This window comes from Castanea sativa, chromosome 4 (assembly GCF_040712315.1).
Source record: "Castanea sativa cultivar Marrone di Chiusa Pesio chromosome 4, ASM4071231v1".
Lineage (NCBI taxonomy): Eukaryota > Viridiplantae > Streptophyta > Magnoliopsida > Fagales > Fagaceae > Castanea > Castanea sativa.
Window position 1 is genome coordinate 10,627,370 of NC_134016.1, and position 72,089 is coordinate 10,699,458.

Genomic DNA, 72,089 nt, shown 5'->3' on the forward strand with positions numbered 1-72,089 from the left:
CCAAAATTTCTCAAAATTTTCACCATAACCAAACAATTCCTAAAACCATTTTTATCTCCCTCTTGTTTTATTCTCCCTATTTTTACCCCAACTAAACAAACCCTTCGAGACTAAAATTGTGACAAGGCGATATCAATTTTGTTTTAGTCCTAATTTTAACGATATAAATGAAACAAGTGAAATTTTAAGGACTAAATCATAAAAAGCCCAAATCATATAGGGTAACTACCATTTGCACATGATCTCATGTGTATTTACTATATTTTTTGCATTTGCGTGCATTGACTAATTCACCACATCTTTAAAATTTAAATGTTTTTTTTAACAAAAATTGTGATGCGTCGATTAATACATCCACAATATTGAATTTAATTAAGCACTTATTAGTCAAGACCTTGGTAGCTGGAACATCTTTGGTGTTTCTAATAAAGAAGTCCATCATTCCCATCACTATAATTATCACATTATGACGGTTCTAGTTAGTTCAATTGGTAAAATCTTGAATGGTTGAACAAGAGATTTGGAGTTTAATTCCCACATATACAAAAAATAGATTGATGTCTTGATCTGATGATAAAAAGCTATTATAAGGAATAGACGCTATAGATTGAAACAATCTAAAAAAATTATCACATTATGAAGAGAAAAAAAAAGGAACCTAACTAGGTTACAACGCCTAAAAAGAAGAAACTAAATTGAGGTTTACCTATGTATAATTTAAGTTTAACTCACTTGTTAGTTGTCACAACGATAAATAATGTATTTTTTTTAACTCTTTATTTTTTTTTCTTATAATTCAATCAATGGTGAGAGAATATTTGAAGGTTTGAACCATGAATGCTTTAATTGAAATTTGAAAACATCAAAAAAATGTCATTTAAACTACAAAGACTCTTGATTTCTTTAACTTCTATACATTTAAAATTTTTCATTCTTGATAATTTTAACCTAATCATCTCTTATACTTGAATTTATTTCACATTAATAACTCTTATAATAAATTATATTTGACAATTAAAAAGATTAATGAATCCATTAAATCCCACAATTTAAAAAGATTTTTTTAAAAGAGATTAATGAATCCATTAAATCCCACAATTTAATAAGATTAATGCAACTTCAACAAAAACCTTAATTTAAATTTATAAATAAATAAATAAACTATATTAGATTTATTCTGACACTGTCCTTGTGTCCCTCCAAAACCCAAGAAATGTCCATCATTCTCCCAGGAACTAACTTGTGCACATCTTCACTTGCTTTTGGTTTTGGGCGAATCAGATTGTTCAGCGCCATGTCCAAACCCAATACAACACTCTCTTCCAAACTCCTCCAATCCAAAACCCACGTGCCCATTTCAGACCCAAACCCAGGTCATTGTTCTCTCTTACTTTTACAATGCATATACATGCTCTTCTAATAAAATCCCATTTCACTGTCTTTTTTTTTGTGTTCTGTTTTTTTAAGGAGTTCCAGGTTCTGAAACTTCCAATGGCGGTTCTGTCCCAGAACAACATGTTTATGTGAGGAAAAAGAGAGTGAAAAAGATAGTACAAGTTAAAGAAGAGGATCATGAAGCAGAATCCAATAGCAAGAAAGTATGAATATTTTTAGTTCTCTTGAGTTCAAAATCTGTTTTTTAGTTGTTTGATGATTGATTTAGTGTTAATGTGACATGGGTATGTTTTGTTTTTTGTTATTTGAATGTATGTCTCTGCCTTATATAGTAACTATTAGTATTTTATAATTATTCATGAAAGAAACAATGACTGTTTAGTCTCAACAACTGGAACAGATTCCCATAGAGAATGGGGTTTTCATTTTAGATTTTATAAAATTAGCCTTATCTAATTTTGCAAAATTTTATGCTAAATTTATTGGAGTACCCATGTTTCATTTTGGAGTAAGTTTTATGATTTGATTATTTTTCTCTTAGAAAACTTAATCTCTACAGGGCCATAGTATTGCTCATATTTGTGTTCAGAAGGTCAGTGGTTTCTTTCCATATAAAATCACGATCAACTTTTTCTATGCAGCTCTGTGGCCTACCTGACATTGAAGAATTCGCGTACAAAAGAGAAAATGATTCTTTTCCGTCAAGTAAGTACCTCTGTTGCCAACACTTTCTTGGCATGTTTGATGTCGTGGGTCATTTATACCCGATGAAATGTTTTATACTACCCGTGCATGCAAATGATGATAGTTGTGTTAGGTTCACAGCAGTTTGCATGCATTTTATTGAAAACTTATGTAGCATTCTTTACACATGCTACCGAAGTGGGTGAATTTATCTCATATAGCCTATATTTATGTCGAGTCATTGTCAAACTATGACAATAGTTTTGGAGCAACCTTCTGACTTAATTTTACAAGCTGTGGAGAAGTAGACATATTGTATTTGTGATGGGACACCTTTGAATAATGAGTTGATGGTAGACAACCTACTTTTAACCTAAAAGAGTGAGTGACTTCAGAAAGATATCGGATGAATGTTTAATTGGTCAGCTGTTTGTTTATCTGCTATCCCCTAAGGAGATATAATATATAGCCAAGGCAGACCATTTATAATATCAGCTTGATGACCAAATTAGAATTTTATTTGAAGTTTCCATGTCTTTGAGTATTTTAAAACTGGAGTTACCCATTGTGTTTTGTCTGTTAATTGATATGAAGATTAACGCAGAGTTTGCTTTCTAGGAAGTTGACTCAGTCATGACAACAAGTTGTGTTACAAGTGAAGTTATTAAGACTTATAAAATTATAATAGAGGAGAAAAGGAAATAAAAGACAAGGAAATTATAGGTGTTACGGAAAAATAAATTGCAGTAAAATGAATTACCATCAATTTACTTGCATATTTATAATTGTCTGAAAAGTTAGGAAGCAAGAATGATGGACGGGTTCGTTTATATATATATATTCTGTCAAGTAAATGGAAGTGGGGTAATGTTTTGGCTTTTGGCTTTGCCTCTTAGAAAACAGTGCTTTCTTTTTCCCACACTTCTGTTCCTTTTTCCCATTTTGTCTTGTCTAGGTAGGACTGAAGCTACATCCCACTCTACCCCATTACTACTTGAGCAAAGGCCCATAAACCTTTTGGTTAGTCACATTGGATCAATGTAAGTTGGTTTCACTTGCAATTCTCCTTGTATCTTTATAACATGAAAGGATGGATATGGAATTACCTTAATGGAAAAAAGTGTTATATTTGGAGGCTTGGAGGGTGAGGTAGTGGGGATATATTACTTGAGCAAAGTAAGCCTTTTGGTTAGTCACATTGGATCAATGTTTTTCGACTTCACTTGCAATTCTCCTTGTATCTTTATAACATGAGAGGATGGATATAGAATTACCTTAATGGGAAAAAATGTTAAAGGATTATATTTGGAGGCTTGGAGGGTGAGGTAGCGGGGATCTACTGGCTGTTTCTTTTGATTAAGCTGGACTTCTTGATGCTTTCTTTTTTCACTGGTCACCTTACGTTCTTCAGAACTATGACCTGTAGAATACAAACTACATGGAGTTGGGCCAAATCTCTTTGATGCCGTGTGGGTTGCATTTTGAAAGTACACAATTTGCTTTATAAAGTACAACTGAAGCCAGTTTTACTTTCAAAAGTAATAAAAGCACTTATAAAATGCTGGAAATTATGAGTTCAAAATGTCTATATGAAATGTGATGTTCTCCACATTATCCCCCAGATGTTGATTTATTGGAAAATGATGGACATTTATGTATGTTGGGAAGTGAACCATCAGTTCACAAGGTAATGCAGTTACGTAGAGGCTGGCAATGTATATTAAGCATACTGTATACCACATTCTAACTATGTTGAATGCTAATGTTTATAGAAATCGTATTTATAGATCCTGCTTTTGGATAATTCTAGAATAGTAATCTCATCAAAATCGGTAAGGCAATTTTGACATATCTTGTGAGCAATTTTTCTCAAATAAAAGATTCTGAGATATTTAGAGTTCTCAAATTCATGCAATGTTAGACTGTGTATATGAGTTTATTATTGTATTACACCTCATCCATGTCATGAGTACTATGTGTTTGGAGAGGTCCCTCTCTCTCTCACAAACACACACAAAATCACATTCACTGTCCTGGCCTGAAAATTTTTTCTCATGTAAAAAATTGTGCAGGGAAGTCAAATCCTGCCTCAGATGTGCTTCCAGTGAAAACTGAAGTTGCTTCTTCAATCATACCTAGAGGTACATGCAGAAGCAGTACATATTGGAAATTGCTTTTGGAAATTAGAAGATAAAGGATAAGAGCTTTATATTATGCCCATAAATAGGGGATTGTTTATTTAGAGAAATTATGAACCAGCTACAAGTCCATTTAGCTAGAAATTGTTTGTGTTTTACGAATCTTTGTTATACATACGATCATTTCAAAAAGACTTATCTGATAATTGCATCCTCAGGTTTTCCTTGTTCTTTTTAGAATAAAATGGTTCATAGAACACTGCTTCTTAGGCATGTCCTATTGGCATTATTTCGAAGCCTGGCTGATAGCTTTATAATTTATACTAATTGCTTGAGCCAAAAATTACTGCCAATGCTCCTGTAGAATTACTGTATACGTTTTTCTATTTCTTATCCATGATGTGAAGCAGCAGACAAAGAATTTTTCTATTTTTATAGTGAAACATGCTGGGTATCAAGTCCTACACAGAAAATTCAGAGTGGCCATCTGTCAAAGATTGCCACATTGAGCCCAGACTGGTTCATTCATTTATAACTCGTATTACAAAAGATGCCTTCTCTTGTGCCTTGCTTTGCTTGGAAGCATGTCATCAAGATCATATTGTTGAATGTTGAGTGTTGACAAAATTGTTGTTTAACTGCCAAAATACTGTAATTTGATGGCTGTAGTCAGTTATATAAGGAAGTTCTTTTCTTTAAGGGTACTTTTTTATGTCATGGTTTTTGATTCCTGGTGGTGCTTGTGATATTGGACCATTTTAATGATTTCAGTAGTCTTCGTCAGTGATACTAGTCAATCTTTGGGCTGCATAAAATCCAAAAATCTCATGGCATGTTGGTTTCACATGCAAGTACAATGAGGATCTTAGACTTTCAATTGTCCCACATAAATCTAAGTATAACCATATGAAAGAATAATGTCGTCTTTTTATCACCCATTTTCATGTGAAAATCACATACTATGATGAAAAGGCTGCCTTTTATGGTTAAATATGTTTCTATGGCTGTTTGCAAGGATGGGTTAACTGGTAGTTTGGTTAATACAGGTGAACCACCTCCAAATTGGATAAAAGTCCTTGAAGGGATTCGCAAAATGAGGTCTTCTGAGGATGCACCGGTAGACACAATGGGATGTGAGAAAGCTGGCAGTTCTCTTCCTCCTAAGGTATAATTCTCCCTTGTCCAGTAATGGGTAGATTAAGTGAAAAGAGCATATGGATTGATAGACCTTATGTTAGTATCATTATCTCTTTCTCAGCTGTTGATAAACTCTCTAACACTAGCAATCAGATGTTCAACTTCATAAAATGTAGGCTTTGAGAATGACAAAATGCTTTCAAAGTTCATATATCCTGGACATTCACCTGTTTTTTTTTCTTAAGTGGAGAAATGGTGAAGAGAAAATCAAGGTGTTCACTCGGAAAAAAAAAAAGAAAAAAGAAAAGAAGGAGAAATCAAAGAACCTAAAGTAATGTTTATATAATTCCTTTTAGGAATTTTATGATAAATCATAATACTGGAAACATCTAGATTTACTTCTGGGACAGTATTGGAAAATTTACATGGTCTGGCAGGAGAATCAAGGTGGTAGATGCCTGGAGGTGTCAGAATTTCAAAGCGGCTCTAGAAAAGGAGTTTTTTTGTACTAGTCCATTAGAGAATGTGGGAGGAGAATAGATTCTCAAAAACTTTCCAATTAGGCCCTTTGTTTTTGGTATGATGACTGATGAGTTTTTATTGGGTTTTGAATAGTCTTTTTAGAGGAGATCATGATGTAATAACCCGTCATTATGTTCTACCACAGGGACAGGTGTAATAAAATCTTTTTGTTTTGGAATAGGTTTGGATGATTGTTTCTTGTATCGTGACTTATCACTGGGTTCTGAGTTGTTTGACTAAAGGGGATCACGATGTAATAATCCCTCATTAGCCACAACTCTATCCTGATATATTTCTAGATCCCTATGAGGTGATCTGGGTGGCAGGACCAGCTGAGCCATAACTAGAGCAATGCATCGGAGATAGATCTATGGATACTTGGAGAAAGAAGCAGATACTTTACTAGATTTCTTGTGCATTGGAAGTTGTTAGAACTTAGAATTATTATTAAATGATTAAATTCACCATTTCCTATCAACTTAAGTTTTTAGGACAATTGGTAAATTTTCATGGTATCAAAACAGGTGGTTTTAAGTTTGAACCATGTTTCTTCTCTACCTCCAAATTATAATGTTAAAAATCCCACATGCTAGGCCTCATTTATTTAGGAGGAGTCTACTCTAGGTCCACACGTGAGGTGAAGTGTTAGAATTATGGTTGAATGATTAAATTCACAATTTTTTAATAGTTTAAGCTTTTGGGACAATTGGTAATTTATTAGAAGTATAAACCCTTTAATTTCCAATTACTAGGAGGGTAGAATCATTTGAAACCTCTAAACATGGAACAAACCAATCAACCCCTCAAGAAGGGATTAACTAATCCAAACCACACAGGTTTTAAAATGATAACAAATCCAAGACCTCTTTGCCATATTCTTTCAGTCTGTACCCCAAGACATCCTTAGTCATTAATAAAGAATTCAACCTTTTCAAATTTAATTTAGTACAAGCACCAATGAGCCTTGGACTAGTGGTCAAATGGTCTTTTACAGAACTAGCCTAGAGTTGGGCTTAGCAGGCCTGTCACCCTAATATTTTTTTGATAGTAGGCCTGTCACCCTAATATGCTTATATACTTTCTGACATATTACAATATCAGTTCTTTTTTATTTCATAAAGTTTTTACTTTGTGCATGAAGCATAGTATGCATAGGTTGATTATTTATATTTTGTCTTTCATCAGGAAAGAAGATTTGCTGTCTTAGTATCTTCGCTTCTGTCAAGTCAAACCAAGGATAATGTTACTAATGGCAAGTCTTCCTGCTCTTAAAGTTTATTGTCACTGACAAAAACTTTTTAATAGACTGTTTCCATTTGTTCTTACCAGGAATTTGTATCATCAGTATGTTTCTGATTGTAGTTACAAGCAGTGATACAATATCAGGACAGTGCACGGTCCACATGAAGGAAGTTAACTATTGCTATTAGCTTTTAGTCATCATCAGAATACTTTCATATACATGAGCACATGCGTGCACACACACACAGATCTAGTGATAAGCTGTTCTTTAGAGAGCTAAGGATGCAACACAGACCATCTCAGAAGCCTTGAATTAACAAGTTATGATGGCAAACTAGGGAAAATAGAAATTATGAGTTTGCTATGGATTGTAGACGAGCCAAGCTGGGCTGAGCCATGTATGGATTGGTTGAAGCTTGAATTAATTTAATCTAAGGGAGACATGTGCTAGAGCATGGGATTAACTTCTTCGGCTGAGCTAGCTCAGCTTCAATAAAAAATATCCTTTTGATTGACTCAAAACTCAAAAGACTTCATGAGATTACCTCCTCCCACAAGTGTGGATGGAGAGTGAGGTAGTGAGTTTAAAACCTAAAAAGTCAATTTTATTAGTCTGTCTGCTCTCCGTCAAAATCTAACTATGTGATAGGAGCCATGAGAAAATTTAACATTGTCCTGTCAGAGCAGCACCCAATCATTTTATGATAATAATCACAATTCAAAAGACCTCATGAGATTAACTCCTCCCACAAGTGTGGATGGAGGGTGAGGTAGCGAGTTTAAAACCTACATGTTAATTCCATTAGTTGGTCTGCTTCATGAGAGCATTTAACATCGTCCTGTCTGAGCACCCAATTCATTTTATGATTAATCTAAAAATATTAGACACCTGTTTTTTCTTCTAGATCCTTTTGCTGATAATATACATTTTTAGCTGTTACTTCACTTTTTACAAATAATTGATCAGAAGTGAGTAGATTGTAGATTGCTAAAATGTAGAGTTCCAGATTTTACTTGGAAAAATCATGAAAAAGTCTATATTAATCAATAAAAAATGTTTGAGACTGTACAAGTGGTAAAAAACTATTGTACAAAATACAAAAATAAGCTTATGGCCATATACAATCTAATTGGGCAGTTGTTATTGAACTAGAGTGTATTGATTTTTTTTGAATATTTACAGATGAGACTCCTTGAGTTTGTATTGAGACTGTTTAAAATTACTTGGTTACTTCGCGTGCATTAATTGGCCATTTAAGCAACCTAAATAGATATAGAAAGTTGTTCCCTGTAATAAGAGTTATAATGGTAAGATATGATGATGAACATGGAAATTATATGGGAGTCTAAGAGATGGATAAATTTTATGCTGGTCTCCAAAAGCATATATGTGCTCCATTGTGCTCTATATATACTGTGCTAGTTTAGAATCCCGTGCATATGCATGGGCACAACATACACACACACATCATATACTCATATAGGTTTCTACCTAATAAGTAGCAAAGTGTTCATAGTAGTATTATGTAAAAAGTTAATAAATTTGAATTATTTTTAGCTAGACAAACAAATGGCATTGGAAAGCAAAATCTTTCAAACTCTCTTTTCTTCTAATTTTAGATATAGAATTAGATATGATTGGGTTTTTTGTGGTTCATTTATATTGGACTTCTCGTAATTTGCACTCAATTAGCTCACTTAGCACAAAAATTAAAAAAATTAGATGGGACATGTGGCACAAAATTAGAGCTCAATTTTAGAATTTAATTGGATTTTCTCTTTACTTTGGCTTCATATATATATATATATATATATATATAAATATATGATTTATTAGTTTCTCTAAATCATGTTCTGATTTTTCATTGATGCCCTTCAAACTCTACTGACAAAGGTCAAGATTGCAGGAGCAATTCAGCGTCTCCTTCAAAATGATCTGCTCGTTGCTGATGCCATTGACAAAGCTGACGAAGCAACTATCAAAAGCTTGATTTACCCCGTATATTTGTTTTTTGGAGTAGTTTATGAAACTTCTACTACCTCTTTCTATATATATATATATTTTTAATATTTATTTATAAAAATTTTAGGTTGGATTTTATACAAGAAAAGCTGAGAATATGAAGAAAATTGCAAAAATTTGTCTCGTGAAGTATGATGGCGACATACCTAGCTCATTGGAGGAACTACTCTTACTTCCAGGGATAGGCCCTAAGATGGCTCATTTGGTAGGGCTTGTTTGCATTATTTGATTAAATCAGATTGCTGCCTAGCATCTCAAAGTTGTGTTGTATGTGGTGCTTTAGGTTATGAATGTTGGATGGAATAATGTTCAAGGGATATGTGTAGATACCCATGTACACCGCATTTGTAATCGGCTTGGATGGGTTTCAAGACCAGGCACAAAACAGGTACCTCTCATTGCTATCCATTTGATCCATACAAGCAGCTTTCAGCTTTGGTGGTTTGCCAATGAACTTTAGCTTAAATTACACTTCTTACATAATAATGGGATGGGAGGTGAGGTTGAGGGTTCAAGACCCATTGGGTGCTTAACTTACAAATCAAAAAAACTTCGATGGTTTTTTAAAATTGACTTTTACACTCTGGAGATTTTCCCTTGCTCTCATAAAATATTTTGCCAATGAGCTCTAACTCAACTAACACCTATTCCCTTCATAGGAATAGGGTGGAAGATGATATCATGGATTCGAGACCTGTTGTGTGCATGTGTAACTTAAAGAGCAAAGGTATTTTGGACTGTAGAACATATACGGTTAACAGGTTAATAGCTGAATTAATTCTAAACTTATTAATCGATATTAACAAAAAACAAATCAACTTATTAGAAATGTAATTATCATAAAAAAATACAATATAAATATAACTGATAATTTGTTCTTTCAAATGTATATTTCATATAATTAAAGTAAATATACAAAAATCAATGGCATCTTCACCCTTCTGGTGCAAACTAAGCTTTGTTTTGTTTCTACCTCTGTTAGGTCAATCAATTTACTTGGCAGTCATGGGTTAATAATAAATGGCAGCATAAATATAGAGCAATTTTTTTTGGTGGGGTCAGGGGGGGCAATTGCCCCCCTTAGCTCTACCATTGTGTGTGTGTGTGTATATATATATAAAAGACCCGTTTGTCTACCGATTTTATTTGTTTGCATGAGATATATTTACAATCTTGAATCACTGCAAGTTAGGGATAACTCAGTGGCCCTTTCATGACTCTCATAATTATTAAGTGGCATAACATCAGTTGCTAATCCTTGTTGTCTTTACTAGAAAACTTCAACGCCTGAGCAAACAAGAGAGGCGTTACAACTGTGGCTGCCGAAGGAAGAATGGGTTCCAATAAACCCTCTTTTGGTAAGTGTAGCTGACTCATACTGACAAAAAAAGGAAAAATAAGGAAGGGGGGGGGGGGGGTGGAAATCGACACTTGTGCTTTAGTGCACATAGATTTGTCAACTTATACATTTGGTATTTATAATCATATGTGTCAATGTAAATTTAATTCTGTGCTGGCAAATTCAGGAATTTTTTTCCCCCTTTTAGGCAGGTCTTTCTGTTACTAAAGTTGAAACATTGTGTCTTGTGAGTATTGACTAATGCATACTGAAAGTACAGCTGGTTGCTGGGTCATCAATTTAATATACAGCAACATACTATTGCACTGCATGGTTCTGAAACTAATTATAATATACTGTTTATTAGTTTTACCGACTCTATTCTTATGGTTTAAATACCAAATACAAGTACGTTTTCCTATATATATATTTAAAACTGTGGTTAAAACCTGGGGAAAGAAGGCACCATAAGTTCAAGGGACCACATCATCTGCCCCTCCCCCTTTTATCCGGGAAAAAATTCTTATAATTGTACTTATCAGTATTTAACAATTTTGTTATATGGAATTGTGGTCACCAAGGATTTGAAATAAAGATATTGCATAATTTGCATGGTAGTATCCTTGTCTAGCAGACCCAAAGAACAAAAGTAATTTATTTATTTAAAAAATGTGTGCTCTACTTCAATTAGGCATGTGCTTGTGCTTTGTGCTTAAGTGTGTGCCTGAGCGTGACACTGTTAATCACCTTACTGTGGCATCCCAATACAGGTGCAGTCATGTAATTGTTAAATACATTTTTTTTTTGGTTCTGATTTGTATTTAAACAGGTAGGATTTGGGCAGACCATTTGTACTCCTGTCAGGCCTAACTGTGGAAGGTGTAGTGTAAGTGAGCTCTGCCCATCAGCCTTCAAGGAAACCTCAAGCCCTTCATCCAAGTCGAAAAAGTCTGGTCTGAAAAAGAAGCTTTGATCTGATTGATTCTTGTAAGGTGTTTTGGTTTTTCACCCCATCTCTGAACGCTGCAATCCCGAAGGGTTCAAAATATTCATATTTTTGAATATCTCTTTTGTGTTTTTCCACCTTGTATCATAGATAGCCTGTTCATGTAATTTAGGAGGAAGATGATTTGCCTCTGTATATTGGTGGAAGCGAATAGGAGCAATACAGATTTTGGATGATTTTGGCTGGCAAAACTTTTGTGAGAAGTGTTTGTCATTGAACTAACATTGTAATATATATCAAGCATATCAAAATCGATCTCTCTCAATATTTGTTAAGTCAAGTATCATTATGCAATGAGAAGATCGGATTTAAATTTGAGTAGTGGTAGCACAACAATGATGACTTAGAAAGGCTTGAAAACTGAAGAAGGCCTTGGAACGTGAGAACCCACTACAAAATTATGTTCTGTAGAAATGTTGTAAAATGGTAAGGTTTCCAATAAAAATTGTTATACTTCAATGAATTTAAAATTCTCTGGTGCTTCCATTAACATTGCCTTTGCCAAAGTTAAATTTATTGATGGTGCCAGGAACTGTTCTATGTAGTTTATGATGGTGCTTCCATTAACATTGCCATCATAAACAAAAATTGCCATGATCAGACATTTATTTTGTGATTGGACACCAAATCTCTCTACAAAATGGATGAACATCATAAACTACATAGAACAGTTCCTTGTATACTGTGCTTTAGATTCCTCAACTGAACTTTAAAAACTTGGTTGTATGTATTATCATTTTCATACAGGCCTTAACCATGACTTCACAATTCCAAACCTCTTGCTGAATTGGGACACAAATATGCCAGTATGGTATCATATCTCTCCCGTAGGTATCTGCGCCAAACGCAAAAATTCTCAGCAAAATGATGTGCCCTAAAATTGACTCTACAAACAGCCATCTTTTAACCAATGCTGTGAAATAATGAATGTTGTTGTTATTATTATTATTATTATTATTATTTTTATTTTTTGATTAAATTATTATTATTATTTTGAATGGAAGATATAGAAATACTGAGTGTTATTAAATCAGACTATTTAAATCCAGTTTGCAGTTTTTGTCAAAACAGTATCTTATGCACGTCTAGCGATCTCTTTGATATCAAATGTCAATTCTAAAGAAACTTCTCACATGGTCATTATTTGAAATGAAAGCATCTTTCATGGAAACCTATTTGCAGGGTTACATTTTCTAGGGAAATGCAAGCAACTTATTTCTGCTATGCAGAAAAAATGACATTAATCAGCAGATGATAAGTGGTGTTCCAATTAAATAATAATGTTAGTCAAATTGGACTAGGGTTATTTTATATTATATTCTTACAACAAAAATATCCTTGCAAATATATTACCAAGGATCATGACCATGTATCCAACTCGACCTGTAGACACAAATAAGCAGAAGACAAACTGACAGTGAGAAGAAGCAACCAGCTCATCCATTAGTCCTAATGATATTAAGTCGCATGTGGAAGCTTGCTCTTACGCCACCTCCAGTAGTTAGCTCTGATAGGGTCTACGTGTTCCAAGATAAAACAAATTGATGTTGCCAAGTCAGAATCTGGTTCATCAGTGCCCGACATCTCTAAAGCCGCGACGACATCTTTGGCCTCTTGACTTGGTTGGAGACCATGGCAGAGAAGATCCAAAAGCGTGCTCAGAGCAAACACGAAGTTGCTTTTGGCATTCAAAACCCTCAAACACAGTAAGGAAACTTGATGATCATTCACCCAAGACTGAGTGTTGCCTTTGTAAAGCCCTCGAAGGTATCTCCATGGGCTCTCATTCTCTGGGTGGGCCAGAATGGCTTCAACAGTGTAACTCACTTCAGACTCTCTCATAGCCTCTAGGCCTCCCAGGTGGGGAGATCTTGTTATAACAAAGTATCTCTGTTACACGTAAAACATGTGGCGGTTGATTTACCAAGACGAGAAAAAAATGGAGAAATAATCAATTAACCCAGCCTGCCAATTTTTATTTATTTATTTAATTTTAAACAAAGATGCAAAGAAGGAAAGCAGAAAAGTAAACTTAAGCAGAGAAAAATGCCAACATAATTAGCAGGCATCAAATGTAAATAGAAAATGGTCATGGTAGCAACAAAGTTTGACAAGAATTTAAGGAATCAAAGACCAATAGTAGAAGGTTGAGATGAAGTTGTAACAAACAGTAGTCATTTCACATTGTAATGGTATTCCTACTGTTTTTTTTGCTACATAGGATGACAGGACCTTGCCCCTAGGGTTTGAATCTGAGTTGCCACTGAGGCAAGATGCTCTTGGCACATTCTAACAGTATTCAAAATAATTTAATAACAAAAAGCCTATCATGAGTTGTTTGTTGTAGATTCACTGTTTTAGTAAATCCATAACTAAAGGTTGCATATTAAAATTAAAAAGAGAAGAAAAGGACCAGGCCAAACTAGCCATGAGAAGATCCACCATGGAATCCACAGCAAAATTGTTCTAATCAACTGATTGTCTGAGTATGGGACTACACTCATCAGAACTTATATTATCTTGTACCAAATTGCAAGAGTGCAATTATTTAACTTTCACCCATGTCTCACTCCACCCCCCTCCCCCCCCTTTTAATAAAAAATTAGAAGTTAGAAGCATGAACGAAGTAACTCACGCAAATGCACATGTGACTACCACTTTATTTTTATTACATTGGATTATTATGATCAAACAGCAGATGCCCATCATCTCACTGTACCTGATTCCAAGCAGAATTGTTAAAAATGTCTGCTTCAAGGAGCTCCCGACAGTAGTCAAGCTCATCTTCCCATCCCCCTAGCGCCAGCAGAACCCACTGCATTAATGAAAAGAAAGAAAAGAAAAAAGAATAAAAGTTAGATATGATTCTATTTCACCACCAAGTATAACTTGAAATTTATAGAAGCCTCCAAGCAACAGTGCTCAAAATACTTCCAATTACTTAAAGGAATATATATATATATATATAGGGAATCGTGCAAGGAAGTGCTTCATGTCACCTATTTAGCATAAAGAAGGCAACAGCAGCACAAACCTGCCTATGGGACCAGGCATGATAATGTTTCGCATCAGCGGATAGTATCTTCTTGGTGAACTCAAGTTCCTTGTCTGCAGCATCAGTTCCCAATTTTTCAGCAACCCACCGCCTATGATGCCTACAAATATCTGTCATTAAGATCAATGCAGTGGTATGTGGGTAAGGGTAAAATAAACTACAGAAACTCCCAAAAAGAACTCAGAACATTTTTGTAGTTGGATGGAGAGATTAAGATGAAAACTAGACTGACATGACTCAGAAGAAACTATTCAAACAAAACTATTATTTAAAATACTAAAGAAGAGAATAGGAAGTATGCATTGATAGAAGATACTAGGCTCAACATGACGTAGACAAATTGGGGAATTTGTCCATGCATGGTTGTGGTGGATTTAGGGTTTAATAGAAAAGATGAAGGTCAGATTTAGGGTTGTAAGGAAGAAAGAGAAAAGAGAAATATGTGGAGTTCGGGTGAAGTATGAACAATACCTGAAAATAGTAGCACAAAAAAGAGAAGAAGAAAAGAGAAAGAAAGAATTACACACAAAGGCCAACATACCTCAATACTTCAAACATTCAGTGTTTTTATTAATAAAATCTATCTATTTTTAAGGTACATTGAGCACAAATATATAATAGGACTCATTCTTGTTTAACTAGTAAACTAAGAACCTAATAAGGTATTAACTAATAAAAGACCAACCTGGATTAAAGGAAAATAAAACCTTAGATAATTTAGAATCTCCTAGAAAATTCTAGATTCAACAAAACTACTGAAATACCTATAATTTGCAGGGATTGCAGAAATTACAATTTTGCCCTTGAATACTAAATTGACCATTACTTGTTAAATAAAAACCCAAATTAAAACAGTTTCAGCCCTCCAACAAATATAACTATACTTTTAAAAGCACGACTTTTACTTCAATTGGACTTCACACGTGGGCCCACAAATTTCTTGAAATGATGAATTTGCAAAATAATAACAAATTTAAACTTCCATGGATGCATCACAACAGAACTTATAGACCATATTACACAAATACACCAGAAAATGAATCTGGGCCTTGGAAGATAGGGCATTATTATATAAGTTTAACCGAATAATGGTAAGGAACTCTATGCCCAACTTACAGCCAATAAGTATTTACTCAAAACAAAGTGAACTAAAGAAGCATTCTGTGCCAGCACCCTCTATTCTAGTGGACAATTTATGTAGATGCCTATTCGACACCATTTCAGACATGATATCTATGTTAAAATTTAATCTCGTTCAAGCTTTGAGTTACAGACTAATATTCATATGATTTAATGCATAGTGGTTGGGTCATAGCACCACAGTCTATTAATTACATCTTAACTAAATTAGCACCTCCAAGTTCAATCAAGTCATTGCAATTTCTTCTTTTCGTAATCTCTCCATCCCATAATTGGCATCTTAAAAATGAATATTTAAAGAGACTAAAAATTGAAAATTCAAGTTTTCTTTTACATTGAGCGGAGGAGATGGGTGACAGAGTATGAATTTGGATTGGAAAAAATGGTTAAAAAAAATACATGTGGCCATCCTAATTAGTTTGTTTAGAATCCATAGCCGACTGCAAAGTTTAAGGTGATTGCATCTTGTTTTCAGATACAACATCAGATTCAAATTTTTAATACATCTTCATAAAACATTTCTTTCATTTTACATACATTGTAAACAAAAACTAAGAGAAATGAATCGAAATGTATAGATACTATGGCTCACCATATCTGATAATTTTTTGAATTATTCTTAGCAATGTTGTCGATGTAATCCAATTCAACTTGCAAGTCAATATCAAGTGCCTCAAGTACTAAACGCCTGAAATGCCATACCTACCAAAAAAAGAAGAAGATTTCTTAGTCCCAGATCCAAAACTAAATTGTCACCAACATTTTTCAAGAATATCATCTAAGAGAAAAAATTGGCCTCCTTTACAAGCATCTTAGTATCTGGAATGTTATGGGTTCTTGTTTAAAAACACAATTTCCTAGCCTCACATGTGAAAGAGTTTGTATATCATATATGTTTCTAAAGAATGCTCTCTCTCTCTCTCTCTATACATACACACACACACACACAGATAAGTAATTCTAAGTTAGTTCAAGAGTTTGGGCTTGGGGCCAAGACAAGTGCCTTCCATCAAAAGCAACAAGTCGCAGGTTCAATTCCGGGAGTCAACCTCTCCAAAAAATCAAAAAGGGAGTAAGGCTGCCCACCAATCACGACTCCAAGACCTTGCAAAATGGGAGCTTTGTGCAGTGGGTATGACCTTTAAGAAATACTAAGTTCAAAGTTCAAACAAATTTCAACCATCTAATATCCAAAGAATTTCAATAACGAGTGCTTAAATATACTGAAGCTCTCTGCACTCTAACATCAAGGGTAGTTAGCTTAAAGCCCAATTGTGAAATTGAATTACTTTTGACAATTAATTAAAAGCAAAAAAGATCATAACCCATAAACAGAGAAAATTGTATGTTTTGACAACTTCATGAGACATGAGTTCTCAATATATAAATTATTCATAAATATCAGACAGTTTAGTCCAAATTCATCAACTTTTTGATATACTAGCATCAATTTGATTAAGCTTCAAAAATTGAAAAAATATTCTCTACTGTATTGATATTTAGAAGAGGAATTACAAACTAGCCAAGAAAAGACTCTATTCTTATACAGAATGAAAGAGAAAAAGATCAGGCAGCAAAAAAAAACATTGATTTTCCACAACTTCATGAGTTCTCAATATGTAAATTATTCATAAATCAGACAATTCAGTACAACTGTTGCAACTTTTTGGGATATTAACATCAATTTGATGAAGTTTGTTAAAAGTGAACAAATATTCTCAGCTAGTATATTGATAATACAAGAGGAAATTACAAACTACCCAATAAAGGAATTAAATATACATACATACATACATACGTACATACATATATATACACATACATATATATATATATAATTTTAAAAGAAAAAATAAACAAACACACACACACACACACACACACACACAAAGACCCGAGTTCTAAATTCTTAAGACTACAAACACTGATTTTCCACAACTTCATGACTTCCGAATGTGCAAATTATCAACAACTATCAGACAGATTAATACAAATATACCAAATTTTTGTGATATTAACATCAATTTGATTAACCTTCTTAAAATTGAACAAATATTCTCAGTTATACTGATATTAAGAAGAGGAAATTATCAAATCACAAACAAACCCAGAAAGCAATTTTATATTTTTTTTTTGTTTATAAATCGCACTTTAAAGACCTGAGTTTCCAAATTAATAATACAAACAAATCCAAATCCATTAAAACATCTCATTTAATTTGACAGAGGATAGAGTGTAGATTATTCATAAATATTAGACAGTTTAGTACAAATTTAGCAACTTTTTGATATATTAACATCAATTTGATTAACCTTCTTAAAATTGAACAAATATTCTCGGCTATACTGATATTTAGAAGAGAAAATTATCAAATCACAAACAAACCCAGAAAGCAATTTTACATTTTTTGTTTATAAATCGCATTTTAAAGACCTGGGTTTCTAAATTCATAGCAAAACAAACAAACCCAACACCGCTAAACCATCTCACGCGTTTAAAGTTTAAGCCTTTGAATCTATGAATTGCAAAAGAGAGAGAAAGAGAGAGGTAATTACAGTGTAATTGCCGGGGTTGAAGGAAATGGCTTCGGCGGTGAGATTGAGAGCACGAGAGGATCGCTCGTCAGCGACATAGATGGCTCGGAAGTAGTCCATGGTTTCGGCAAAGTCAGGCTTATAGTCAATTGGGACAACCGGGTTCGGACCATCGTCCTGGGGGACCGGAGTCACGTCGGACCACTCCGGTCTTTTGCTCAGTGGGACCCACCGCATCTCTTCGTCTTCGTCGGACTCCATTGGTCTGAAACTCGGTAAGGAAGAATGAATGAGTGAAGAGTGGTTTCTGGTCTCTACCTTCTACTACTTTACGCAAGGAATTAGATTCTTTTGTTTTTGTTTTTGTTTTTTCACTTTTTGGTTTTTTATTTTTTTTTATTTTAATGAATTGACGATTCTAACGTGGAAATTAAAAATTTGTTACCCAACAACCTCAAAATTTGTCATGTTATTCCTTTAAAAAAAAAAAAATTCTCATGTTATTAAGGGTCTTTCTTCTTGATAAAAAAGAAAAAGAAAAAGAAAATTGATATGCGTTTTGACCAAAATTTAAGTTGCCTATATGTTATTAAATTTGACACTTTACCTATCGGAGGAAAATATAAGTTGCTTTATTGTAGTTTGAAATTTCATGATGCAAGTGCTTGGTTTAATTCTTTTTTATCTTTTATTTTTATCTATACTATTATTTAAGAGGTTTTCCCTATTTGGATTTCTCATTTTTTAGTTCAAAAAAACATCTACAGTCCTATGTTTAAGTAGAAACAAAACTAAAAGGCAATCTAGTAAAATGTAATTCTAAGTTCTAACTCCCACAAAAATATTGCCTAAAAAGTAAGACCACTCTCCTATTAATTTTTAAATTGATTTATTCACTTATAAATTAGATTTTTAAAATAAAAATTATATATATATAAAATAATTAAGTACAATTTTTTTCTACAAAATAGTACCACAAAAAAAAAGCTTCATCGCACGCGCTCGTGTGATAAGGCTAGTGTTTTTTGTGCTTTTGGAGAAGAGAGACATAAAAGTGAACAAAATTACATATTTAGTTATGTTTTTAATAAAGATAGGTTACAGAACTTTAATTGAGTTAACCTCACATGAGAAATTTGTAATTTGCCAAACCACAGGTAGGTAGCTTAAATTTTGGTCAAACCATAAGTAGATAAGTTGTAATTTACCCAAAAAAAGAGAAGAGTATATGTATTTGGTCTCTATCCTTTACACAATATTTCAATTTGGTTCTTAACTTTTTAATTATGTCAATTTGGTTCCTAAACTTTCAGTATTATGTCAATTTAGTCTCTGCAGTGCAGTTATCTCTTGAATGAAAATTGCTAACATAATAAACGACAAAAATAAAAAATTAGTTTATTACCACATCAACATAATTTTTTTTTTTTAACCGTTAACTATGTCAACAATATCCATTTAAGGGATAACAACATAGATTAAATTGACACGCTATTGAAATGTTAGAAATCAAATTAACACAATTGAAAGATTAGCGTGTAAGAGGCAAAATTTTCAACCAATTATAAAATGCCACATCAAAGTTTAGTGGCAAATTCTAAATTAATGTCATTAAATTAATTAAATTAGATGATGACATGTGTCATCTAAATTGGCATCACATTGGCATATCAAAATTTGCCATGTGTCATTTGGCCCACAAGATAAAGATAAATTTCCTATTCAAAGTTTATGGGTAATTATCTTTATTAAAATAAATAAATAAATAAAATAAAGATAAATTTTCTATTCAAAATTGGTAGATAATTATCTTTATTAAATAAATTAAATAGAGATAATTATTTATCTTTGTTGATTATTATCTTTATCAAAATATGATCTTTATCAAAATCAAAATAGATAAATAGAGATAATTATCTCTAAGAAGAATTTAGGCCAATCAAAAGTCTGCTACATACTTTCAAGCATATCAATTCATAGTGGAGCTTATCCTCTAAAATCACTATAAATAGAGGACATTCCTTCTCATTTTTGGGAGAAAGTTTTCAAGAGGCCCAAGCTTTGGAGAAATTCTGTCTCAAGAATCTTTGAAGAACTTTAAGCATCTTTGAAGAACTTGAAGAACATTTGAAGAACTTGAAGAACATTCGAAGGGCTTGAAGAACTTGAAGGACAACAAATCTCTAACAAGCTTAAAGCCAGAGATTCGTTGTGAAGACCATTTGATCCATCTTTCAACCAAATTGAAGAAAGTTTCGCGTTTGAGTCAAGACCATAAAGAAGATAGAATCAGACGAGCATTTGTCAAAACTGAGATTGAACTCATTACTTGATTAATACAAAAAATACATTTGTAGAACTCATTTTTTTTAATTTGTTTGATTTTTCTTCAATTGAAAAATTTGTGTTTACATAGCGATCAAATTGAAATATGATATAAATGATAACAACCAAATATGTAGTTTACCCAATAAAAAAATAGGTAAAATATTTTTTGTTTTTGTTTTGTCTTTGGTTAATATTTTTTTGACTGTTAATGTATAGATGTGACAAGAGTATTAGGATCGGTATACAATGTCTTAATTTTTTTTTTAGAGAGTTTCACCCTATGATGTCTGCTCTTGATGATAGCTCTTTATCATCAAACCAAGATACCAATCAGTTTTTGGTATAGGCGAAGATTGAACCCCAGATCTCTTATACAACCATCAGAAACTTTATCAGCTGAGTTAACTAAAACCCACACATTATGCAATGTCTTAATCAAATGCCTCTTTATATTTTAATATTTGCATTTTTAATTATTTATGTTTGATATTATCTTTATATTTTTCTTTGTAGTCAATCTTAGAATATTAAAATTACTATATACTTGTCCTACATTTGGTGGTCAAATTACAAACTGCTATAAACGAAAGGGATAATATGAAAATGAAATTAAACATAAATGTTGAGACACAAATTTTGAAACATAAAAAGAACAAAACAAATATAACCACAAACTTCACTCTATATGTTTCACCGATAATATTTTTTAGAAAATGAGTCATTTAAAAAAAATTATAAAACTATCTTATTTTTCTATGTTTGATAGCAATTTTATATAAGTTGAAAAACAACTCATAACTTCCATTCTTTTACTTACTATGAAATAGAGTTGTTTTCTAATCAGTGAAAAACGATTTCTTAAAACGAGTCATACTTTTTCTGTTTATCGAAAATAGTTTTCCTTTGACCAATTTTTTTTAATACTACTAAACACTAAAAAACACAAAAAATTATCTTTAATCAACGATTTCCATTGAAACAAATAGAGCGCTCAAAAATGTATTTTATTTAAAATATATATCTAGCAAGAGATTAAAATTTATCAAACTAAAAAGAATTAGAGATTCTCTCTTTTTAGTTTTTTTACTTTATCCTGTATCAAATTTTTTTATTTTTTATTTATTTTGGTGAGTTAGAGAATCTTATTGAACTTTTTATCCATCCATAGCTCACAAGAAATTGGGTGGTTGAATTTTTTTTTATCCTTTATTGTTATTTTAGTCTTAAGAATCATCAGTTTCTCTAATATATTAGAGCTAAGGTTCTCTATCTTTACCTCTCCCAAATCCCAGAAAAATAAAAGTTTCTGCATTGAGTATGACCAGAATTTTTAATCTCTTAAGGGCATTAGCATCCAGCTCATCAAAAACATTTTCCTAACCAAATTGAAAAGTATGGTAATTAAGAATGACTTAAAAAATCCCACTTTTGACTATGCTCAACAAGTTTTGTTATGTATTGTAGAGTTTTTCTTCTCTTTTTTATTCAAACTTTATCTATCTCTTATCAAAAGATATAGGATGAATGTTTTAATTTGATGTATAAGAAAATCAATACTAGGTTGTAGGTTGTATTTGAAAAGCCTGTAATTAATTTTTTTTTATAACATTGACTTTTACCTTAAAATTTGGCTAAGGTTTACGAGATAGGATGTGAATGCTTTATGGTACAAGTAATTAAGTAAACATGGTCCTCTAGTGCTCATAAGGAAGAAAGGTAATTTTAAAGCTAAAATGACTAACAAATTTCTACTATTACTTCTTATAAATATGCTCCTTAAGTTCCAACATTTGAAGACAATATAATGAAATACATGAGTAAGTGTTTTGCCTAAAATCACTTGCTATATGGATCATGCTCCTCAAGTTCCACTTTTTGTGAATACGCTCCTTAACCGACACAACTACTTGTTGCAACTCTACTTAGGGTCATTTATTATGCATGCATGAGTGCATTCCAATGGAATCCATTTTATGAATAAAATATCAGTTGAGCAACCAACAAAAATACTTTAGGGTCATATATTTGAAAAGTGTTATAGATGAGGGAAGACAATAGAGAGGAGAGAGAAAGAGGAAGAACTTGCAAAATCTTGATTGCCATCAAAGCAATGAATGATGTTTAAGTTTTAGTTGGTATATTCCATGATAATGTAACTGCCAAATGAGTCTGTAATGTGTTCATACAAATTTAAGATCATTTGTACAAGAAGCAAACTCACGAGAAACAGTTTATAAAGATTTGACTGTCATTCGATTGCCATTCAATCAATTGAAATCTTGGCACCGGAATTGGAACTTGGAAGGATAAAATTTTCAAATTGAAGTTTTGGCTTTCAACTTGCCTACTGCATTGTGTCTGCAAAGTGACTTCACATCTGCGCCACTGATCATCTCTGATTCTCTTCACTTTTTAGTGAGTTTCAACTTGCAGGAATGAAATAAATTTCAGCAAAAGTATTTAATGTAGAGGCAACAATTTGAAGCTATTAAACATAATTTAATCCGTTGACATAAAACTCCTGATAGTTTATGCGAGGAGTTTGGCAAAGAAACAGAAACTACTGCCCATGTTCTTGTGATTGTGCTAGAGCTAGAGTTAAGGAGGCAGGAACGGTTGTGGTGATCAGAGATGGTATCATCAGCAAAGCGGTTGTTCTGCTGGCTAGAGCACGTTATTATGATTTTGAGAACTCAATATAATTGCAACAAAAATTCAACTATGATAATACTGATCTAAAAACCATAAGCCCTTCTCTAAAGCCAGGATATAACCTCATAGCATAGTCAGAACCAAATATTCCTAGTTGTTAGGACATTATCCAATCTCTAACAAATAGAAGTGACATGTATTAGGCCAACAACAACAACAGCATCACCCTCTTTGCTAACATCACTTAAAATTTTTTATCAAACACCTTTGTACACATAGGAATAATAATAGAACATTAATTTTGTAATCACAATTTTCTATTGCATTCCAGATGCTGTACAAAAAGAGTTGCCCAAAATAAATTTTTTAAAAAGGAGTTGGGAATTTTATCAAACACCTTGTATACTCTAAAGAACAAAAAGCAAAAAAGTTTTGGAAGCCCGTCAGACAGCCATGCGACCATCCCAACCAAAGCAACTGAGAACGATCCTCTACAGACTGATGCCTCTTACAGAAACTTCAGAGCCGTTAATCACGCTCTGATCGCACGGCCTTGATTCATCCACCGGGTTTAGGTCCTGTCTCCTTAGTGATCAAGGATACAGAGGTACGATCCTATAGAACAGATCCTGTTCAAGTAAGGTCGTGAGCAAACCAACTGAAACGAGTGTTATAAACTGAAGTCTTGCTAACTATTTAGTCGATGTGGGACAAGCTCGCTTGGGTTACAGAATCATGGTACTTTCTGATTGACACAACTGCCCCTTTAAACAATTAAACCTTCCCACTTCATTCATTGCTGTCTACGCAAGGACAAAAATGCCCCCCTTAGTTCCCTGGACCAATTAGGACACAGCTCTTAATTACTTGGTCGATCTTTGTATCTTACTCTTACCCTCTGGCTACGGCTATGGCCTATGACTTTTTTAATTTAAATATAATTTTTTTTTCAAATCAAAATAAGTAATTCTAATAAAAAAAAAAAAGAATAATAAGCAATGCTATAGATACAAAAATATTTATTAGTTCTTATATGGATTCGTGATTGACATTATTTTTTTGCTTATTACTAACAATATATCATATCAGTGATTTTTTTTTGTGTGTCTATAAACTTTCTCAAGTTAAACTGGTAGTGTCTGTCCTCATGTTGTAGAAATAGATTGGAATCATCCAAACCAAGTGACATTAATTTAATTTAGCAAACATGCTAAAATGTTTGTATGTGACATGCTAAAATGTTTGTAAATGATAACCTCATTTGTTTTTGTAAAAAAGTAAAAGAGAATTTTGTAGTAGTGCCGTTCAAATTGAATTGTCACATCAATTTCTCTTTCATGGTACAAAATCAAAAAATCTATTAAGGAATCATCTTTATTTAATTGTACAAAATTGTCGTGGGAATAAAAGAGGAGGCCTATCTCGACTTGGGCCTGGCCCATTTGAATTCAGTTGGCCCCATTCTCCTTTTATCTTAAGCTGAGCAGAATGTGGACAAATGTGCTTCACCTCAGGGGTTCCCTTGATGATTTGCACTGCTGGGGGTGATTGTTAGGGCTAGGACCAACGTCATTCCAAGCACATAATTGGCGTAAGGCACAAGTTACTAAATAGTCTTCCCAATGTAGGAGCTGCAAGCTCCCCTCCCGACAGAAGATTTGACGTAAGGAATAGTGCCATAGATATGTAGAGCCACTTACGTTTTAGGAGGGGTAGGACCAACACACGTGTGGAATATTTTGTCATTATGAGGGCTCCACTAATAGTAGGGTATAAAAGAGGAAAGAGGGGTGGAACAAGGAGTTGGAACAAACAATGAGGAAAGGATAAATGAGAGAAAAGTGAGAACAGAGTTTGGGGTTCAAGGAACTTGCTCGGACCTCAAACGGGTAGCTCAGCTACTGAGGAATCTCCTCGGCTAGGCCCAATCCAAAGCAATTCAATGACAAGTTAGGTCAGGGTATGATCCATCATTAAGAAACCCACCCTAGGGATCTCCCATTGTAGGTTTCATCCTAAACAAGAACACAAATAAATTAGGGCACCCAAATCCCGACGTAGCCCAAGGGTTTTCTAGAGGAAAGGCCACCATAAAAATAATTTTTAATGCATTTTAACTGCCAAATGGTTGGTTTAAAGCTTGATGGAGTGGTATTCACGTATCAGAAGGAAGAAGGAATGGGTGTGGTGATCATGGATGGCTTGGGACGTGTTGCTACTGCAATGAGTAAGAATTTCAGCTTTCTACTAGGCCGACTAGAAGCTGAAGCTAAAGCAATGGAGGTCGCAATGATCTTTGCACTAAAGGTAGGCATACACGAGGTTATCTTTGAAAGCAACTCCGACATTCTTTGCAGTGTCTTGCAAGGAAAAATCAATGGCTGACCACAACGATTATAGAGAATGTTATCATTGAACTGACCTGCAGCTGCAAGCTTTTGTTCGTGTGGAAATTTCACATGTTAAAGAGAGCTAGGAAATAAGCTTGTTTTCCGTGCAATTCCAAATGTGAAGTAAGTCTTCTTATTTTATTGGTCCAACTAAATACTTGAAATTCAACGGATCCCCGGTTTTCTTCTTTTTCTTCTTGCGAAATAAGTGAGATGAATGAGTTTTTTACCATAAAAATGAATCACCCCTCTCTTTCTCTTTTGTTTATAGATATTTTTATCCATATATTTATTGATTAGTAATAATAATTACACTCATTTCAATATAAAAGAAAGAATTCAAGCATTACAAAATATGGGACTACAAGGGGGCATTCAATCCTCAAAAAGGAGGATTTGATTGAGTATCGAGGAGTCAAAGAATTGAAGCCAAAATACCAAATGAAAATAGATCGGTTTTTTTTCTTTCTCTCCACTTAGACCAATCCGCCCGCTCGGCTTCTTGTATTTAAAGTGATTCGTGTATCTAGTCCAATGAGACTATTGTTATGTACCATTATGGAAGAAGATTCTAGCAAAATATGTACTTCCTCAGGATGGTTTGGCTCAATTTGCCCAACACTTTGTTACATGGTTATTACAGGTAGAGGATAACCATGTATGTATTGAAAATGTACTAGCACTTGGTGCAGAACCTTTATTGTGTTGAATGAAATTTCAAAGTTTCACAATAAAATAAAATAAAAATAAAATAACTTGTAAAAGTAGTATTTTTGTGCATTGAATATAACCTAATCGATGTTGTAATATTCGACATAGTATTAAATGTTTCATTAGACTGTGCCTTATAAAAAGGTGTGGTTTGCAATTTACTTGTAAAATATGTGCTTAGAAATTTTGTGTTAAAAAAAAAAATACAATTTCCGTTATAATTTTGAAATCATAAAGTGATGAAACTACTATTTGTAATAATTCGTTTCTTTATTTGCCTTGCAATATTGTGAAAAATGCCAAAGGTACAAACTATTTTATCAGTATTTAAAAAATAAATTATTGATGTGGTGAGTAGTTATTAATGAGTAAAAAAGTAATATTAATAATGGAGCCAAATGAAAACCAATTTTATAAAAATGTTGTAAAATAATATTTACCACGTCATTTATTGTCGTTTGAAAATTGGGCCTGGTTAGGAAAATTAGGAAATTTTTATCAAAAATTGAAAATTCTTTTATCAATAAAAAATTTCCTAAAACAGTTTACTAACATATGTCTTAAGGGCATAATTAATCGAAACAACTCCAACTGTCTCGTAGGTACTTAGTACCCAGAATCTTCAAAAACTCTAATCCCCAACTTACTAGGGTTTAAGTGTTAGACAGACACCCAAACAAAACAAAACCTCTACTACATTTTTATCATTAGCTATCACCAAAACCCATCAAACAAAGGTCTCTCTTTGATAGAGTTTCAAATTCTACAATACACCAATAGTTTGTTACCCAAACACACGTTTGATTACTTTTACTTTTTCTTTGGTTGTAAATGGTTGAGTTTATTTGTAATACCTATAAATTTTAAGGACTAGCAATTCTTATCTTATAAATATGTTGAGGGATTAAATTTATATTTAGTGAATGTTTGGATTGCATTGAAAATAGGGGATGTGTGTGTTTTTTTTTGTGGGTTCCGTGCACTGTTTATGAGATCCACAAGTACGAAATTCAGTAAATTTTATTTTAAAATTGGGTTCTACGGTACTATTCACACATTTAAAAATTATTTTACTATAGTATTTTTAAGTTTTAATTTTTAACAATAAGCGGTATCCAAACACACCTTCAGCTTTTGAAATTGAGGTGAATATTCTATTTTTTTTAAAGAAATAAGTTAAGCTAGGGGTATTTTGGCAATTGGGTTTGGAACTAGATAAAAAACCCTAAACCCTAATCACTTTCCCCTTAGTAGCCGTAACTCCCTCCCTGTTTTAGTTTTGCCGTTACTTTGATCTCTCTGTCTCTGTGTTTGACGCTACGTCTCTGATGTCTGAATCCCCGAAGAGAAAATTGAACCACGCCGCCACAACTACATTCTCAGCACACAAGGATTCTCTGCCATTCGATTTCTTCGGGAAACTAGCATTCCCTGGAGTTTCAGCTCTATGCCTTGCTCCCTTTCCGACCCTCTGCTCTTACTTTCCTATTCAGAATTGAGAAAGGTTGAATCTACTGTCTTGGTTCGCCTAAGTCTAGGTAATCACCCTAGCCTTTTTCCATACTAAGCCTTTGGAGTATAACATATTAATTTTTGTGCGGTTTGATATATTGTGTTATTATTGGATCAGTTTGTTGGATTGGGAATCCTACGGGTTCAATGCATGTATTGGGTTGGGTATGGTTTAGGTGAATCTCTTGAGGGTTTGGACTAAAATAAGGCTTTGCACACTTATAGGGTGATTACTTCCATTGTTACTTGCCTATCTTTATAGTTTGGTTCAGGGCGTGGTAGTGTTGGATAGACACCAAAACAAAACAAAACCTCTGCTTCATTTTCTGATTACTTTTATTTTTTCTTTGGTTGTAGATGGTTGGGTTTATCTCTGAACCCACTACTGAAAACCGCGACCCAGTTCAAAAGCTCAAGAATTTAAACCACCCACTTGACCCATCAGATCAAAAAGCCACTGATTTCTCCTTCTCTGATTCATTCCCTGATTTTGATTCCATTAAGGATTGGTTTGAGGATATACCTGTACCTGGTATGGCTGATATAGGTCTGTTTGAGTTTGGGGTTTCTGAGAAACCCATTGAGCCAAGGGCTGATGGGTCTAATTCTGGAGTGAAAGTGAAGGTGGAGGAGATGGAGACTAAAAATTTTGGTGATGGGTCTGAGCCAAAAGTTGCTGAGGTGAAGGTGAAGGTGAAGGTGGAGGAGGAAGAGGGGTGGGTAAAGTTGGGGAATTTTAGTAAATGCATTGAGGAAGAGATGGGGAGGGTTAGTTTGGATGTTGAGCCTGGGAATTTGGGTCTTGATGGTGATGGTGGAAGTGGGGTGAAGAGTGAGGTGGTAAGTGATGGGAATGAGAGTGGAAGTTCGGATTCCAAGAGTGGAAGTTTGGTTTCAAGTAGTGAAAGTTCGGAGTCTGAGAGTGATTCGTCTTCGTCGGAGGAGGGGGCTTCGAGTAGTGATAGTAGTGATGACGAGGAGGAGGAAGACGAGAGGGGTCTAAAGGAAGTGAAGGTGGAGGTGGCAACTTCGAGTAGTGATAGTAGTGATGATGAGGAGGAGGAAGAGGAGGGTCTAAAGGAAGTGAAGGTGGAGGCGATGGATGGTGCTGATGAGGCAGGTGAAGTTGAAGAAGGTGAGATAAGGGATGCTGATGTGCAGAAGATGGTTGGTGGGACTGAAGACGATGATGACAAGGAGGTGAGAGAGGAGGAGGAGGAGGATGAGGAAATTGATGAAGATGATGGAAAGCTGATGGCTAGTTTTAGCGATTTTGAAGAAGATGAAGACGATGAAGGTGCTGCTCCAAAGGGACCCATTAGATCAAAGCATGAGCTTGAGGTACACAAATGTCACTTTGTTTTGTGTGTCTGAAAATTTACTTTCTAATTGTCTCATTTGCGTTCTTTGTAGCTTGAGGAATAAATTTGAGTATTTCTTGCATTCTTCATGGTAAAATCTTGCATATTTGATTGGATAATGGCTCTAAATGCTTTGATTTGCTGTTGCAGGTTAGGATAGATTTTGATTTCTGTCTTTTATTCCCCCTTCTTGGACAATTGGTTTGGGTGTCTATTGGTTTGGCTGATTTAGAGTGGCCATAGGAGCTTATTATTTTAAACATTATGTGCATTAGTACCTTGCTAAGCAACAATTAGTTAATTTTTTAAACAGCTTGTCTAAAAAATTATAAGCATCTTCATTCTCAAAGGGGAAGTAAAATTTAATGATCAACCAAGTATGCTGAAACTGAAAATGGTTAAATGACAAGCTTAAACAATCCAAACAAGAGTTCTAATATGAAGGACTAGTTGTTCTTAGGCTGTGTAAATGTTGGATGTCAGTTACCCTGGGGTAATTGACCTGTTAAAACTAACCTATAAATCACATGATTCATGAAAATTGAACAAAGTGCAACATCTCTATTTTCTGATATCATTTAACTTGTGATACCTGCACAAGAAACACGCCATGCTTTTCTTTCCTTTCTATTTCAAAATATGGTTTCTAATGAGAATTAGTTGCTTATTTATTCCATTGATGATGCTAAGTTTTGGTTCCTTTAAAGTGATATCACAGCCTGCGATAAATTGTATTGAATTGCAGGTCCTCCCTCCTGTTCCTCCAGTGAATGAGACCCTGCAACCACATCATCAGATGCTTCCTGTGGGAGTTGTCTTATCGGTGAGTTCATGGAAAACAATAAGCTTATCACCCTATTATTTTTATTATTTTGTTTGGTTCATGACCATTTTAAGTATTGATAACCACTCCAACAGTATACTGACCTGACATTGTGCGAGGCAAAAAAAGGAAATCTTCACTCAATCCATAGCTCATTGGGTCGCTGACATGTTTCATAGTGTGCTGGTTACACAATGGTCACAGTTTACTCATTATCCCAATATTTTTGAGTTTTTAGGCCAAAGTTTAAAACATTTTCATGTTTGATCATGGAGCTCAATAACCTTTTCCTATTGAGCATTGATTGGCCTGTTTAGAGTAGGGATGGCTAGAATCGACCTGTCATTCCAAACCCTGATTTTGTCAACATACACTTTCCACAAGCAATGGCTGTTAGGAATTCTCTCTCTGCAATGCTATCATAGACTCATAGCCAATATAACACATTGATCTAGTCAAGAAGTTATTGTGGGTTGAAACAATTTCAAGTTTTTAACAAATTAGAGCCCCATGGTCTACGACTTGACTATTAGTGGATTAAATTTTATATATTATTATTTTGTTTTCTATTTCTATTTTTACTGGAAAATGGAAACATGCATATATCCTATTCATTGGCTGGAATAAAGAAGTATAGCGGTATCACAACTGGCCTGTAGGCCTTGCTTATATAGTAATATATTGGTAGTTGACAGTTGACAGTAAGTTGTACAGGTATAGGGCTGATGATAATGCCTAGCTATGTGCCTATGGTTTATACATTGATCAATTGTGGTTTCTTGGTTTCTTGGCAATGTATTCCCATCAGTTTAATGAAAGCGACAAACAACTAATTCATGGAAAATAATACATGCCCCCAGTGGGTCACTATCCCACTACCACACCCTCCACCCTGTTCTTACAGTAGTTGCTGGAGCTCATTGGCCCAAGAATTTGATCTTAGCTATTACAGCAGAACCATATATTTTGACATAAACTCTGTTGGTCACCTGAACGTTGTAGCTTTAGGAGCTGGATAACCCCTTAAGCAGCTTTAAATTGATTTCAAAGCAGTGTTGGCTAGATCAGTTTGATGATGTTATTTACTACTTGCAGATTCTTGGTGCCCAAGTCATTGTAGAGGGGGTTGAGAAGCACAACCCTATTAGTGAGGGTTCAATCCTCTGGGTAACTGAAAGCAGATCTCCATTGGGGTTTGTGGATGAAATATTTGGACCTGTCAAAAATCCATACTATAAGATAAGATACAATTCAGAAAGTGAAGTCCCATCTGGGATACATGAGGGCTCTTTGATCTCTTTTGTTCCAGAGTTTGCGAATCATGTGCTCAATGACAAGAGTCTTTACCAGAAAGGGTATGATGCATCTGGTGCAAATGATGAGGAGATGTCAGATGAGGCAGAGTTTTCAGATGATGAAAAAGAGGCTGAGTACAAAAGAATGCAAAAAATGACAAAGAGGGGCACACAAGACGAGAATTTTGGAAACAAGAAAAACAATAGAAGGAAGGTCAGAAATAAGGATGGGCCCTGGAAAAATACTCAACCTTCACCCCAGAAACCCCAGAACCTACCATCTAATCAAAGTCAGCATAATTTCTCACCTTCTGCAGCCTTTTTTGATCGTGGTTCGTCCTCATCTTCCATAGGACAGGGTTTTGTTATTGGCAATGGTGTCATTCCACCATTTCCACCAACAGCGCAGTCCATTGGTTTTAGCACACCTTCAAATGGAGTTTGGGCAAATGGGATGGCATATCAGCCACCACAGGGTGCAGTCTTTCCTAATGGATTTCCAGGTAATGGTGTGCCTTGGTTCTCACAGAATCCACATCAACATCCGTGTCAAATGCCTATGCCAAACAGAATGCCATTTCAACAGCATTTTGATCCTAGTCAGACACATCCTACTGCTAATTTACCAGGAGCTGGACCCACATATGCACAAGGGCTCATGGGTCAAAATGACTTCAATCAAAGGGCATTTGGGATGGGTTTACAGGGCCAACTTACTCACCCATCAATGAATGTGGGGGAGCCAGGTATTTTGTCCAATGGGTTACAAGTCCAACAAAACTCTATGCATCAATCTGTTTTTGCTCCTGGTAATGTTGAAGCTGCCCAACAATTTAACGCGGGTGCATCTTCTGGTCGGGGAAGGAAACCATATCGTCGAGGGGGTGGTCGTTTTGCAGGTGGGAGAGCTCGGCAGCAATCCAAGTGATGGCTTTTGTGTGCCCTGATGCATTAAAACTTGTGGAATTTGACTTAAAATAGGCTATGGCCAATGCAATTTTGGAATCGCTTTGTACATATCTGTTTAATATACGCAAATGATAATGTGTTCAAAAAATAATTCCCTTGCAGATTCTTATGTTGGTATTGTAACAGAGGTAGCCTAGTTTTGTTTTTTATTTTTTATTTTTTGAAATGGAAAATGAAAATTCATTCATTAGGTAAACAGTACATCCTTAGAAAGTGCACTATACAGAAAAGGTGGAACCTCAACCCAATATTCATATTGCGACAGCCTTTTTGCATATCTTGCTAATCTATGACACCCTCAATTTTTTCCCCTAGGCACAAGCAAAAACAACAGTGTAATTTGTGTGTAATGCAGTGACCTGAGCTCTAGCCAAATCAGTAATATGCCCAAATCAGTAATATAACCGTTTATGGTCCCCAAGGAATCACCCCTCAATAACATAAAACGGACAACATGAGACGGTTATACCCGAGCTGCTGCAATTGCTCTGGCTTCCCCTGCATCTGATTTCGTACTCTCTTATTGTCTCGAATTAAAACACCTACTCTAATTTTCTGATCTCTTCAAGAACTACCCCATCTATAATTAGCTTGAAACCAACATGCTTGTGGAGGAACCCAACAAACAGGTGGATTTTGAGTTTAAAGCAGTAGGGGAGGTACCTGTTGTGTCTGTTGGTAGTCATTCATATAGGCCATAGAAAACCAATATGCTTAATTGCTTGTCAAGTCCTCTTCCTCTTCTGTCCGAGACACAGACCATAGAAACTCAACAGCTGAGCCCATTGATACATTACAAACAATATTGGCATATTCGCTCAGCATTAATATACATACATACATATATATATATATATATATATATATATATATATATATATATATATCTCTCTCTTCTATAAGCCCTTTTTTCGTTTCTTTCATTTTCCTTCTTTTGGATTTGACTGTAAAAATTAAAATAATGATGGGGGTCAATGGCTACATATGATCAGATTTATAGTCCTGGATATCCTCAAGGAATTTTTGACAAGATCATGTGAAACATGAAAGCTCGAAATTCCATTTTTGTGCATAGAGTGGGCCATTGACAAATTTAGGATTCATGCGATCAAATGTGAGCTAATGGGAACTTAGTCGTACAATAGTACTCCAGGAGTCTTGAGTTTATATTATGCTCACATCTTGTGTGTGTGAAATAAGGGGGCAACACACTAGAAAATCAATATTGGGAGATTGACAAAGAGCCCACCCTATTTCTGACCAAACGAATGCTGAATCATGTTCCAATTATATATTCAAAATCAATTACTTGTGATCTTATATTGATATCGCAAAAAACAAATTACTTAGGGTCTGGACACGTGGGTTATAGAACCACAATTGCTTGTTTTATTTTTAGTAAATCAATTTCAAGGTGTATCATATGCACGTTTATCATTTCATTGGTCAGTAGATTGCACACGCACACCTTATTCAATCATTTCGTTTATGATGAACAGGATTTTAATTTTTACAGCGTTTTGAGTCAATAGTACCCACAAGAATGCATCTCTTGCTTGGTTAGGTTGTTTCAGTACCATAGGGGGTTACACAAGAATGCATCTCTCGCTTGATTAAGTTGTTTCAGTAACATAGGGGGTCACTCCATTAAGGATTTTGCTAAAGTTGGACATTTTGAATTGATAGTTGAGGGATGGAGGATTAGAACCCTGCACATCTTCATTGGAAGCACGAGGAGCCAGTTGAGTTACAGAGCTCTCCAAAATTTGATTCGAGATGTTAGAAGTTCCCACAAGAATGCATCTCTGCAGCCAGCAGGCCATATTTTATGCCATTCCTTTAAATGAAATTGGAACCACTACTACCAGTAAAGCTCCTTGGGGGGAAAATGATGGTAAATGAATTCAATAATGGAAATAGGAAACAAATATCACACACAAGAGAAATATAAATGAAGGAAATAAATTACTGAATTTGAAGTTCTGAACCAGTCAATGAGAACAGCAAATACTGATAAACCCAGGGACTGGAAATTCATGTTCAAAATAAAGAAGACAATGACAATGGAAGCTTTTTTCAAATGTGGGGGGTGGTGCTTGAATGCAGCACCAATAATGGGCAGAGAACCCACACTAAGGGGAAAATCATCAGGATAGCAAGGTTCATTTGGAGACTCAAGTTTTTGCATTCATCGTAAAGTCGACACAAGTCTGGCAACTGCAATCTGAGAAACGGCAGATTTCACATCCAAAACACACACAAGAAGTGCAACCCTTGCATGTTGGAGACCGGGCGCAGCCCCTGTACACCCTGCGACTTGCTCGTTCTTCATCATCATCGCATGAAATTCTGAATTCAGAAAGCATGTTCACATTATCTACCATCCAACTTATTTAACCAAAGATAATAAAAGCAGTGTACATGCACCCTAAAAACATCAGTGGGAATATATAGATATAAAACATAATACATAGATGTTTACTTTTGTATAAGTGTGTGTTTGGGTGGGGGTTGCAGCACTCCTTCTATCTCATATTGTTTTTTGTCTTTTAAAAATTAATTAATTAATTTTATAAAGAAGAGTATTTTTTAACTCGTCTTGTACTTCAATTTAAAATATGAAAATTGAAATTTTTTACTTTTTGAAATAATAGAATATTCAATTCAATCATACCCAAAAAATAATAAAAATATGATTTTGTTTTTAATGTGTTTTAATATAATGTTGTTGCATAACTGTTGTAGTACTATTTTATCCTCACACGATCATGCCTTGTAGTTTATCCAATTTCTTTATGTTTATACATGATAAATATATAAAATCAGCACAAAATATACACAAAATATTTGTGCACATGTATGTATTATTCCCAAATCAACCCAAATTAGCATCCCCATCAATTCATACCATGATTCGAAGTAGAAAACCAACTAAGCCTACCCCACCATACCATGTTCTGAGCACAAAAGCACACGATGAGCATGAAAACACCAGGTTCCAAGACCCCAATATTGGAAAAGATGTAGGTTAGTTTTTTATGGCTTTGTTCAGTCAAGTAAAGATGAACCTCACTTCTACAAATTTTGAGGATTGGATTCCCCATTTTATTGCTAAGCTCCAACTTTGTGATTAGTAAAAGTATTCATTTACCAATATCACCATTTATGTTGTCTCCTTCAAAAGCATATCCAAAAGAGGGATCTCTTGACTTGACCAAATTTCGTCAAAGTCTAATTCTGCTTAATGGAAAGTAATTAACACTGAAGTCACCTTAGACTAATTTGATTGAAAAGAAATAATAGTCTACTTTCGTGTTGAAACTATCATTAGATATAACTCTGCTTATAATAACCCCATCCTCAGTTATTTGCTGCGTCTGAGGCATCATGCATGTGTAAAAAATATCCATGAGACATTTCTTTACAACTGCTTACCCATATGTGCACATATTGACATTTCTATTTTCCATTTTCCATAACTTTAAAAATATCTCCATTCAAAGTAGCCAGAAAAACTCCAGTCCTCATAGAAAATGGCATGATAAAGTCCTCTTATTGAACTCAACAAAACTAAGCCTTAATTCCAACAAATTGGGAATCACATACACTATTTCACACATGCAATAGCACCAACAGCTAGTACCCATCAACCATTATTGCTGCTGCACATCCTCACCTTTGAAGGACACCTTAGATAGTCTTGTCCATTTCTCATTACCATGTTAGTTGAAGCTCTACAAACGGTAAATTATCATCAAAATATCACCCACTTCAAATGTTGGTTTAAAATTGAGTACACGTCTAGCAAAATATATCATTTGGAGATTCGAAGAAATGTCACCAATAGACAGACAACTAGAAATCAGCTGATAACTGATTACCAAACAATAAACAAAAAGCAAGCAGAGTTCCTGAAGCGGGTAACCACAGAGAAGCTTTTACTAAGTTCAATGTAGCACCAATAGGTAAATGCTTATTGTTATGGTCTTCAACCTTTACATAGCCACGTTTCATGATGAAATGAAGTGGTTTGAAGTCCCTGAAAAGTGGAAACCCTGTTTTCCAATTACAAGGTGTGGGTAAGAGGTTGAGACCACAAAGATATTGGAAGTTCCCCTTATTATGCAGATGAAGAAATGTCCCCTTATGGCAAAACTCTGAAACTAACAAGACAAGTACCCCTTAATCTATCAAGAAAACTGGCATCTTCAACTATCAAGTTAGGACTAATATTGCAACCATCCAGGTTACTAACAAACTATAGATGTTATTTGCTGTAACAAAGTTCAAATGCTTCCTAAGTGGAAAAGACGGCTCTATAACAAACGACACCAAATGAGTACAGATAGAGATATTGAACAGACCACCACAGTGAATGAGCATCCAATTAAGCCATTAGAAAAGAATTTAACTCATTGACAATTTCCAGATACCTAGAGTGTAGGTGTAAAAAGATTAAAATCACAACACATTCCTGAATGGCCAATAGCATAACATATCAAACAAACAGAATGCAGCATTATTCATTCAAGAATACTAAAAGAACCATTCATTCAATGTAAGGGGAAAACATACTTGTCATATGGCAGATCAGAACATTTCCAATTCGAATCTGCCAAGGCATCATGATGAATCCGACATTCCTCTTTTGTCCGCAGACGAAACCTTCGATCCTTGTTGCACCTAGTACAGCGAATAAACTCATCACGATGACAAGCTCGTCCATTATGAGATCTATGGGACCCATTAGCATTTTTTGATGCTTGGTTGTAGTACTTGAGCAGCACTGTCTTAAACAATGGAACCTTCTCCTCGTTAACTATGACCCACACATTATTCTTCCATTTCCTTGCTGTCTCTCTTCCAGAATGCTTCTCAAATGCAGCCGGAGTCATCTTGTCTAGTCATTCAAATTGTCAATAAATAATTAGATTATCATAATTAAAGGAAAAAATGAGGATAAAAATCCTGGGATTGTATCATATGGTATATGCTATAAACATCAGAAAGCAAATTGCAAGCATGAATACATAAAGCAGGGTAAGAAGAAATAATAGGCCTGTATCCCTATCAGTTCAACACATTCAACATTCAAACATGCTAATTAGAATTTGGTGGCTCTCCAAGGCATTGTGCTGACCAAGACAAAGGCCTAAACTAACTGCTCAAGTCATCACATTTATCACATTCACAAAAGAGCCATACGATGACTAACTGTATACAGAAGAATGGTGAAAGAGTGAAAGTTCCAAGTAGGTGATCCTTTCACTTCTGAGTATTGGAGTAGAAGAAAGTAGCTTTCCAATGTTCAACTGCAAGACAAGTCATAGATAAACAGAAGAAATCTCCCCCTAATCGACCTAAGTTTCTTTCAGAAGGAGATAAGAAACCATATAATGAGTCAACCCCTAAACATACACTTTTGATGTTAGAACATCTAGATGTCTCAAGTTCTCATCCAACTCAGTCATCAACCCAAGTTCAAAGTGCTATCTTTCGAGGATCAAGTTTGGCATATTACAAAGAATTCTTGCAATAATCCTCTCCCGAAGTTTCTAGGAGCTGATCGGACATGCTCTGCCATGGCAAGCCTCTGATATCAACAATTATGTAAAGTAGGAATGCAACACCATCTTAATTCTGATATCTCACCAACTGTAAGACTTCAACCTTCAATCTAGATACCTGCATCATAAAAACGAAAAGACATGCAGACCAGGAGATGCATAATCCAAACTTGTCAAACCGTACGCATGCTTGCTCATCAGAATTCAAGTTCAGAGTCTGATCGTTGCCTGGAGAGGATAATAGCCTAAGAACAAACCGATCATCATAGCATCACCCCCAGATGTGCCAATGTCAAAAATGACAAACAAAATTCACCAACCAGGTTTGTCTTAACATTCCAATAGAACGAAGAAGAAGAAAACATAGAGAAAACGCATAAAATATATAGCCAATGCTACATCATCCCACAAGGCCACAACACTTCACTCTGTCAGACACAAAGAACAGAACTTGGAGGTCAAAAACCAATCTTTGTTTACCTAAGCCTATTACATTGCAGTCATAAATATAACAACAATGTAGGTCTTATTTAATGACACCACCTCAAAAGACAACCACTCATACAAGCCATGTTCCAATCTAAAACCGAACCATATCAAGCCGGAAGTATATCCAACCACATAGAACTCCACTCATTCACTCAGACAAAACAACATACACATAAATTGTGCTACAGGAAAGACAATGAAAAGCTCTCCATCATCAACCTTAAACTCTGATCCCGAAGCAGATTAAAACAGAAAGTGACACACATCAACGTCAAAACCAGTTCAGCACAACCTCTATCTTTCACACACAAACACACACACATAGACGCATCCAACATGCATAAAAATCAAAACCCATTTCCTGAAAATACCAAAAGAGAGATAGAGAGAGAGAAAAAAGAGAGAGACCTTCCTGACAACCAGGGGTGCATTCACAAGTGATTTCAAGGTCACCATTTTGGAAAACCCTAAGCCTCCCAACAGCATCACCATATCTGTGACTGGTACAACCACACGTGACCTCTATATAGTTCAAACACCTCCTTACCCCACTCATCTCACTCAGTTCTTCCTCGCTAAACATCACCACCAACTCACTTTCTCTCTCTACCCCATTAGCCATTTTTCTCTCTCTATAAAGCAACAAAAAAGAGAGACTAATAAAAATCTGTTCTTTGATAAAAGATAAAAAATAAGGAAAAAAATAGACACCAACCCAGAAAACCCTTGGGAGAGAAATCGAAGAAAAAGTCAAAAATAAGCGAAAAGAAATCAAAAAAAGAAAATGGGTATTTGGGTTTGTATGGTTGTAGAGAGAGATAAAAGCTCAAAAAGCTCGCATCTTGAAAGGGTTACTCCGAGAGATCTGGTGGAGAAAACGTTGAGAGCGGTAGAGAGAGAGAAGAAAGAGTAAGAGAGAGAGAGAGAGAGAGACAGAGAGAGAGGGTTGGGTTGGTGATGGGGTTTTGTGTTGTGTTGAGTTGTGTTTGTGTTGTGAGTGAATGAGCTGGCCTATGGAGAGTTGAAACAAATGTCGTGGGGTGAATGAAGTTTTTAAAGGGGGGTTAAAAAAAAAACAGGAGCGCTTTGCCTTTGCCTTTGGGTGCTCTCTTCTCTTCTCTTCTAGTTCTATTACACTACTAATTGCATGATATGACATATGAGAGAGAGAGAGCGAGTGAGACTTTTAAGAGAGAGAGAGCTTTGCTTTGGGGTCAGGGCCTTTGAGTTTTTTTGTGGGGGAAAATCCCTCTCATGTGAAGGAGACGAGGTTGTTTCGAAAAGTGTAAGTGTGTGCTGTGTACTCTTTTTATTTTTATTTATTTTTATAGTGTATTATTTATATTTATTTATTAGTAGTACTTTTTTTTTAGGTAAACACGCTGTTCTCAACTTTTCATGAATAGGGTTACTTACATTTTTTTTACTACTACTAGTAAAATAGGAGTTTTTATTATGAGATTATAGGTGTGTTCTGCATTTTTTTTATTATTTAATAGTAATCCGAATATCAATATCTAGTTGGTTTTTGGTATCCCAAGATTTATAGTAATTAAACAAAAACTCTTTGAATTCTATTACCACAATGATACGCATATGACTATTAAAGTTCCTCTTCCCCAGATGTTGATAATATTGAGGTGAAGTAGAATAGATTTATCATACCATTAAGTAGGGCCTAAGTATGTTTAGGATCGATGGGGAAGTGAAATGAGAGGAGAGAGGAAAACTAGGAGAATATATAAATTTATTGAGAAAACGATTATAAGGAGGACCATCGGACGGACCCATCTCAATGAGGAAGAGAACATAAAAAAGGGTTATCGTATTTACAAAAAGCAACCAATTAAGGACCAATTTTTGAGTAAAAAAACCTGATTTTCAATGAACAAAAATAAAATCCCTAGAGAGTAAAGAGTTCAAAGCTTGCTTGATATTTATAGTGAAAATTTTTATGGAGTTGAGGTTCATGAAGATGAGGTAAATTCTATGCTATTATTATAGTCATTTTTCGCTCTCTAAATATATGAGAGTCAATGAGTCATCTAAACCACTTCTCTTCTTTACCCCCATTACATTCCTTTGTTCAAATATAGTAACTAAGTTAGTGTATGGAGGAAGATGAAGGATGAAGTGCGTTGACAAAGTAAAAATGATGCTTGGTGAATGGTGATTACTTACCGAAGAAAAAGAAGATGCTATTGCTTGCTGGTGGTGAGAATATTACTATTTACTACTATAAAAATGTTATGGTTTGCAGCCAAAAACCAGCTCACACTCGAACTTTATTTGTTTTTTGCAATTTGATTTCAACAAGTCATAAATTATGCGACTTTTTCATGTGCGGTTTGGCTGTGTTGTGTTAGGTTGAAATACCCGTATGGTGGTTAGGCATCATGTCATGACTCATGCATTCATAGTCAGTGACATTTCAATAGTGGTGAAGAACACACCAACCTTCCAGATATTGCTTGCACAATTAGTACAGACTACAAAGCCATTTGAACAACCATTCCATATATATATTTTTTTTTTGTGTGGTTATTATGCTCTATATATATTTATTAATATTATATATTTTTGGGTTGCTTATATATATTTGAAGCTAGAATTTATGGACATTTAACACCTATCACTATCTCAGCCAGTTTTCATGTGTTCTTGCACAGATTTTTATATCAATAAAAGTTTAACCTACATATTTTTTATTAATTATTTTGCACGAATATAAGTACAACAGAACTTGCCCTGCCTTATCAAAATTACAATTTTGTTAATATTTTAGTATTAGTTTAGGAATACGAAGTACCTCTAATAAACGATTCTCAAAAAAAAAGAAAAAAAAAAAAGAGTACCTCTAATAAACTTTGATGCAACATTAAAATAGTAAAACTTTATATTAAAGTTGGCGTGACGACAGGGAAACAACAGAAACTGTTCCTGTTACTATAACAAATGACCATAATTGTTTATTTCCTCTGGCAAAAAAAAAAAAAAACAATTGGGCACCCTCAAATTCACCAAAACCAAGAGATGATGGATAATAATTTAAAGTGAAATCCACCGAATGATGGTTTTTTTTTTTCTTTTTAATAATTGAATGATGGGTCTTAATTCTTAAAGATTTTCAATGTTAATGTTAACATTGCATGATTTTGTTGGAAAAGCATGGCAGATTGCCTTGTTTATAGAAACACAGACGTGTACAAAGTTTTATGGTTTCTTTTGGGTGCTTTACTCACTTTTCTTGGTTGTCATACAATATTTCTTTGTAGAGTAATATGGCTTTTGTATCCCACTATTACTAATTTAGTATGCATGGCATTGTTTATTGCATTATCAACTAGTAAATGATTGCAATGTTTAGGTCTAGCACGCATTATAGCTACCTCACACCCTCTTCATGCTTTCTTTGCGGTTCTGAAGATATGTGCTCCCAAAAGGACCATCCAGTTCTAGGCAAACTTGCTCAGTGTGCCCTTTGAATTCCCAACAAGATTAAGTTCCTCTAGGACACAATTACTCAATCAATTGACCTTAGCAACTCACAGTATCCAGTTAGGTATTACTTGGCAAGAAAGCCAGTGGAGGCCTGCTTGCCATTTCTAATGATGATCCCTATTTGTCTATTCTTTTTGGGGTCAAGGACTCAAGGGGCATCATTCCTCAGTTGGCATTTTAACCAAGACAGGTTTTTATGTACTCCAAGAATCATATCTTCCTCATAATGCATTTGGGATAACTTATTTTTATTGGTTTACTTTGCTTAATGTTAAAATGCTTTACACATATTTGATTTCGCATTGTATATGTTTTTAGTATTGCTTAGTCAACCCTTGATTAAGGGCTTAAATCAATGCATATCAATTCTCCTTGATTCATGTTTAAATTTAAAGGCATCATTGGTCAACTATCTTGTATGTATACATAGAGTATAGACAGATGTAGATTTCAATTAACTTAACTGGTAAAGATCTAAGGTTCAATCATTACCTACACCAAAAACCGATTGGTGTTTTGGTCTGATAATAAAAAGCTATTATTAGGAGCGGATGTCATAAGTTGAAATTGTCTAAAAAAAAGTATAGACATATACCGTACATATGTTTTAATATATAAAACATAGAGATTTCATTCGTAACATGTTCTTTTTCCGTGCTTTTTACTTTTATATTTAAAAAACAACTTAAATTAAATTATAACTTGTACCCAGATAAAGTGGTACTTTTTACTTAAACACAATGAATCGTGTGAGACCTCCATTTCTTGGACAGGTTCGTACTTGTTGGTGCAATGCATAAACAATAACAATTTAGGTACATTTGGATCAACTTGTTGGAAGGCATTGAACTATATACTATGTCCTTAAATCCCAATTTGGCTTTATATATCAAATAAAAGGTGGAATCAGGGGCCAAGTAGTTGGATTGTTCTGTTAGTACCACATCCTGGCATGATGCCATCATCATTTTTATTGAAAAGTAAGTTGAAAATCCTTGATATGGTTGCCTCAACTTTTATGGTAGATAGAATAATAAACAAGCCTCTTTTTCACTGTGGCATGCGATTCTCCTTGATGATTGGTTTGATTTATACCCCAGCTAGCTCCTTTGCATTCAAAAAAGTTCACACATAGCCAACCATTACCTTAAGAAGTGCAACACACAATAATAGACCTCTTTAGAATATTTTAAAGCTCTTGAATTACTATGTTCCATACATGTATGACAGCTTCTCTCTCTCTCTCTCTCTCTCAATGTACAATGATAATGAACTTTTCAAACGTAACAATCAAAACCCATCAAATAGTTGTAAGTTTAATAGAACAAAAGTAAGAGTAAGACGTTAATTTCATATATTTCTTCTCCTATGCTATGACCAAGACCAATTCTTTTACAAAATTCCAGCTATGGCTAGCTGCTTTCTATTCGAGTCTATGAACTTTTGCCGCGTGGAAAAATGTTTGGTGGTCTTCTTGACTAAAAGCTTGGCTGTAAATTTGAACAAAGCTCATGACTTGACCTTGGATTCCCAAGAGGACCAGTCTAGTTCCAGCTTGGTAAATGTCGTTGGCCTAACAATTTGATATGTATATACTACATACATAGCTCTAGCGTAGTCATTTTGACATTTCAGGACTAAATATTAAATATGAATTCTTCTATTTGATGAGCCTGAGCCACAAAATACAAAATTATTGGGCGGCCGCCAACTTCTACTCTGTCAGACGGTTATGAGTTTCTTTTTTCATAGCATCCTATGCAAAGTTAAGTGAAGTCCAAGAGTTCTGCTACAGGTACCAAATTTTGTCTGTTACATGCTTTCTCACAAACTCATTTCGTTGAAGTCCATCACAACACGCAGAAATTACACAATTTTGGTGGAAAAGTCGGTGACAATTTTGATATCATCAATGACACATCAAATCTTATAATATTTTTTGTAATTGATAAGACAACAGTTTATAATAAAAATGATATTTTGAGTTTTAAGTTAGATTAATCAGTTCTCATCCCATTCCCCTATATATGTGTATGTTTGTTTCTAAAAAAAAAAGTTATATTAATGGGTAAAGTTTCTTGTTATCGAATAAAAAATCTAAATTTATTTATCATTTATATCAAACAATCAATTAGTATCTTGAAAATAAAAAACAATTATATTAAGTGGATGTCATAAATTTAAAATACTGTAAAAATATGATCAACTTGCTTGGTGGACTTGAAAATGTGGGTCAAATACCATCACTGTCTGAGAGAGAGAGAGAGAGAGAGAGAGAGAGAGAGAGAGAGAGAGAGAGAGAGAGAGAGAGAGAGAGAGAGAGAGAGAGAGAGAGAGAGAGAGAGAGGATTTGACTAGGTTGTTGAAATAAAAAATACATATATATATATATATAATAATTATTTAAAGAAAAGAGAGTGTATAATAGATAAACCGATGTGAGAGTTTTGGATAAGTGGTTGTGTAACTAGAAAAAGTGGGTTCTTCTGTTAAAATAGATAATAAATTTTGCATAAACTGATGCAATTGCTCTAATAGTCCAAAACCCATATAATGTACTGCCCTCTAGCTTAGCCACACAACACATATGAGAAAATATACTACTACAGCTCATTTTGTCACAATTTTACCACAATTTTATTGCATAGAATTGTGAAGAGTGAAAAAAAAAGTTGGATTAGTGTGAAAGTGATTCATAACTAATTACATGGAAATGGTACTCAAGAACTTATAAACATATATTTAAGCTATTAGTTAGCTTAATCTAGCCTGTCAAACACCCCTTTGGGGATCCAACCACAAAAGCCATGCCCATACCAAATGTTAAGAACCCATAAGTAGAACTCATCCTTAAAAATCGGCTTGTAAAGAAAGGGTACTAAAAAATTTATAAACACATGTTTAAACTTACACTCACTAAGGGTCTGTTTAGAATTCACTTATTTTGCTAAAACTGAATTTTTTTTGCTGAAATAGTATAGTGAGACTCATGAATAGTGTAAAAAAGTGCAATGAGGCTTATGAATAGTAGCGAAAATAAGCTAAATAGTAAAATAAACTAACTTTTTAATTTGAAGCCAAACGCACATTTATGCGTTTGGCTCCAAATTAAAATGCCAGTTTATTTTACTATTTAGCTTATTTTTGTTACTATTCATAAGCTTTACTGCACTTTTTGATACTACTTATAAGTTCTACTAAACTATTTCAATTAAATTTTATTTTTATCTATAATATTTTTAACAAAAAATTTTCAATTTCAACAAAATAAACAAATTCTAAACAGAACCTAACTAACATCATAACAAATTGTAAACTCACATGATACACTACTTTTACTCAACACTCATAATTTATCCACTACTTCTACTCAACTATTCATAATTTGCTATGCGAATAAGGATACGTTTGGTAGTGTTATTCTAATAACATTATTTGTATTTTTTTAAAATACGTATAGATAAAAAATATATAAAAATACATATAATATTATCTAAAAATTAAAAATATGTATTTAAACATGCATATCAAACTCAACCCCAAATTTTAGCAAAAACGTGGGTTTTGTCAGAGTCCTAATAACATTATTGGTTACTGTTTCTCTAACAAAGGCCAAAATTTTAATGCCTTGAGTTGATTAAAAAAAACACAAGACGAGGACAAGGTGCATTCCTTCAAATTAAAGGGTAAAAAAGATTGATTTGGTTTTTGTGCAAAAATGGTGCGTATGTCAGCTATGTTGAGGTCATGGTTGAGCAGGTATGGATGCAATAATGCAAAATATCTGACGTCTGAGTCTGAGTCTGAGTCTGAGAGGATGCGCAAAACCCAATGTTACTCTTTCTTTTCTTTTTTACTGTGAATCAATCTGTCAATCTGGCCATAAGGTACAGCATATTTAAGCTTTTGGTAACATCTGAAGCTGACAATAACACTTTTTGTGGTCAGATGCATACACCTCTCATTCGATGTAAACATTTTTTCACGTATGGACTAATTTGATGTAACCATTTTTTCACGTATGGAGTAATTTGGGTGCTGTTTAAAAATTAAAAACACGTGTTTAAGCACATGTCAGTTCTTAAATATTTTTTTTTCAATATTTTTTGCAAATACTCTTATTGTTAACCTTTTGATATATGCTCTTAACGAAAATATTAATAAAAACTATATATTTTTATAAACATCTTACATATAAGCTATTGGAAATAAACAAAATCTAAATACATATTTCCGTCACATGTTTAGAGTATTCTCATCAAGAATTTTAAAATTTTAAGAATTTAAAAATTTTTAGCATTTAACACTTCAAAAACCTACTTTATTTATTATACCAACCCATTTTAAAATACATCAAATATCAAAACTTCTATATTTTTTACCATTTCATTTAAATAATATAAACTACTCATTAAAATAATAATAAAACAATTAAACAAAAACTATAGCAACCAGCCAACCTCCTCCTCCACCGCCTCTACCACTACTCCACTTGCCATAACCACCATTATAGCAACCACAACCCACCACAGGTTACAGCACCACCGTGGCAACCATAACCCCCTGCAGGAAGAGCAGAAAAAAGAGAAAAACCAAAGTATAACGACAACCATCCACCAAAATCACAACCAATCACCACTCAACCACCACAAAAACAACCAACAAACCTACTAGTAGACCCATCATGCTGAACCAAAACCCATAGGAACCAAAACAAGATCGGTGAACCAAAACCCATCACACACACATACCCAAGATCGGTGACCCACAACCCACGACCCATGCCAAACCAAAACCACTACCACAAACCACAGCAGAAAAAAAAAAAAAAAAAAAAAAAACCTCCATTGCCGCCACCACAAAACCCACCACCCACCCACCCAGATCTCAACCCCAACCAAAACCCACCACCACCCACCTACCTCATTCTCAACCCAACCAAAACCCTCCACCCCGATCTCAACCCCAGCTAAAACCCACCACCCCGATCTCAAACCCATCAAAACCGTTGTCGAGCACCACCAATACCCACCAAATCATGACCACAATCGCCGACCACAAACCCTTGAAGCTTAACGGAGAGCAGATGAGTTTCAAAACGAAGGTAGCGTGATGAAAAGGGAAGGGAGATGATGTCTGGGTTGTGAGGGAGAACCAAAGAACAAGAGGTAGAGTATGAGAAAGTGAGCCTTGTTTGAGGAGAGAGAGAGAAAGAGAATTAAATATCAATAAAATATTATACAATCTTGCTACAGTGCGCTCTAAAAAATGAGAGTGTATTGTAGCAAGATTGCAAATTTTTTAGCATATACAAGTTTTGATGAAGTGAGTTTTTGGGTTTCAGATACTAAAAAATAACATTTATATCATTTAGCATTCTTATATAATTTGTAGTGTGCACAAATACCAAAGGAAAGTCAAACTTTAAAGGTAAAACATAGTTAGCTTTCAAGGGAAGATGGATTCAATGAATTTTCCTTGTTAGCTATGAAGTTCATTTTTTTACACTGTATTTGGTTGCACTTGGAAAAAGAAAAGGAAAAGAAAAATAGTAAGGAAAGGTAGAGTGTAAAAGGAAATAAAATATAAAATATCTTTCTTTAAAAAAAATATTAGTGATAAAAAAAGGAAAATAAAGAAAACAAATAAGGGAATAATTTACTAAAACACACCTTTCATTCTTAAAGTTTGGGGTTATTTTTGTATTTCAGGTAATAAAAAAGTTCGGGTTGTTTTGATTTTGGCATGCAACACGGCTAGCTCTTCCCAGTAATTGCCATCATTACAGTATCTTCCTTAGATTGTCCTAGTAACATGGATGACGGTTCCATCAGAGAGATGCCCATCTCTAAGAGGAGCGGGGCACCTGTGGCTATCACTTTGCCTTGAACACGCAAGATGTAAAAGTACTTTGTATCTCCCTTCTAATCTCTGTCATGATTCTTTCCTTGTATCTTTTCTGTACTGTTGCTGACACTCTTTCTTTTTTCCTCTTTCCTGCCTATCAAGGCTGAGGCAGATGATCTTGTTTGGAGGCTCCACATGATCTGAAGCTAAAGGTAACGAAGTACTCGAAAGCAGCTCATGAGTTTGGCAATGGTGAATCTGGTGGCCCTCGTTGGTGACTAAAGATGGAGCAGCCGAGGACAAATCTGTTTTTGTTTTTCATGCTTATTTATATTCTTGTTTTATTTATTTCCATTCACTTTTATTTCCAAACTTCAGTTATGTGACTCTTATTAATTATTTTCTTTGAATTACATGTTTAACAAAGTGATAGTGTTATTTGTATTGAGATTGAAAGCTGTTTGTTTTATGTGGGCATCTCCTCTTTTAAAGGGTGTGATTCTGGCACTATCTTGAGCATTTTTTTCATAGTTTAGGGCCAAAAATAGGCACCTAAGAGCACTTGCAGCAGTGGAGCTAAATAGCTATATAGCTATTTTAGCTCCACCAAAACACCAAAAAGAAGCATGCAGCAGTGGAGCTAAATCTATATTTTTTTAGCTCATTGCTACAGTGCTTCTGACATCTATAGATAGATGTGCACGTTCATGTTAAAAAAAATTAATTTTTTATTTTGCGTTCACATTACTTTTTTATTGTGGTGTTTTTATTGTAGTGAGATGTATTATTTTATTGTGGTAGATATATTATTTTATTGTGATGTTTATATTATTTTATTGTGTTGAAAGCTAAAATAGATCCACTGCTGCAGCATGTGTGTAGGTAAAATAGATAAAGTAACTTTTGGTGGAGCTAAATTGCTAAATTTTTAGCTCCACTACTGTGGATGCTCTAAAAAGAACTTTCTTGAATCGTTTACAGTTGAAAAAAGATTTTTTTTGTTAAGTTTAAGAATAGAAAACATTTTTAAAAGTGTAACATCTTCTTGGGTTCAATGCATTTGGAGCCCAGGACTCAAGCTAAGTCCTATACTTATTAAATACATGTGTCATATATGATATATTTTTTGTTGAGCTAGCTAACCCACTCTGCACATACACAATCATTTATAATTATTTTTTCTTTCTCCTCAAATATGATTTTTTAAAACTACTTTCACAATGTTTTTCCAATTTCAACATTTTCTTTCAATCATGGCTTAGAAGTTGAAGCCTAAGCCATATGATTATTTCCAGTAGTTTAGGGGGATAATGGCTAATTTAATAGATTAGGGAGATTGAAGTTGACCCAATAATTAAGGTGGGAAAAACGCAATTAATTATTAGAAAATAACAGATATTCCCAACACTGGACCCAAGCCAAGTTTTATTAGTTTTATCAAGGTTTTTCGAGGTGTTTAGGCCAATATTGATTTTTCAGCTAGTACAAGAAGAAAAAAGAAAGAGGTAATTCCACTTTTTACCCTTAACTATTTGGTTAACTTCAATCTCCTGTACTATAAAATCAATCAATATCTCTGTTGTTACCAGTCTTCATTAACTTCATGAATTTTAAAGGGACATTAAAAAAAAAATTGTGTTAGATCTAAAAATAATTGTGAAAAATAATAGATATATCTTAGTTAAAAAATTAATCATATTTCGATTCTCTTCCCTTGGATTTCTCTTCTTCAAACCTCTCTCTCTCTCTCTCTCTCTCTCTCTCTCTCTCAAAATTAAGGTTTACAAATTTGAACAATTATATATGCATAAGCATCACACATATTTACAAATTTATTACCCATAAATTCAAAGAAATTCCCTAAGACACTTGCCGTTTACATACCCAAATCCACCATCAATAGAACCCTAAACTAACCAATACAAACCCCATTGTCGACAATGTGGTTGCTAGTGGAGCACAGTTGTGATATTCGTCGTGGCGTGAAAGCTTCAGAGAGAGAGAGAGAGAGAGAGAGAGAGGGCAGCATCAATATATATATATATAAACGGAGATCTCATATGGGAAAGCATGTGGTTCTACTAAAGGCACATTTTATGCAAAGAGAATTGAAATATTCTCAAGTTCTACATTAGAGATAAGAACAAATTAAATATTAACATTTTGTTTTATTTGGTTTAATGTTTCAAGACTTTTCATCCCTCGTGCATACTCACAAAACTCTTTGCATTTTAATTCACAATTTTCACTTCTTGCATCTCTACTCCTTTATATTTAACTGGCTTGTAACCCCATGCATATGCATAGATACACTTAAAGATATACAATAAGATGCATAATATAAGAATAAAGATATACAATAAGATGCATAATATAATTATTATATATAATTTAAATACTATTGATAATCATTTTTATATTTTATTAATTCTTTAAAAAAATTTGTAAGGATATTATTATGTATAAAATATAAATTGTCCATTTATTATTATTATTGTGAATCACTTTTTATTTTATACGATTCATTTATTCTAGACTCTTTGGTTTTTGTACTTAATAACTTACTTGGATGAATATTTATGATGTGGTTTCACATTTGATTCTAAAATTAAGAAATAAAACTCTTTAAAAATAAATAATTTAGGACACATGTCACAAAATTAGAACTTTAATTTAGAATTCTAATTTGAGTTTCTCTCAGTTCACCTATTATTATTAATATTATTATAGCTCTTCATGTCATCTTATGTCAAATACACACAGACCAAATACGATGTCATTTACCTTCAATCTTTGACCACACATACCTAGTTTTAACATTGTTGTTTCATATAATTCTAACCTATATGAGTTGACTACAACCAAAGAAAGGGAGCTTGCATTTTATACTAAGTGACAAAAGCAATTATGATTTTGATGTTAAGGTCGGACATTGTGGATTTGTGGGTTTTGTAAATGATGTGGTTGACTGTGGGTGTTTGAGGTGTGTATTTTATTTTAGAATTAAGGAAAAAGAGAAATATACATTCTATATAAACTTTTATTCTATAATATTCCTCTAAAGTTATTTTTTTCTCATTACTTCAATTGAATAATAATAATAATGGATATGTGTGTGCAATTTATAATTGTTGTTGTTTTTTTTTATGATGAGCTTTTTATTAATAAAGTTCTATAAAAATTATGCTATAATACATATACAACATTTTTCAAAGCTATTTTATATAAAACATTACAACATTATCTGTGCATCACACGGATAACTTACTGTTTTAAACAATATAAAAGGAACCAAAAGATTCCATTACCCTTCGTAGGTTTTAACATAAAATTGGACAATCGTAAACTATTTGCTTATGGACAAAATTTAGCTACAAAATTGGTTGTAACCTAAGGTTACAACCTTGCTCAATATCTTTTTATTAGAGGTGAATTTTGACAAATCCACCATAGGATCTTCTTCTTATATCTTTCATACTTGCAAAATTTTTAGAAAATTAAAGGTCAATAGTTATATCATCAATAAATTGTTTAAATTGCAAGTTTTTGTAATTTGAAATTATGCATAAAATATAAGCTTATAAATCGTATTGTAAATAATGTCTGATTGACACAAAATTTGACATGTGTATTAAAAGAACATACTATTCAATTGTTTGATTTTCAAAATATGTAGTAATATTTATTTTATGGAGTAAGGTTATAGCCTTAAGTTACAACCAATTTTGTAACTAATTTTTTTTATTATCTATATATCTATATATATATATAATAATAATAGGTATAACAGAGAGAAAATCCAATTAAATTTCAAATTAGAATTCAATTAGAGTCTAATTTTGCGCCATGTGTCTCATCTAATCTAAATTTTAGAATTTTTGGTGCCAAGTGAGTTAATTTAGTGTAAAAATTGAATTTCAATTAAAGTTTAATTTTGTGTCACATGTCTCATCTAATTATTTATTTATTTATTTAATTTTGTGCAAAATTAGTTAATTTAGTGTAAAAAATGAGGAGTCCAATATAATAAACAAAAAAAAAACATAATTATATAACTAAAAAAATTCATTTTTATAAGTCATATATATATATATACATGTATATATTAATAGGTAAAATTTAGAGAAAATTGAATTAGAATTAGAAATTATAATCCAATTTTGCGTTATATGTCTAAATTTATATGGAAATTACACCATAATTATCCACTTAAGCTTATGTCATGTGTCTACTTAAGTTTTTTAATCTTTGTGTCAAGCGAGTTAATGAGTGCAAAATACTAAGAATCTAATATTAATGAACTATAAATTTTTTTTAAAAAAAATCACATATACTCAATAAAAATCACCATATGTTTCTCAATAAATAAAAAAAAATAAAAATCACCATATAACAAAAATCACTACATGTTCTATCTTATTAAAAATTAGAAAAAAAAATAATCATAAGTAGTATTAAATTTATGTAAGAATTTTAATATATGACTAATTACGTTTACTTTAAAAAATAATTTGACTAATCATCTATATTTTATGATAAAAGTTGTGTTTAATTTTAAATGTATCTATATGTATGCATGTGTTACTAAGGGTGAGCAAATCGTTACCAGAGTCGACCCAACTGACTGGCGCCGATGACACCATCCCAACACTAGCGCCGACCGATTGAGCCGACGCTGGCGTTCGGAGGGCGAAGCCCGTTCTGACGCCGGTGCAGTGCAGTCACCGAATCAAATGATACCACATCCGATCTACATTGAACCGAATCGATACCAAACCCAGTATTCATTTTTCTCCCCCTAGTTTGGATATGGCGTTGTTTCATAGGTTCTGATTGTAATTTTTTTTAATAAAACAACGTTGTGTGGGTGTTATTAAAAAAAGAAGAAGCAAACTTTAACTCTCTCTCTCTCTCTCGCTCTTGCCTCTCGCTTGATGCTGACATAGTGACGCTCTCCTGAGCTCTCGTCGCCGCGCACTATGTTAGGATGTGTGCTCTTAAATCCTATTGTATGATACTATGTATGATATTATGTATGACTTAATGTTGTGATTAATAAAGTTTAATCACAGCATGAATATTTGGACATTATCATATAGTCCATAAGATGCATAGTATGTGATTTATGTAAAAAGTCACAGAAGATATAAATCACAAGTTCTTTGTAAACTTATAATTTTAGTTCGTAGTTGATGATGAAATTGGGTATTTCATCTGCGAAAACTACAATATATCAACTAAGATAATTTGTCTTGATCATGGAAGTAGAGACTTCTAGTTGATGTGTTAATATATTTTAAGAGTTAAGACATATTGAACTGGATCACTGTGAGATTTATTATTCTCCTAACGACTGTCAAATGAATTATAAATCTCACGACTTCTATTTACATGAACTTTTAATCCTGAGAGGATAATGGATCTAATCATGAAATGTTGGTTACTTTAATATATTAGGAGTGAGATTTAAAGTCACGATCAAAACCTCATTATGTTGGGCAGTCACATTTAGTCTTGATGGAACATATATTCTCAAGATGAAATTCATAGTCTCTTAATGGAGATACAAAATATTCCCTTGAGATAAGTTTAATGAGTTTGATTATTCAGAGTGTTAGGCCTAGCCACTTTATTAAGGAGTTACTAAAGTATATATTTATGAAATTGGATTTCATAAATATATGATGAATAATATAGAGGATTAAATCGGGTACTCAAGGATTAAGATATAGTAATTTACGAAGTGATAGTCTACATTTATGACTTTGTATTACTACGAATATTTTATAAAGGGGTTGCATGTACAATAAAGTCTTGGGATACAATTTATAAATAAGACCTAGAGTGTAACGATATTTATATAGTGATATTAAATATAGTTAATTGTAACTTTGGACTTGTCAAGAATTTATAGAAAATCCCAAGGCCCATTGGAGCTAGTGTCTTATTGGTCCCTTTTGGTCTCACTCCAAGCCACACACTAAAGCCCAATTAGAAAAGCCCAAAAGACTAGTCCAATTAGATAATCAATTAGATTCAAAGGGAGAAACATACAAAATTTTATGAGAGTGACACTATGGTGAAATGGTGTGAATGAGAGTGAGAGATACTCTCTTATTCTTCCTTGGAAAACTGATTGAGAGACCACATTTCTTGGGCGTAAAGTGAAATTGAAGTGAAGATTAAAAGTATTCTCAAGTATTTCTGATCTTTAGTTTTGAATTTCACCGTACTAAGGTACGCTTTCTTGTTCTTGAATTCTGAAATTTACATAGTACATGTTATCAATTGTAAATGAAGTAGATCATTTTTTTTTTGCGGCGTATGTTTTGTATGCGATACAAACATGTATTTAACCAACACATTAGTCACGAAAAACCAAAGGTAAGCCTCTACATGCAAGCATGAATGATTCTTAATGATTCTTAAGCATGGAAAATCTCATGTACTTCGTAGTTTTTTGGGGTTGTAAAATACAGTACAATGGATTTTAGCCTTTTAGGCTTGTGAGAGAAGTGAAGTTTATGATTTTGATTTATTGGTGAGAGCTTGTGTTTGTGTCTGTATTTGTCTTTGTGTTTGCGAGTGATTGAAAGTGTTTGTATTTGGTGAGGTTTCTGACTCTTTGAGTGTTGTGTGTATCATAGGCATAAAATAAATGACATATCGTAATTTAATATGTCCTAGGGTTATAACTTATAACTAACTTAGTTTAATATGTATTAAGTAACTTACAATAGTCCCACTTACTTTAAAATGTCTTAACTAACTTACTTTAATATGTGTCACAGTCTACTAACTTACTTGAATATGTCTTAACTAATTTACTTGAATATGTCTTAACTAACTTACATTAATATGTGTCACAGTCTTAACTAACTTACTGACTATTAACATTTTTTTTTCTTCAGCATTTTAATTTTTGAGGGAGACAGAGATTGAGAGAGTTCTCTCTTTCAATCCTTCACCGAAAGGTAATCACTAATCACTCACTATATTCAACATTTTGATTTTAAATTTTTAGTACTTAGTAACAACTGCTTTAAGTTTATATATATAAAATTAGCTTTTATTTTATATTCATTCAATATGAATATAAAATAAAAGCTAATTCTCTAGTTTTGAATTGTTGTTATATTAGTGCCATGAATTGTTGAGTAATGACTAATGATTGTTAGTCTGTTATTGTTGCCTTGTTGTAACTAAACTGATTAGTTATTGCTATTATTGGATTCGGTTATGACATTCATTGCTATTATTGTATTTGCTAGAAAAATGATAATTTGATATTGTTGTGGAAACTTTATTTTTTTTTGTTGGTTGACATTTTTTTTATTAGATGGATGTCGATGCTCCACTTGGATTTGGTGCACCTGGGGACCTTAACCCACCTCCTTCTAGTCCTAGTAGTGTTAACCCTGACCCATCTGAACCTACAACACCAATTGGATTTAGTGCATCACTTCCCCCTCAATCACCTAAACAAGGTGGTAAGGACACGTCCATAGTATAGTAGCACTTCATTAAGTTGGCTGGTTTTGCTCCCAACAATCTTAGGTCTGAATGCAAGTATTGTAAAAATCAATATAAATGCTATGGTAAGAAAAATGGTACTTTGGGTATGTTGCAACACATGAAGGTGTGTAAGAAGTGGCATTTTCCCTGTGATGATAAGCAAAAAACTTTGTCTTTTCGAGCCAATAGAGAAGGAGAAAGTGGTTCAAATGTGTTAGTGGTTGCAAACTATAGTGAAGAGAGGATAAGGTTGTTGTTGGCAAGAATGATCGTTATTGATGAATTGCCTTTTAAATTTGTGGATCGTCAAGACTTTCAAGAATTTATGGAAATAGTTGAGCCTAGGTTTCCTATTCCCTATCGCATTACCATTGCAAGGGCTTGTATGAAGATTATTCTAGTGAGGTGGATATTTTGAGAAGTGCTTTTGTTGGGCAATGGGTTTGTGTGACAACGGATACTTGGAAATCCATACAAAACTTGAACTACATGGTAGTCACTGCACACTTCATTGATGGGAATTGGACTTACCAAAAGAAACTTGAACTTTTGCCTATAGCTAATCACAAAGGGGATGCCATAGGTAGAGCGGTTGAGTCATGTTTGTTGAAGTGGGGTATAGACCGGTTTTTTACAATTACCGCCGACACTGCTAGTTCTAATGATGTGGCAATTGATTTTGTGAAGAAGAAAACAAAAGAAAGAGATAGTAGCATATTGGGTGGTGAGTTCATGCATATGCGTTGTTGTGCGCATATCTTGAATTTGATAGTACAAAGTGGGTTGAAGTCCATTCATGAATCAATTGCCAAAGTTTGGAATGCGGTGCGATATATGAGAGCCTCTCCTGCAAGGTTTTTAGAAGTTTCAAGAATTTGTTGAAAATGAGAAAATCAAAGCCAAATGTTTGTTGTCCCTTGATGTGACAACAAGGTGGAATTCCACTTATCTCATGTTAGATTGTGCTTTGAAATTTGTGAGAGCATTTGATAGGTTAGAAGAGGAGGATGGGCATTACAAACTTTATTTTTGTGAAGAGGATGGGAATGGGAAAAAGCCCATTGGTCCTCCTAACTATCTTGATAGTGAAAATGTCAAGATCTTTGTAAAATTTCTTGGCATATTTTATGAGGCAACACTTAGATTTTCTAGGTCCTTATTTGTCATTTCTAATACATACTTCCATGAGCTAATTAGCATTGAAGATCAATTGCAACAATTGTGTAATGTTGATGAGGATCCACTTTTGAAGAGTATGGCGGTAGAGATGAAAAAAAATATGATAAGTATTGGGGAAGTATAGATAATATCAATTTGATGCTTTTTGTTGCTGTTGCTATTGTTATTGTTCTTGACTTAAGGTATAGATTGAAGTATATAAAGTTTTGGTTTAGGGAGTGGTATGGAAAGAACAAGGGGGATGCGATGAGCTTTAAAGTTCAGGATGCATTGAAGATGTTGTATGTGGAGAGAGTTGGTCAAAATGAAGCTTCAAGTACTAGTGGTAGTGGTGCTTCATTGTTTAGGGACTCTAGGCTAAGTGTTGGTAATGCTTCATTGTCTGATCGCATTAAAAGTTATAATAATAGGTTTAAGCAACACTTGGTGGACGAGGACAGTGTGGAAAGCAAATCTGAGTTGGATAGGTATTTGTTGGAATCTTTTGAGGACCTTGATGTGGAAGATTTTGACATCTTGATGTGGTGGAAAATAAATTTTTGTAGATATCGAGTCCTTTGACAAATTGCCTGTGATGTGTTGGCTATTCCTGTCTCTACAGTTGCATCCAAGTCTGCTTTTAGTACAGGGGGGCGTGTTTTGGATTTGTTCAGTAGTTCACTATCTCCTAATACAGTTGAAGCCCTTATTTGTACCCAAAATTGGTTGAAGGATGCAAAGAAAAAAAGACCAATAAAACTTCAAGAGTGCATGGATAATGTGGAGGATATGGATGGTTTTGAGATTGACACTGGTAAAAAAAAAATATATATATATATATGTGTGTGTGTGTGTGTGTGTGCGTGTGTGTGTTCATTTTGTTTGTTGTGTATATCAATTGTTTATTTATTTGCTCAATGCTTACGAATAATTTTATTTTGAATGAGATTGTAGAAATTGCATCCGTTTGCCCAATGCCTATGGAGGAGGATCCGAGCACCATTGTGTTGGATGATGATGAGTGATATGCTATTCTTTGCTTGAAGTTAGTTAATAGTTAGTATTATGTAAGTTTACTTGCTATTATCATTCGTTTGTGTTAATTATAAATATTTTATTGTTCATAAATGTTTTATTGTTTTTAACACGTGTTTATTTTGTTTGTTTTAGTATTTTGTAGGAGTTCTAGAATGATGCATAGAGCACAAACTTACTGGACAAAGGATTTACAAGAATTAGCATTCTTTTGCCTATATGCTAATTATATTTGTACATGTTATTGGTAGTAGAGTTTTCACTAATGATAGTTATTTAGTATTTATGGGTGGGATTATCATTGAGGATACAAGCAAGTAGCATTCTTTTGGCTAAATAATATTTTAATTTGTATATCTTTCTTTTGGCATTTATGGACAGCGACAAATGGTTTTGTAATACGTTGTTAAGTGGATACATTAACGCTTATTGTTATTGACACTGACACATACAGTGACACTAATGATATTATATGCTATATGATAGTATTTTGGGAGTTGAACTCTTATTGAGGCAATTTCAAAATATTTTTGCATGGTGAATAAAATGAAAAAATTTGGATAGTTTGGATCATTACTATTTGGGTGAAATTTATTTTTTATGTGAATAGATTTGTTGAACAGATTTTTTTAATGTAAATAGATTTTTTTTATGTGAACAGATTTTTTTATGTGAATAGATTTTTTGCACAGGTTTTAGATCATTACTGTTTGGGTGAACAGATTTTTATTTTTTATTTTTTTATGTATAAAAAAACAAAAACAGATTGTTAATGTTTCAAATCTAACTGACCAAACCAATTAAACCGAGCCGATCAAACTGCACCGCTATAGTTCAGAAAATCGACTCTAATCGGTATGCATCGATTTTAATTATTACAAAACCGATCCATATCGGTTCGGTAACAAATTTGAAAAAAAATTGAGCCGACCGAACTGTGCACACCCCTAGACTGTTACAAGTTTTAAAAAAAATTGACTAATTATTTATATTTTTATAATAAAATTTTTGTTTAATTTTAAATACATCCATGCGTTTACATAGAATTACATGTCAGTTTCCAATAGTTTAGGAGGATATTGATTGATTTTATAGTTTAGGGGATTGAAGCTGACCCAATAATTAAGGAGGGAAAAGTGCAATTAGTCCAAACAAATAAAAAGAAAAAAAAAGGTTAAGAAAAATTATTATAAAAAATATGACGTATAGGTGGATATTAACTTCTATGGATAGAGACATATAAAAACAGTAGCAATCCATATCTCGGGGGAAAAAAAAAAAAGGGATAACCTGCCTAGAACCATTGTAGTTCTGTGTAGGACCCACAGCTAATGCATACATTTTTTGGAAAATCAAATTTATTGGCATAATAAAATTTGTCTCTTTTCTTTTATATAAATTTGTATCTTTTCTTTTATATTTAAGGGTGGACTTTATCATTAATTTAATGAGTGAATCTCACTATGAATATGAGAATAAAGATCATTGTTCACCTTGCTTTGAATTACCTAAAATTTACTCACATTTGTTGCGTACTTTTTTGTGAATTAGAAGGTTGTAGTAGAGATTGATTGATTTATATTTATTTTTTAAAATGGTCATGTTAATAGGTGCTTTTAGGGTAATTGTTAATAAATTATATTAGAAATTTTCTAACACCACTTTTATAAAAAATATAAAAAGTTGTTAAAAAATTAATTACTTTATCATTTTTTCATAAAATATTTCTACAAATAATTCCTAAATTAACCCTTTTAACACATCCGTTAACATTTTCCCCTTTTTAACATGATAAGAGCAATCGCATAAGTCATTGCAAACTTTCCGTCTATTTTGCATAAAAAAATATTTTTTTAATTTTACACACCATTTTCTTTATACAAAATACGCACATTAGTCTATCTATTCTACACATCTATTTAATAAAATATTTATTCTTTTACAATTTTTTTTAAAATTTTCTTACTCACTACCCCTCTCTCTCACAGAACCAACACTACTAAAAAATACTAAAATATTAAATGGACAAGCTATAGTAACCGTGCATATATGCACCTACTGTAACACTTATGTATTTATGCACAATTTTACACTCATTGATGTGAGTATTTTTTTTTATCAAAATGTGTAAAATGGACTATTTTTTATATTTTGCAAAATTTTACATAAGCATAGGACCCACATGTAATGGACTTACAGGCCAGTCTCACCCTGAGTTTTCTCCTCGAGCAAACCAGTCCAGTTACAAGCACATGCCCAACAACCCAATTGTGATTTAACATGATATTACAGCCCACAGGATCAGCACCGATGATACGTTAGAAAGTAGAGACAGGGCATTTAATTTGCATCACCTTCTACTTCTATTTATTTTTATCATAAAAAAAATACATTTTTATACTTTTTAAAATCACTCATTTGTATAAAAAAATCACTCATTAAATTATCTATTTAATATTTTACACTATATTTTATTATCAATTTATAAAAAAAACACTCATTAAATTATCTTAAAAAATATATTTGCATTTAAATAGTAACAGGTATATTTATACTGTTATTGTAGCAACAATTTAATAAATTGATGTGCATGATTTTTCTGAGTTAAATGAGTAAAAATTACCTTATACACAAAATTACACTCAAAATTGTTTGTACTTGTTAGTTTTTGTTTGTTTTTGTTTGTTTTTTGTTTTGTTCTCTATGAATTGGATATTTAGCAGATTACAGAAAAAGACGGTTTATATATAAATAGTTTTTTTTTTTGTTTGTTGAGAATATATATATATAGTTAAATACACACTCGTTTGATTGTTTATTTGGTCCCCACTCTCAGTCACAACTGGGAGTGGGGGAGTGGGGACCAAAAATCAAACCTTCTTCACATGCTTCGTTGAGTATTTAGTTGTTGATTTCGGAATTTGGGAGTTTAGAGTCACTTCATTTGTGTTAGTTATTGTTGAATGCGTGCAGTTTTACATAAATCACATGTTTTTATTTTGAGAAACATTGAATCCTCAGGCTTTAAAATGTTGTTTATATACGCATTATGAAGCTGACTTTGGTTCTGGTACCTAGCCTCCTGGCTTCTCTTTGGACCTCTTCTTCCATTCAGAAGATTGGTGGGTTTTGCTTTGTTTCTCAACTTTTTTGGGATTCTCAGCCAATTCAGGGAATTGGGTATTGGCCAAAAAATGAATGTAGTACCAGCAATTGGTGTTGGGAAAAATGTTGATTCTCACCCAGGAAGAGTTTACTGATAGGAGGTGGATTCTTCCATTTCTTAAGAGTGTGATCATATCAATTGTGCTGTTTTTGACAGCCTTTTTTAGGCTATTTTACTCTCCCTATGGTGGAGAGCAATTGCCTTTCAACGCTATATTGTTTATTAGATGAATCTTGAGTTGGTATTTTGTTGAGTTGGATTGGACAGTAATGGGGTATCGAAAATGAAATCATGTAGATTCGCATATCTGATTGTGGGGACTAAGGGTGATAGTCATAGGATGGTGAGGACCTTAGAGTCAGTGTATTTACCAAGATGCCAATATATTCTACATTTGGATCTTGAGGCACTGCCGTGAAAGATTGGAATTGTTGATTTCGGTGAAGTGAAGAATATGTGTGTTAATGATTAGTAATCTTCTTATTCAAACCTAATTAGGTTGGAATGCATACTAATTATTTGAAGGCTATGCCATATTTACCTAATGTTGCTTTCTAGATTGTTTAGTGGGTGGAAATTGTAAAATGCATGAACAGTGAAACTACCTAAAAAGATTTCCTTTATAGTTAATCACATTTATAATGGGCATGAAATATTTAGCTGTGTTGTAGGAACCATAAAGCAAATCAATCATCATGATCAAGGACTGGACTTATCAGAAGAAAGTCTTACATTGATTGTACCTATGTCATTCAAGATGTTTACAGGTAAGTATGATATAACCTTTTTAGTTCATTGAGCACAACAGTTCTGAAAATGCATTTTTCTTTTTTTAATGAATTCTGAAAGTGCATTTTATGCTAAAGTGACTAATAGAAAAATGGTCCTGTGAAAAATGCTAATTACAATGAGATCTCCCACCTTATTTTATTTAAGATTTCAGGCTTCAAGTAATATCTCTCTCTTTTTCTGTGTGTGTGTGTTGTGCATAGATGCACAGCAATGCTACTGGTAATGTTGGATCACAGCAAGGAGAAAATGCCTGAAGGCAGTTATCCCATAAAATGCCTGCTGGTTTGCTACAAAGTGCTATTATTTGATGTCATTTGGTTGTGGTCTTAGTGGCTGGAAATTGGTTAAAAATAGGACAACTTTATTTTCCATTTTCTATGAGGAGATCTCCTTACTAGTTGGTTCCCATGGTTATAATTTTCCCTCTAGCTAATTAATACAATATTTGTTGCACTAAATCTGACAGCTTGTTGATTTAAATTTGGCATATTAGTCTGGTTTATAATTCTTAAAAGCTGTTTTGCTTTTTTTGTACACAGGTTCAACATGGCTAATGCTAACCCAGCCATTTGTTGACTACTGTGTATAGGGATGGGATAGCCTCCCACAACCATCACTTATGTAATACACAAAATTCAACTCTCCCGGAGGTTTTTTTCACTGTTATTTGCAACAGTCCAGAATTCCACAACACTGCAAGTAGGCAGTAGCCATGATCTCCACAATATTACTTGAGGCAACATCCAATCTCGTCGTTGATGAAGGTCCTTGACAAAATGGTTAAAAAAAAAGTCCCATTTGCTCAAAAATTGCAAAGGAGATCTTTCCTAGACAAGGTTTATAAAGAGCTTATAGGTGGCAGAAGCCGTTCTGCACCTGGTGCATGAAGGACCATGCACTTTGTGTAACGTTGATATTGCTTGGACCAGGTCATGGTGCTGAGGGGATCAGGAGATGCTTGACATGTGGTCTTTTTTGAAGATTTTCATTGAAAAAGCAGTGTTCATGACAACGGTAGGAGTTGTATAACCCCAACTGTACATTGGTGTATTCATAGATTATATGGCTGATGTAAACTGGTGGAACTTTGCCTTCTTAATACTTTATTATACATTCAAGTTATAAACGTGATCAACTTACCAAAGAAATGAACACGATCCACTTTACAGCAAAGTCATGAAGTGCATGACGCTTAAGCTTTGAAAAATCCAACTATTATATTGGATTTTCTCCTCCACTTTTTACCTTTTTGGAGGTCAAATAATACATTGATTAAGCTGGTTGTTTCCCTAACAATGTTTATTAGGAAATTTTGGCAAATTGAAACTTGGTAGATATGAACAGTTGTTATATAGTCTTTGATTAGTCTCTTTGAGCAGAGGTTAAATTCATGTATTTTTCAATAATCATCTCTGGTGAAAAATCAGTAAAATAGCCCTTCTCCACTTCCACCCCTTCTTCAGCTGCTAGCATCTCAACCTGGTTCTGGACCCTATCTGCACCAATTTGATTTGGCTCCAAGAGCATGCAGGCAATCTCGGTCGAATCCTCTCCATGAACCAAGCCTAATGTCTGCACCGTGGGAAGCCCACCACCTCGAGCACTCACCATCCTTGCAATTCTTCGAGCCACTGAGAAATCTGTGGACAAGATGGGTATGTTGTACAATGCAACCCATGGACGTGCTCCAATCATTGTGATGCCTCTTGTTCGAGAGACCTCAGACGGGCCTTCATCGGGCTTCTCCAAAAGCATATCAGGCGTGGTCCATCCTGCCCATTGGTTGCCCATAAAGTTAGGCCGGTAATATCCAAGTTCACGCCTAATGGTGTCTAGTGCCTTGCCTGTTGGATGTGCTGCAGCATACAGAAACACTGGCACTGCAACAGGGAAAGAAAATGTTATCATCGAAATGACTAGTGCAAATACATTTCAAGTAAGAGTAGTTTTAGGGACTATTTTCTAGAATGCTTTAAAAGGGTTCAACTGATCGACCTTGAAATCGATTTGCAATGTCTGCTGCCACTGCCTTTGCAAGCCAAGCTGCTTCATCCAGTGATGCTCGAGCCAATGGATGGAAAAGAATGTCGTCCACAACACCAAGCCGGGGGTGAGTCCCGGAGTGCAACTCAAGGTTAATGGCTCCAAATGCAGCCTCAACCATAGCTAGGACAGCTTGTTGCAAGGGACTATAAATGGCATTCCCTGTGATATCTTGCACAACATATGATACAAGTGTGTACCGAACCCTATTATATGCTCGGTCCTCAAATTTGTTCACGATGACAGTTTCTGGGTTAAGCCTTGCAGCTTGTTCAATAGCATCAAGGGCACCACAGTTACGTGATTCAGAGATAAAGATCTTGCAGCATAGTAGCACAGATTGGTCTATGGGTTTCTTCTTATCCTTTTGCAAGAGAAGCCAACATTCAAGTAAAACAATTCAGCTTCTTTTAATTACTATGATAATGAATCTTTACTTACCATAAAATGAGGGTTATTTGCCTTCAACAGAAAAAAAAAAAAAAAAAAAAAAGGTTTCTTCATTGTCCTTTAGACCATATGTGATTAATATTTGTTAATTCTTAACAATGATACGACTAAATTCTAGTTTAATCGTCAATCTATCATACCCTTCCTTTAGCTAGATTTAGATTTGACTATAAACAAAATATATGATATTGAGTGCATACATATTTGAAATTGGTTTTTTAAATTGATAAGTTATACATGCAACTAGGGGGTCTTATGTAGGAGGGGTGCCAATTGAGGCAGAGTTAGTTGCATATTTCAAGTCTTATTTCATCAGTCAAGGCCCACATTGTATTGTAGGACAAAGTAATAAAATATCTTATCCACTTTTCATTATTAGTGCCAATCCATTTCTTTTCCTCATCATTGATTAGAAGTTATGAATAGGATTTAGGCACTCTTCAAGGCCAAATTCATCTATCTAGATAGATTGCACGTGCATCACATATTAACATTTAAGCTCCACTACCGCTGGTTAATGAACATGTGTACGGTTGTTTTCTTCATGTCAGAGAGGGTTTTGTTAGTTGTTACTTCTTCTTCTTTTTATTTTATTTAATGAATGAAGTTTTTCATATTACTGAGATCTGATATTTACACATATAATATTGTAAGAGTTAAATAATAAAGATAGGCATAGCATAAAGCTTGATAATTTTATTAGATACTGGAATTGGATAACTAGGTAGGAACTACTGCATTGATGGACTTATTATCAAGCAATGCATAAAATTTAATCAAAGGATGAGTGTGCTTAGAATATGTTACTTTGAGGTAGTGCATTTTTTAGTTTTGTCCACTCATCTTTAGTTGTCCAAAGAAGGATAAGCGAACCTAAATTATAATATATCAATACAAAAAGTTGGTTGAGATTCTTTTTTCTTTTTTGTCAAATTACATAAATTAAAAGAAAAATCAGAAAACTAATTTTCCTAGTACCACTCGAACAGCGCATTAAATCCTAGGTTGAATGGTAAGGATAAAATTGGCCAGAGCACCAAATTTAATCACTTCTCTTCCCTTTCCTATTTCATTTTTACCATGATTTAAAGGAAAATAACCAAAGGATGAGTGAAAATGTACACAAATATTTTAACTTTGAAGGGCCCTTGTAGTGATTTAGCACCTAGACAAAGAAGAAAAAAAAAGAGAGAGGAAGAGTCCTTACCTTGCAACTTGGGTTGAAATCCATTCCTTGCACCACTTCTTTGCTTAACCTTTTTTTGTTGTTGTTGTTGCTACCACCTACTTTGTAGTTTGTATCACGAGAACTGAATGGGCAGGTGCTGTGGGACTGAGAATGCATATAAAAGGCATTGAGGTTGTGAGTCAGCCAATGTCTCACTGCTTTTCGTGTCAGTGCTCAATCATAAAGAGCCACGTTTGCTGGAACCATCAATCACATGGTGCTACTAAGCAGCATCATCGACCATGGTTTCCTCCAATCAAATTTTAACACCACAAGCATTGCAGAAAATTGATATCCTTCTGCTAGGAGATGACCCTGTCAATCAATGATGGTCTATTGTATGTGATTATGTGTATCATAGGAAATATAAGTTGATAGTGATCATTTTTATTTTCTTAATGCAATAGAATTACAAGTGCACTCCATAATCTTCATAATGGTTCAAGTCAGGACACTAATCAGTTTTAATTTTATTTTATGTTCTTATTGTAAGTGAAATTTGAACCTAACTACCTAAGTACTTTATTTGATGACGATAAATGTTACCAATTGAACTGACTGAATACCCACCAAAAAAGTGTTAAATCATTAGGCTTGGAGCTTTATGATACTCTACAAAAAGGTGGAAGCATGCTTCGTTTGTCATATATGCACTTTGCAGAAAGCCACTTGCATCTTTGTTGTCAAAAGATGCCAGCTTGGAAGCAGTTTCTCCCACAGAATCAAGGATATAAAGAAGATGAAACCCATTGTAATGGATCCTTTCCAGATTCCATTGGATTAGCATGTGAAAAACCAGAACGCAAAACTAACATTGGTCCTATATATTCACATAATCAAATTAATTATTTGATAATTAATTCACCTTTTGCAGAAACATAAGAAACATATTCGCATATCATATTGAATGTCAGACAGAACAAGTTTATGTCTGATATACAACATGGTGATTTTACATACTAGCTGCAGATCCACATGATGTATGAGAATATAAATATTATGCAATGACATGTAATATATCAATTTATTATTATTTTTTGTTTGATTAATATATTTTTTTAAGGAACAAGGAAATTATAGTAATAATCAAAACTTATCACAAAATTACAATGTTGTCTTAACCAAAATTAAAATGAAACCAAAGGAATAAAAAATAGACTTTATAATTAGTAAGTAATTGGACTTATTTAAATTCATAGCTACGTAGATTATATTTTGATATGAATTCAAATTCCTATTTCCAAAAAAAAAAAAAAAACTAATTATTAACTCAAACCAAAATTCATCCAAAGCTATAAAAGGGAAGGAGATGACTTTCTGATGGGAAATTAAAAAAACAAAATACCAAAAAACATATTACAAAAAGAAAAAGAAAAGAACCATCAACCTTATTTAGAGTTATAAGAATGACCATAAATCCACCGAGAGAGAGAGAGAGAGAGAGAGAGAGAGAGAGAGAGAGAGAGAGAGAGAGAGAGAGAGAGAGAGAGAGAGAGAGAGAGAGAGAGAGAGAGAGAGAGAGAGTACTTACAGTTTTTGTGTGGGAAAAATGATATCAAATTTATAAAAAAGAAAAAAAAAAGAGTCAAAATATAAGAAAGAAAAAAGAATAAAGGAAGTGTAATAGTAAAGTAGAGAGTAGTGGAGAGATAAAGAGGTAAAAATGTAGGGGGTTAGAAAAAGTGTAACAATAGATGTGAACTAATAGGAAGAAGGAGAAATTTTATTTTATTTTTTAAAGAATAGGGAGATAAAAGTTTAAAAAGAGAAAATAAAAGATAGAAACTAAGTGGATGGTGTGAATATTGATTTGGCTCAATAAGAGCATAACAACAATAGCGGCTACGCTTCAACTTTTAGATAGATATATAGATAGATGGAACTATGATGTTTATCTGCACAGTGCTATGGCCAAGTTGATAATTATTAGATATTATAAATTACTAGCTAGAATATAAATATTATGTAACGAGGTGTAATATATCATCCTATTTTTTTGTTTGATTAATATTTTTTTAAGGTGAACCGTATTTTTCTAACTTTTGTTTTAGTGTATTATATTTGTCTAATATATAACTAAACTTTTTAAGTTTCAAATTTATTATTCAAATTTCTTATCTTTTAAGGAATAATGAAATTATCATTTATATCTATATCTATATATTATATCTAAAAGCTGAAACGTAGCATTTATTATTGCTATGTTCTAGTTGAACCACATCAGCGTCCACGTTATTATTATTTTTCTTTACAATTTTTCTATAATCTTTTTTAACATTTACTCATTTTTTTAAAAAAATATTTATACTTTTTCTATCCCTTACCTTTTCATCTCCCAACTACCCTTACCTTAATATCAATTTTCATCTTCCCACTACCCTCTACCTTACCTTTCATCTCTTCACTACCTTCTACGTTAATATCACTCTTTAGCTTTCCCTTCATCTTCCTTTTTTTTTGGTTCTTTCTCATTCACACTCTTATTATAAATTTGTCATTCTCTTTTCATTTCTTTACATACTTTTCCCTCACAAATTTTTTTTTTCCTCTCTCTCTCTCTCAACTTTTTGGTGATTTAAATTTTTTTTTTTTCATGCATTTCTGCATTAGGTTGGTAAATTGTTGTGTTCTTTAGAACTTTATATTGAGCTTATGTGATTTAGTTTTGTGATTTAAGTTTTTTTTTCTCTTTAATTGTTAATTTTATTATTACATGTGTTTTTCTTTAAATTCTTAGTTTGGGTTGCTTTGAATTCACCTATTTAGTTGTTCTATATATGTTATTTTTGTACAACATGATAGTTGTTCTATAAAATTCCTTTTAAACTTGATACGTTATCTTTTCATTTGATTTTTTTTTCTCTCCTCATGTGCAGTGATTGACTTCTAACAAAAACTATTCTATTTATATATTTAGAAATCTATTTCTTCTTAATTCCAATCGTTTAAATTTTGTTTGGGCCATGGATTCTATTGAGAAACCAATATGAAAAATAAAATAGAAAGTAAAATAAATTCTACAATAATTTGCTTTATAGGGATCGACTCCTCTAAGTTATACATTGTTCCTTAAAAGTAGTATGAGAGAAACTAATGTTTGGTTTGTCGATGTAACTAATGTTTCTAATCTTTTGAAAGTTTCTGGAGCATATACCTTACCAATTAGGCCATCTAATCATTTGAATTAAAAATCAACTGTAACATAAGGAACAAAAGGGTCATAATGCATTTATGTTCTCCTCATACCGTGATAAATTTGAGTAGTTGAATAGTATTGTTGTTTAATTTACCACTACTACATATTTTTTCCTGAAAGCTACATATCATCAATCGTAACACCAAATGGATATTTCAAAGTTCATTTGCATGATTACTTTGCTGTGTAGTGAGGTGAAACATTGTTGGGCAATGATGTATGTTAGATTGTATGCGTAACTTCTTGACTTGCAAAGAGTAAGTATTGATTTATGCTAAGTTTTTGTTATTGATATTCTTTAGAGGTATAATGGTTGATAGGTCTAATGAGGCTTCATTAATTTATGTGAGGCTTCAATTTCACCCAAATGACAAGCAATAAAACAAGACAATTCATGTTCAGCTTTCAAGTTTATTCTTTAAAAAAAAAAATGCTTAGCTTTCTGGTAACCACCAATTCGTTTTTTTAACTCAACATCATAGAGTAACTTTAATTTAGTTATATGGATAGGGTTTATCATTTTTCATCTTGCAATATATATAAAAGCTGACATCAATAGCACTGTTATGATTGACCATTTAAATTCAGCCATATCCTTCATATCATTAAATTATTAATATTTTCTTATTCTTTTAATTTTTTAAAAAATGAAACATATAATGTTTTAATTAAATAAAATTAAATAAAAATTTCCTTATAAAATTGTACTCATTTTTTTTTTTAATATTTACACTTTTTCAACATTTCTCATTCCTTTCACATTTTCATCTCTCCACTACCGTCTACCTTAATATCACTTTTCATCTTTCCTTTTATCTTCATTTATTTTGTTTCTTCTTATTCTTATCCTCTTATTATAAAATTTTCATTATCTTTTCTATTCTATATTTTTATGCATAATTTTCCGTCACAAAAAAGTTATTTCTCTCTCTCAATTTTTTGTTGGATTTTTTATTTTTCTTGCATCTCTGCTTTAGGTTATTATTATTATTATTATTATTATTATTATTATTATTATTTTGTATTTTTAAGAGAGCTTAGATTCTATTAGGACATGGTGTAAAATCCATATTTTACCCCTCCAATCCCAACATGCCACATCATCTTATCACATATTTAAGAATAAATACAATTACATTTAATCATTTCTAATACCCATATATAAATCTGACCAAATTGGGAATCTATCGAGATATTATTAGCTGTGATAGGATGTATTGAATTTTAAATAAAATGTTGATGTAGCAATCACTTATTGGCTGGTGTAAAACATAAGTTTTACACCTCATCTTTATAGAATTTGATCTCTTTTTAAGAACTCTACTTTAAGGGTTTTTTTTTTTTTTTCTCTCTCTGATTGTTAAATGTTATCCTATTGCATTATAAAAAATATAATATTATTTTATTACATAGCATGATTTTGATAATTTTACCATATAAGAATTTTACATAAGTTATATAGACAAAAGTAAAAGATTAATATATATATATATATATATATATATGAGATAACTTTAACAAAATTATCTCGCACGACGTGCAGGTGTGTGACTAGTAATAATTAAAACTCATTACAAAATTATAATGTTATCTTAAACAAGATTAAAATAAAACCAAAAGAATAAGAAATAGACTTTATAATTAGTGGGCAATTGGGCATATTCAAATTCATAGCCATGTAGATTATGTTTTGATATAAACATAAATTCCTATTTCCAAAAAAATACTAATTATTAACCCAAACCAAAATTTAACTAAAGCTATAAAAAGGAAATAAAAGACTTTTTGATGGGAAGTTAAAAAAACACAATACCAAAACACATGTTAAAAAAACCATCAACCTTAATTAGAAGAAAAAAAAAATCCACCAAAAGAAAGTAGAGAGAGAAAGAGAGAGACACTACTCACAGTTTTTGTGTGAAAAAATATGGACTTAATGGGAAAAATGGTATCAAATTATATAAAATAAAATGGGGAGAAGAAGAGTCAAAATATAAGAAAAAAATGAAGTGTAATGGTTAAATAGAGAATAATGGGGAGATAAAGAAGTAAAAAGGAAGGGGAAATGTTGGAAAAAGTGTAATAGCAGCTGTGAACAAATAGTGAGAATAAGATTTTTTTTTTATTTTTTTTATTTTGTTGTTGTTGAGAATAAGGAGAAGAAAAGTTTAAAAGGATAAAAAGAAAAGATAAAAATAAGTGAATGATGTGGCCTCTAATGTGGCTTAACAGGAGTATAACAACAATAAATACTATATTTTAGCTTTTAAATATATAGATATTGATTACTGTTACAAACAAGATAGTAAGGCATTAGAAATTATACTTTTTTCCCCTTTTGTGAAGGTGTTAATATAGGGAGATTGGAGAAGAAAAGTTTAAAAAGAGAAAAGAAAAGATAGGAAATAAGTGGATGATGTGACCGCTGATGTGATTCAACAAGAGTATAGTAACAATAAATGATTTACTTTAACTTTTAGATATATATATATATATCCAAGTTTTTATAGTTTAAAATAATATATAAAAGATGAATTTATAAATTGAATGGTAAATTACATTCGATTGACATGAAAATTGACATGGATGTTAAGAACGTATAAAACATGTAATTCGACAGTTGAATTTTCAAAATATGAAATAAATAACAAATTATTGAGTTGTGTAACATTATTTAGAGTTACATCAGGTATAACTTTGTATCTAACTCATATATATATATATAAACTAAATCATTGTCCTAACTAATTAACAAGGTAATAAATAATAGTTTTTTATTTGCTTGTTTTTAGTTTTTAAGGTAGGATTAAGTTACACTTGTTATAACTTTTTATTTATTATTATTATTTACGAATATAATAAAATTTCAACTTAAAGCATTAAGTTGATAATATAACATTACTTGATAAATTTTATCTGAATTAATATTTTGAAAGTTTTACTGTTGAATTCCAAGTATGCGAAATTTCATATTGATCAGATACAGACATACGTACACACACACACACACACACACACACACACACATATATATATATATAAAGTTGTGATTTTCAACTGGCCTTTGTTGGCTTTAAATCTGTGCCAAATTTGGTTGTAATTCATTCAATTATTTCTCTGTATTTATGTGGGTTTATTTTTAAGGGATGAGTGTGAGAGATTTGTGAAGAATAAGCTTGTAAAAGAAGATTAGTGCAGTTCGCGACTAGCTCGCGAGTAAAGTAACTTGCAAAAAGGTCATGTTTGAAACATATGACTAAAAGCTGAAGAGTCATGCCAGACTATCATTTTACGAGTACTTCGCGAGAAAGGTCATCTCGCGAGGTATCTGCAAAACTCTCTGTTTGGCAAAAATGAAAGTATTTAACCAAATTCTTTACACACACTATATATACCCTCATTACCCACGAAATAGTAAAGAGTGATTTTTAGAGAGAAAACCCTAGCAAAACACTTGAGAGTTAGAAATTGTAATACTCACAATCATCTACACATTTTCTCTTGGTTTTCCTCTACTCTTACCTTTCCGTCTATACGTCCCTAAGAGGTTCTTAACTCAAACACTTACCTCACTCATTCTGAGTGTTAAAAGAAGTTTTGGAGCCTTTGGGAAGCATTGGAAGAAGTCATTGAGTGGCGGATGCAATTGGGCGGAATTGCGGGATTTGGAAAGTTAGTGAAGACGAGACTTCGAGAAGTTCGTTGGTAGCAAGAGCTTGGAGGGCTCAAGTATATTGGGTAGATTGGGCTTTGAGGGTTTTTTTGATATTTGTGTACTCCAACTTATTCACTGGTGGATTGATTTCGACTTGGAGGGCCGCAGAGAGGTTTTTTGTTTATTTCTTT

General features: G+C 33.3%; 5 protein-coding genes and 1 non-coding gene across 8 annotated transcripts; 2 read left to right on the forward strand and 4 right to left on the reverse strand.

Moving 5' to 3' along the window:
* The first annotated feature begins 1,191 nt into the window (after positions 1–1,191).
* LOC142630302 (endonuclease III homolog 1, chloroplastic) lies at positions 1,192–11,804 on the forward strand. Of its 3 annotated transcripts, none has more exons than XM_075804280.1 (11): positions 1,192–1,373; positions 1,468–1,598; positions 2,037–2,100; positions 4,152–4,220; positions 5,264–5,382; positions 7,062–7,128; positions 9,026–9,117; positions 9,209–9,346; positions 9,425–9,529; positions 10,416–10,499; positions 11,310–11,804. In XM_075804280.1, exons 1-11 carry the CDS (start codon positions 1,214–1,216, stop codon positions 11,451–11,453), a joined length of 1,173 nt encoding a protein of 390 aa, XP_075660395.1. In that variant the 5' UTR covers positions 1,192–1,213; the 3' UTR covers positions 11,454–11,804. The 3 variants fall into 3 exon arrangements, with proteins under 3 accessions (XP_075660395.1, XP_075660396.1, XP_075660397.1); XM_075804281.1 differs by having other exon boundaries at positions 1,477–1,598; XM_075804282.1 differs by lacking the exon at positions 4,152–4,220.
* Positions 11,805–12,726: 922 nt separating this feature from the next.
* Positions 12,727–18,558, reverse strand: LOC142633156 (protein farnesyltransferase/geranylgeranyltransferase type-1 subunit alpha). Its single transcript, XM_075807424.1, has 5 exons — positions 18,237–18,558; positions 16,274–16,383; positions 14,521–14,641; positions 14,206–14,301; positions 12,727–13,376 (listed from the first exon to the last, which is right to left on the reverse strand). Exons 1-5 carry the CDS (start codon positions 18,474–18,476, stop codon positions 12,945–12,947), a joined length of 999 nt encoding a protein of 332 aa, XP_075663539.1. The 5' UTR covers positions 18,477–18,558; the 3' UTR covers positions 12,727–12,944.
* Positions 18,559–23,632: 5,074 nt separating this feature from the next.
* Positions 23,633–23,842, reverse strand: LOC142633205 (small nucleolar RNA U3). Its single transcript, XR_012843846.1, has one exon. It is a non-coding gene; the product is annotated as a small nucleolar RNA U3 (small nucleolar RNA).
* A 3,735-nt stretch (positions 23,843–27,577) lies between these two features.
* On the forward strand, positions 27,578–32,445 carry LOC142631724 (uncharacterized). Its single transcript, XM_075806012.1, has 4 exons — positions 27,578–27,834; positions 28,166–29,149; positions 29,915–29,992; positions 31,088–32,445. The coding sequence occupies exons 2-4, from the start codon at positions 28,166–28,168 to the stop codon at positions 32,213–32,215; spliced, it is 2,190 nt and encodes a 729-aa protein (XP_075662127.1). The 5' UTR covers positions 27,578–27,834; the 3' UTR covers positions 32,216–32,445.
* A 1,755-nt stretch (positions 32,446–34,200) lies between these two features.
* LOC142631480 (protein ULTRAPETALA 1-like) lies at positions 34,201–39,406 on the reverse strand. The gene is made up of 3 exons (XM_075805649.1): positions 38,721–39,406; positions 36,832–37,156; positions 34,201–34,605 (listed from the first exon to the last, which is right to left on the reverse strand). Exons 1-3 carry the CDS (start codon positions 38,932–38,934, stop codon positions 34,431–34,433), a joined length of 714 nt encoding a protein of 237 aa, XP_075661764.1. The 5' UTR covers positions 38,935–39,406; the 3' UTR covers positions 34,201–34,430.
* Positions 39,407–62,524: 23,118 nt separating this feature from the next.
* On the reverse strand, positions 62,525–65,179 carry LOC142630263 (formiminotransferase cyclodeaminase-like protein). The gene is made up of 3 exons (XM_075804244.1): positions 65,027–65,179; positions 63,322–63,733; positions 62,525–63,206 (listed from the first exon to the last, which is right to left on the reverse strand). The coding sequence occupies exons 1-3, from the start codon at positions 65,162–65,164 to the stop codon at positions 62,689–62,691; spliced, it is 1,068 nt and encodes a 355-aa protein (XP_075660359.1). The 5' UTR covers positions 65,165–65,179; the 3' UTR covers positions 62,525–62,688.
* Positions 65,180–72,089: the final 6,910 nt, after the last annotated feature.

Bases quoted from the DNA above. Each gene is read 5' to 3' on its own strand.
- LOC142630302 (XM_075804280.1), top strand. From the start codon at position 1,214: ATGTCCATCATTCTCCCAGGAACTAACTTGTGCACATCTTCACTTGCT. The intron at 9,118-9,208 runs GTATATTTGTTT...TAAAAATTTTAG, and splicing joins TCAAAAGCTTGATTTACCCC to GTTGGATTTTATACAAGAAA. The intron at 10,500-11,309 runs GTAAGTGTAGCT...GTATTTAAACAG, and splicing joins TTCCAATAAACCCTCTTTTG to GTAGGATTTGGGCAGACCAT.
- LOC142633156 (XM_075807424.1), bottom strand. From the start codon at position 18,476: ATGGAGTCCGACGAAGACGAAGAGATGCGGTGGGTCCCACTGAGCAAA. The intron at 14,642-16,273 runs GTGAGCCATAGT...AGATATTTGTAG, and splicing joins TCAAAAAATTATCAGATATG to GCATCATAGGCGGTGGGTTG. The intron at 14,302-14,520 runs GTTTGTGCTGCT...TCATTAATGCAG, and splicing joins ATGCCTGGTCCCATAGGCAG to TGGGTTCTGCTGGCGCTAGG.
- LOC142631724 (XM_075806012.1), top strand. From the start codon at position 28,166: ATGGTTGGGTTTATCTCTGAACCCACTACTGAAAACCGCGACCCAGTT. The intron at 29,150-29,914 runs GTACACAAATGT...ATTGAATTGCAG, and splicing joins GATCAAAGCATGAGCTTGAG to GTCCTCCCTCCTGTTCCTCC. The intron at 29,993-31,087 runs GTGAGTTCATGG...TACTACTTGCAG, and splicing joins CTGTGGGAGTTGTCTTATCG to ATTCTTGGTGCCCAAGTCAT.
- LOC142631480 (XM_075805649.1), bottom strand. From the start codon at position 38,934: ATGGCTAATGGGGTAGAGAGAGAAAGTGAGTTGGTGGTGATGTTTAGC. The intron at 37,157-38,720 runs GTCTCTCTCTTT...TTGAATGACTAG, and splicing joins CACCCCTGGTTGTCAGGAAG to ACAAGATGACTCCGGCTGCA. The intron at 34,606-36,831 runs GTATGTTTTCCC...TTCTGAATTCAG, and splicing joins TCTGATCTGCCATATGACAA to AATTTCATGCGATGATGATG.
- LOC142630263 (XM_075804244.1), bottom strand. From the start codon at position 65,164: ATGCATTCTCAGTCCCACAGCACCTGCCCATTCAGTTCTCGTGATACA. The intron at 63,734-65,026 runs GTAAGGACTCTT...CTCTTGCAAAAG, and splicing joins ATTTCAACCCAAGTTGCAAG to GATAAGAAGAAACCCATAGA. The intron at 63,207-63,321 runs GTCGATCAGTTG...TCCCTGTTGCAG, and splicing joins CATTGCAAATCGATTTCAAG to TGCCAGTGTTTCTGTATGCT.